At 43.4% G+C, this 57,027-nt stretch overlaps 2 protein-coding genes across 2 annotated transcripts; both read right to left on the reverse strand.

Moving 5' to 3' along the window:
• Nucleotides 1–26,064: 26,064 nt before the first annotated feature.
• On the reverse strand, nt 26,065–39,783 carry LOC121579468 (lys-63-specific deubiquitinase BRCC36). The gene is made up of 8 exons (XM_041894069.2): nt 39,546–39,783; nt 29,108–29,227; nt 28,828–28,915; nt 28,629–28,717; nt 28,482–28,537; nt 28,172–28,303; nt 26,529–26,572; nt 26,065–26,401 (listed from the first exon to the last, which is right to left on the reverse strand). Exons 1-8 carry the CDS (start codon nt 39,648–39,650, stop codon nt 26,253–26,255), a joined length of 783 nt encoding a protein of 260 aa, XP_041750003.1. The 5' UTR covers nt 39,651–39,783; the 3' UTR covers nt 26,065–26,252.
• Nucleotides 39,784–40,824: 1,041 nt separating this feature from the next.
• LOC121579469 (FUN14 domain-containing protein 1A) lies at nt 40,825–56,743 on the reverse strand. Its single transcript, XM_041894070.2, has 5 exons — nt 56,649–56,743; nt 50,123–50,273; nt 49,926–50,001; nt 42,827–42,955; nt 40,825–42,584 (listed from the first exon to the last, which is right to left on the reverse strand). Exons 1-5 carry the CDS (start codon nt 56,665–56,667, stop codon nt 42,507–42,509), a joined length of 453 nt encoding a protein of 150 aa, XP_041750004.1. The 5' UTR covers nt 56,668–56,743; the 3' UTR covers nt 40,825–42,506.
• Nucleotides 56,744–57,027: the final 284 nt, after the last annotated feature.

Here is a 57,027-nt window from a genome sequence, read left to right on the forward strand (position 1 = left end):
ATTGTCTGTGTACTTGGAGTCTGTCCAGTACCCCCTCCTTCCCACATCCTCCTCATCCCCCATCTCCCCCAAGACCCCCTACCCCCCTCGGGAGCTGCACGGATGATCGAGCTCATTCTCCTCGCTGGCTGTTCCGCATGCATGACTGATGTTCGGTTGGATATCCTTGACTGATTCCTCTTCTGCGGTGAGGAAGTGTGTCAGAGCACAACCATCCCCCCAGCACACCATAGATTTAAGCACCATCATAACCACCATAATCCCCAAGACTCTCAAAATACTGGGGGGGCTTGTCCACTTGGCTGCATCCCCTCCCTGGGGCCTAGCAGTAGACACCTGCCCTGCTAAAACTAAGGTGTCTCTGTCCTCCTCTGCCCTCTTCATAGGAAGTTCCAATGCCAAGGAGGAATGTGATGTACGTACCAGTATGTATATTTTGGCTTTAGTTTTGTATATAGCAGTATGTATGTACCGGTATGTATATGATGGATGTATCTGTTTACTGTATGGATACTATATACAGTGAATGTATCAGTGTTCATTTTGGCACTCTTTTTTCAGATTTTTTCTAGTCTTAGTCACATTTTTGTCATTTTAATAATGATTTAGTCTAGTTATTGTCAAGATGACGAAAACAGTGGTCCATTTAGTCAACTAAATGCCCTTTAATTTACAAACACAATACAAACAGTCTGACACACACAAACACAGAGCGAGAGCGAGAGAGAGAGAGAGAGAGAGAGAGAGAGAGAGAGAGAGAGAGAGAGAGAGAGAGAGAGAGAGAGAGAGAGAGAGAGAGAGAGAGAGAGAGAGAGAGAGAGAGAGAGAGAGAGAGAGAGACCATATGTTTGCACATACTATAGGCTACTGGTTCAGTTGCAAAACGTTCTCGAACATTGCAGACAGAAATTCCATGAATAGAGCAGACATTATTCCTTATTCAACATGTCAGAGAGGCATGTTTGTTCTACATAGCACATTTATATCTGAACGTTCCAAAACATTGCGCCCCAGGTTTTTAGCTATAGCTAGCTAATGAGGTAACATGACTGAACAAGGTGTAGCCTAAACAAATAGTTAATGGTCCGGTCCGCAAGTAGCCTAGTTTTAGAATGGCCCGTGACATGCTTTATGAATGTAAAAGATGGCCCACCAATGCAAGATAGAAAGAAAAAAAAAGCACTGGTATTATGGGTCATAGTATGAAAAATGTATGCACTCACTAACTGTAAGTCGCTCTGGATAAGAGCGTCTGCTAAATGACTTAAATGTAAATGTATATCTTTTTAACTCTAATGACTACAATCAAGACATTTTGTCTGAGGAAAAGAGAGAGACTTGGCTACAGAACCTGGCTATGAAATGCAGTGGGGGAAAAGGGAGGGTTGAGTGACACTACAAATTAAAAGACAACCTACTTTTCTGTACTCAAGGGAGAGAAAAACATAGCTAGACTGTTGTTTTACTATTAGCCTCTGCCGAGTCCCCAACAACCGGATGTTCCAGTTTTCAGAGGAAATGGAAAGAGAGACTGTGATGTGACTTCCACTTTTGGACATTAACAAAGCGACACTCCATCTTAACTCCTCCTCCACATTTACTGGATTGGTTGAACAGTACAGAAGATAACCTCCCCCGACAGTAGTTTTTCTTCTCATCAAGACCAGTACGTAGGGGATCTAGTTTCAGCCGTTTCTTTTACGCCTGCTACGTTAGGTTATTTTAATATTAAACTCAATGTTACTATTGTTTTTACTTGCGTAAAACAGCTTGTGTTTGATGAATATTTTAGTCACTAAATTAACACTGACAAAAAACAGACAGTTGACTGGTAACCCTGTGAGAATTACAACCCTTGTCACCTGAAATCACACAGGATCTGCTCATGCCATTTGATTTCTCTGAGCACTCCTCTGACACAGAGCATCAAAACACAGTCTCAGTGGCCAATGAACCACAGAAAACAAAAGATCAATGGATGGACCCGAAGAGGAAGAGGGGAATGTCTGGATGCTGAGGTGCTGCCAGATTTCCGTGTTCTTTATTTCTATTTACATGAAAAAGCAACACAAAGAAAAGAGGAGCAGGTTGGTTGTATGTTTGGACCGAGAGCAACAGCAGCATCTTCTGGTGAGATATGATAGTAGTGAGCACTGAACACAGACTACTGACGGATGATACCATTCTGATATGCACAGACCAAAAGAACTTGAGAGAAAAATTCCCACTTGAAAATATTGTCCATGTGTTTTACACCATTCAATACAAAAAAAACAAGCAAGTGTTGTTTCTTGAAAAGTAAGTGTTGTTTCTTTAAAATACCACCTGGAAATAATAACCATTGTATGAACTATTGCCAACAAAAAGAGCAAGAATTTTTCATCAAAACTGAAAATATGAGCTGTCGTCAGTTGGGTCACACAACTAGCTATAGCAAATGCCCACTCACCGTGCACTGGAACTTCTAATGTAATCAGAATGACAGGATGTGATCCACTGACCTTAAAGATATGTTGTTTATCAATCAATATGCAATTACTCTCACATCCTGACATTCTCAGTTTGCAACCTTAATCACCGCACCGTTTGTCAATAATATTATATGTATACCTGCTGTCATACATGCAGTACCATCAGCTACACACCACTGCATACCACAGATCATGCTTAAATAATGCATTAAAGGTGCTGTATGATGGGGTTTTAACTTAGTTCCCTACAATGGCTCCTTTCCTCCAAGGGAATCCTTGATCTACAAGCCTGTAACATCTGTAGCACCCCGGGGGTAGCAGATTCGTCATGGCATCAACAAGAGTCAAGGCCTTCTATCCTGCTGAACAAGCTGCAGCGCAAGCACATAGCTGAGAGGTCCCAACATCTTAGCGAGGTAGCGCCGGGGGTCACACTGCTAATGTGGCATCCCTCCTGGGGTCACTCTCACAAGGACTCCCAGTTCCACACTGCACAGCGCTAAAAGCTCCACATGCCTCTCTCAAATAACAAATCAAATCACACATCACCAATCACTCACACTCTCTAAACCAGGGATCATCAACTAGATTCAGCCGCTGGCAGATTTCTTCTTGAGCGGATGGTCGGGGGGCCGAAACATAATTACAAATAATTTGTAGACTGCAAATTGACTGCAAGAAGCCCAAACATATACACTGCTCAAAAAAATAAAGGGAACACTTAAACAACACAATGTAACTCCAAGTCAATCACACTTCTGTGAAATCAAACTGTCCACTTAGGAAGCAACACTGATTGACAATACATTTCACATGCTGTTGTGCAAATGGAATAGACAACAAGGTGGAAATTATAGGCAATTAGCAAGACACCCCCAATAAAGGACTGGTTTTGCAGGTGGTGACCACAGACCACTTCTCAGTTCCTATGCTTCCTGGCTGATGTTTTGGTCACTTTTGAATGCTGGCGGTGCTTTCACTCTAGTGGCACATCAATGCGAGCTGTGGCAAGAAGGTTTGCTGTGTCTGTCAGCGTAGTGTCCAGAGCATGGAGGCGCTACCAGGAGACAGGCCAGTACATCAGGAGACGTGGAGGAGGCCGTAGGAGGGCAACAACCCAGCAGCAGGACCGCTACCTCCGCCTTTGTGCAAGGAGGAGCAGGAGGAGCACTGCCAGAGCCCTGCAAAATGACCTCCAGCAGGCCACAAATGTGCATGTGTCTGCTCAAACGGTCAGAAACAGACTCCATGAGGGTGGTATGAGGTTCCGACGTCCACAGGTGGGGGTTGTGCTTACAGTCCAACACCGTGCAGGACGTTTGGCATTTGCCAGAGAACACCAAGATTGGCAAATTCGTCACTGGCGCACTGTGCTCTTCACAGATGAAAGCAGGTTCACACTGAGCACATGTGACAGACGTGACAGAGTCTGGAGACGCCGTGGAGAACGTTCTGCTGCCTGCAACATCCTCCAGCATGACCGGTTTGGCGGTGGGTCAGTCATGGTGTGGGGTGGCATTTCTTTGGGGGGCCGCACAATCCTCCATGTGCTCGCCAGAGGGAGCCTGACTGCCATTAGGTACCGAGATGAGATCCTCAGACCCCTTGTGAGACCATATGCTGGTGCGGTTGGCCCTGGGTTCCTCCTAATGCAAGACAATGCTAGACCTCATGTGGCTGGAGTGTGTCAGCAGTTCCTGCAAGAGGAAGGCATTGATGCTATGGACTGGCCTGCCCGTTCCCCAGACCTGAATCCAATTGAGCACATCTGGGACATCATGTCTCGCTCCATCCACCAACGCCACGTTGCACCACAGACTGTCCAGGAGTTGGTGGATGCTTTAGTCCAGGTCTGGGAGGAGATCCCTCAGGAGACCATCCGCCACCTCATCAGGAGCATGCCCAGGCATTGTAGGGAGGTCATACAGGCACGTGGAGGCCACACACACTACTGAGCCTCATTTTGACTTGTTTTAAGGACATTACATCAAAGTTGGATCAGCCTGTAGTGTGGTTTTCCACTTTAATTTTGAGGGTGACTCCAAATCCAGACCTCCATGGGTTGATACATTTGATTTCCATTGATAATTTTTGTGTGATTTTGTTGTCAGCACATTCAACTATGTAAAGAAAAAAGTATTTAATAAGATTATTTCATTCATTCAGATCTAGGATGTGTTATTTTAGTGTTCCCTTTATGTTTTTGAGCAGTGTATAATATTTGACTAAAACATAATAATTTCAAACCTTGCTTACATTTGTATATGATCACGTGTCTATTATGCATGGAAATAATTGGGAACATATTTGCCCAATTAAAATCCCTTGGAGTTGATTTCCTGCTGTAAAAAAAAATGTTTATGTCCAACAATGAACATTTTGCTCAGTAAACTTGGGGGGCCAAATAAAACCAAATTCGGCCCACAGGCTGCCAGTTGGGGAACCCTGCTCTAAACCATGAGCTCAGCAACTCGCAGCTACTGAACTTATTTTCTGTTTTGATTCATATAACTTCCTGAAATAAGCATAATGAATCTCGTTGTTGTCACAGCAATAAGCTCAGAATACCAGACACTGCCTGAGAATGTGACAACAGGAGGTGGGAGCTCCATGTGGAAAGCTGGTCTGTCCTCATTACCAGTTTAATACAGCAGAATGGAAAGCCATTCTCCCCTGGTCGCCAGTAGCTTCTGGGGATGGCAAGATCCACCTATCTGTAAAACTTATCTCCGCCACACTACAGGACACAGACAGAGCTGGGGGGCTGCTACATCAATTCTGTCCATGCTCAGCTGTGCGGCTGCAGGTTGCTGCTCCGCATCAGAACACCTGTCTGTGCTGATTGGGGTACACTGACACCAGGCCCTCCTCCAGGAAGTCCCACTGAGCCAGGGGGGCGAGGCGACCGTGGGTGAAATGACTGCAGATGCAGCCCCTTGGTTATTATTAAAGAGAGGACAGGAAGAGAAGGGGCAGAGAGTGAAGGCATGTGGGTATGTGGAAAACCATTCATGCACCTCTGCACAACAGAGCCACATTATTCCTCCTTACATCCTTTCAAGCCTCATTGACAAGAGACCATTTTAGGAAAAACTTTATAGTTACGGTATTATTGCAACTCCCTATATCTGAATGGTGACCAGATTGTTTACTGGACAGCCTGACTGTTGACATGAGAGAGTAGAGGATAGAAAGACATTTCACCCATTCTAACTCCTTTTTACCTCACTCCCCTTCCCACTCTGTCTTCCTCACTTGAGAGACCTTTAAATCAAGAAGATGAGGAGCTCAATGGAGTGTATCTGAGCCACTGTCCTGCACAGGGTACCTATGGAGGTGTGAGGGGGCTAGCCTTCACACAGGCCCTCCTCTTAGATTGATGGTTGCCGCTCCCACGATTTTAATCGCTACTACCGATTGGATGGTTTAATTTTAATCTCTACAATGGCCGTAGCTCTCGTCATGAGTAGACAAATAAAGACTATCTGTCAGTGTGTCCCAGTCTCCCACAAGATGACAGTCCCTCACAGATTACACCAATGGAACACAACAGAAGAGAATGCATTGAAATGGTTTAAAGGATATTCACTATTTCACTGTCAAAATGTGAATTAAATCCTTACTTGTTATGCAAAGGTGCTCTGTAATCCATATCTACAGTGAGATTTTTCCACATTAAATATTTGTACAATTATGTTATACGAAACTGCTGTCCATTAATGCTAACAAATATGTAACTCTGCTATCATTTCATGCATAATAGTGGGCTTATGGGGTGTTAACAGAACAACTCTTGGAATCAGAGAAAATGTGAATGTGTGCATGTTTTCATGTGAGAAATAACCTACTGCTTGCACGTGTGGGGGATGGAGTTGGATTGCACATAAACTGGGGAACTTAAATAACAGCTAGCAAAGCAAAGAGCAGGACTCAGGGCAGAGAGATGGGGGAAAGTGTGGAGAAACTACAGAAGTGGTTCCACAGACAGCAGAGGGACTCCAGGGAGCAGTGAGGGAAAAAAAAGGTACAATCTGATCTGGTTTCCCAGCGACTGCCTCTAACTTCTCCCTCTGATTGCAGAGTAGGTCCGGAACGGCCGTCAGAAGAGATATGAGAAACAAAGATGAACAGTTTGTACTTTAATGTGAATGCGGGCAAAAAGACAGTTTGAGGAGATGCGTAAGCATTGCAGGGGGAAAATCCAACCGTACTTGTTCTATTCCTGTTATCTTCCTCTCTTTTCTGGTAGAATTGTTGCAATTGGGAATTCCTGTTGGAAGCCTTGTAGAATATGTTACTTTTAGAGTATACCTTATTGCTCTGTAAAACACATTTCCTACTGGTATGGAGGTAAATGTTTAACTAGTAAAACCTCAACATCAAACATTTAAGAGTGGGTAGAGATACAGTATATCATTGAAAGAGTATATGGATTTTGACATGTTTAGGTCAGGGTGGTTCAGTGGTTTGTCTTATTGGACAGGTGTTATTAATAGTTCTAATGATACATGGCGGGTGACAGAGAGGGGAGAGGCTGGGAACGATGGAGTGGGAAGTGGAGCATCATGCAGCAGCAGCTCACAGAGCCCATGTCTCTCTCTGTCTCATCCCTGCTGCCTCCTGAGGGGCAGACGGAGGGAACCAGGAACAGGCCGTTCCGCTGTATTGACTTTAATTTGTTGAAAGTGCCTGATACAGCAAAACACATTTTATTTATTTGCTTGGTAAAGACCCCCATCAAATGAACCACTGATCCTGAGAATAGCCTGCCAGACGCTCCTCAAATCTCTCCTGTCCCATTTTTATTTCCATGAGTCGCCTTTTCTTATTTTTTGTCTTCAAGGAGAGGCTTTTGGGCAACAGGAAGTAGAGCTTGATAATAACCCCCCCCCCCAAAAAAAAAATATATATATTGTAAAGTGGTTATCCCACTGGCTATAAGGTGAATGCACCAATTTGTAAGTCGCTCTGGATAAGAGTGTCTGCTAAATGACGTAAATGTAAATGTAACTAGAGCATTGCATCCTAGACGATTACATCCAAGTTTGCATACCATGGCATGTACCATGACATTTTTGATCCACTCTCTTCCCTGGCCCAAACAGAAAAAAGGCATCCCCACAATGCTCTTCAGACCCTGGAACCTCCATTGATTGTGTTGGTATCGACCCAACAGAGGCAGACAAAGATCCTGCCGGAGTGGGGGGACTGTTTGTCCTGCATCTGTGGTATGATCTCTTTAGCTGCGGTTCAGTGACGCGACCGCCATATCGAACAAGGCCAAACACTACCTGGCTGTCAATACAAACACAGGGCTGACTGAGGCATGTAAGGGAGGTAGGGAGGGAGTGCCCTGTCAACTCATACTGATGGCACTGTAGCGCTGCACAGTTCATTCTGAAACTCATAAATCAGGGACTTGACCTCTCTGTAGAACAGTGATGTGGCTTAACTTGTCTGTTGCAAACAAACACATTGGTCATTCAAGGAACAATTAGGAACAACATATCCTAAGGAGCAGAGATTGGAATCTACAGTGATATGGGTCAGATGTCAAATATCTTATATCCTGTCTCTCCAGATGAAGAGGAGTCTGTGACGGCCTCTCATTTCCTGTTACAGCTCACATCACTCAATGGATTGACCATGCATGATGTGCTTCACTTGCTGTCTGTAGTAAACTAATAGAGGATTGATACCAAATATAGTTTTGCTGCTACGTGATGAGTATAGTGTCACAGGACAGAAATAAAATGAGTGATAATTGAAGGAATCAATATTGCACACTGCCATTATGTGGAGTGCATTTCACATTGTGTTGCTGATCAAATGACATATTCAATATTCACTTTAGATAACCATTACAACAATAAGCTTTGAATTGTTCTTCCCAGAGGAGAAATAGAGTCTGTGGCTACTGGCTGGTGATGTCATATGTCCTGTCCATCTTCAGGGTTAGAAATCTCTTTACATCATATCAGTTCAAGTCAAATAGCCTCTCTAATTCCAGGGCATCGAAGAGACCCATCCGTCCATGGGAAGGCACACATCCCATCCCTCTCACAGACGCAAATATAAATAAACTGTCTTATCACGCACACAGTCATACTGGTCTCACATCAAGCAATGCCATTGATTTAAACTAAAGACCTCTTGTTACAGTGGCCTATATGTTCTAACCCACTTCCGGGGTGTGGGGTGATGGGGGCCTAATTCAAAGTGACACCCCGTCTTCGTGACACAGGAAGTGCAGTTACGATGGCACGCTTGGGGCACAGTGGTTGCCTTGCAGATTTCACAAAAGGCTCCTCTACCTCTCTCTGTTATTCGGGACAAGTTGATCTGTGTAAGAGGGCTGAAAGGCCCTTCTGCTTCATTTGTTGACAAATGTTTGCATGGTGTTTTTTAGTCACAATCACAGTAATGGCCTCTGTAGTTATGAATGTAATTTCTCCCTCATCATGATGAAGTGGGTTGACTGGGCTGTGACACGGCATTTCTTAAACACACACAGGGGAGAGAGTTACTGAAGTTAGGATTTGCCCACTTTATGAATCAGCAAAAGTGTTTCCTAGAGTTCTTGTAGAGCTTACTGATGACATTGTCCTCACAGATTGCCAATTGTCATAGAGAGAGCAAAAGAGGTCAAAATGTAGATTGAGCTGCTATTAAAATGTTTACTGCCACCAGAGAAGAAATAGATCTCCCTTTCTATACTTGAGACATACACAAACACAAACACAAACACAAACACACACACACACACACACACACACACACACACACACACACACACACACGCACCCATTATTTTAGAGGAGGCATTAAGTACATAGGTTATCTAAGCATAACTCTTCACCTGTTCAATTGTAATTTTATTGAATGATATTGATTCTTTAATAACTTTTATGCCTTAGGAGTTTAGTACAACTGCCACACTGGTATATAGTATTCCATAAGCTAAGAATTAAAGGCCCACCTCAGAGGAAGTTGCCGCACCTTTTCGAGTAATTCCTGTCCTCACATGCAACTCGCAATAAGACTAAGCAATTAGCCTGTTAAATGAATTACCTGACTCCATAAAGATAAATTGCCATATGCAAGACTATAGTTGAGTTGCTGGACTTGGAAGGTCACGAAATGTCTGAGAATGAATTAAAATGAATTTAATGACTTTGTAAAATGAATGGATTCACATACAAGGCATAAAGCTTAAGTTACAAAGCATTACAAGGCATCATTCTAAGCATGATCAGAGAGGGAGAGAGAGAGAAAGAGTGTAGGAATCTCACCAGCGCAGGTCAGGAACAAATAAGAAAGAGACAATGAAGCTAAGACCCTTTATTACACCTGAGTTGTTTGGATTCAAAATCATTACTGTAAAGTTAACCTCCAATCAGATATCAGACCTGCAAACCTGTAAAGACAACAGAACCTCTGCTACCCAGAGGTGTGACAATGGGGGTTGGCACGATAATGAGGCATTCCTAAGACAACACAGAGAATGCTGAATTCCAAAGACAACACAAAGGAAATTATTGCATACAGTGTAAAGAGTCACTTCGGGGTCTGCCCTACAAAAAGTATTATTTCCGAAAAAGATTACCAGCCTACCTGTCAAGAGATGAGTTTTAGCTAAACCGTGCCTATACGAGCTGTTGACATGTTGAGGGTTGACGTTTGTCTGACTCTTGCCGTTAATTCCAGTGAAACTGTGTCGGATTCCAGACATCGTTAATATTTGGACATGCACACTGACATTATCAAATAGCTATATTCTTTGTTCTCTCTGTTATCATTTCAGCAAGCTAGCTAGCTAGCTATATATCAATGCATTATCTAAATTGTGCAATTATACACCTTCCTAATATTGAGTTGCACCTCCTTTTGCCCTCAGAACACCCTAAATGTACATTTACATTTACATTTACATCATTTAGCAGATGCTCTTATCCAGAGCGACTTACAAATTGGTGCATTCAACTTATGATAGCCAGTGGGACAACCACTTTTTTTAATCTTTTTTTTTATGGGGGTGGGGGAAGAAGGATTACTTTATACTATTCCAGGTATTCCTTAAAGAGGTAGGGTTTCAAGTGTCTCCGGAAGGTGGTCAGTGACTCCGCTGTCCTGGCGTCGTGGGGGAGCTTGTTCCACCATTGGGGTGCCAGAGCAGCGAATAGCTTTGACTGGGCTGAGCGGGAACTGTGCTTCCGTAGAGGTAGGGGAGCTAGCAGGCCAGAAGTGGATGAACGTAGTGCCCTCGTTTGGGAGGAAGAGCAGCTCCGTCTTGCCGAGGTTCAGCTTGAGGTGGTGATCCGACATCCACACTGATATGTCTGCCAGACATGCAGAGATGCGATTCGCCACCTGGTTATCAGAAGGGGGAAAGGAGAAAATTAATTGTGTGTCGTCTGCGTAGCAATGATAGGAGAGACCATGTGAGGATATGACAGAGCCAAGTGACTTGGTGTATAGAGAGAATAGGAGAGGGCCTAGAACTGAGCCCTGGGGGACACCAGTGGTGAGAGCACGTGGTGTGGAGACAGATTCTCGCCACGCCACCTGGTAGGAGCGACCTGTCAGGTAGGACGCAATCCAAGAGTGAGCAGCGCCGGAGATGCCCAACTCGGAGAGGGTGGAGAGGAGGATCTGATGGTTCACAGTATCAAAGGCAGCGGATAGGTCTAGAAGGATAAGAGCAGAGGAGAGAGAGTTAGCTTTAGCAGTGCGGAGAGCCTCCGTGACACAGAGAAGAGCAGTCTCAGTTGAATGACAAGTCTTGAAACCTGACTGGTTTGGATCATGAAGGTCATTCTGAGAGAGATAGCAGAAGAGTTGGCTAGAGACGGCACGCTCAAGAGTTTTGGAGAGAAAAGAAAGAAGGAATCTGGTCTGTAGTTGTTGACATCGGAGGGATCGAGTGTAGGTTTTTTGAGGAGGGGTGCAACTCTCGCTCTCTTGAAGGCGGAAGGGACATGGCAGCGGTCAAGGATGAGTTGATGAGTGAGGTGAGGTAAGGGAGAAGGTCTCCGGAAATGGTCTGGAGAAGAGAGGAGGGGACAGGGTCAAGTGGGCAGGTTGTTGGGCGGCCGGCCGTCACAAGTCGCAAGATTTCATCTGGAGAGAGAGGGGAGAAAGAAGTCAAAGCATAGGGTAGGGCAGTGTGAGCAGGACCAGCGGTGTCATTTGACTTAATAAATGAGGATGTTGTCAACCTTCTTTTCAAAATGGTTGACGAAGTCATCCACAGAGAGGGAGGAGGGAGGGGGAGGAGGACGAGGATTCAGCAGGGAGGAGAAGGTGGCAAAGAGCTTCCTAGGGTTAGAGGCAGAGGCTTGAAATTTAGAGTGGTAAAATGTGGCTTTAGCAGCGGAAACAGAGGAAGAGAATGTAGAGAGGAGGGAGTGAAAAGATGACAGGTCCGCAGGGAGTCTAGTTTTCCTCCATTTCCACTCGGGTGCCCAGAGCCCTCTTCTGTGAGCTCGCAATGAGTCGTTAAGCCACGGAGCAGGAGGAGAGGACGAGCCGGCCGGGAGTATAGGGGACATAGAGAGTCAAAAGATGCAGAAAGGGAGGAGAGGAGGGTTGATGAGGCAGAATCAGGAGATCGGAGGGAGAAGGATTTAGCAGAGGGAAGAGATGATAGGATGGAAGAGGAGAGTAGCGGGAGAGAGAGAGCGAAGGTTGCGACGACATATTACCATCTGAGTAGGGGCAGAGTGAGTAGTGTTGGAGGAGAGCGAGAGAGAAAAGGATACAAAGTAGTGGTCGGAGACTTGGAGGGGAGTTGCAGTGAGATTAGTAGAAGAACAGCATCTAGTAAAGATGAGGTCAAGCGTATTGCCTGCCTTGTGAGTAGGGGGGACGGTGAGAGGGTGAGGTCAAAAGAGGAAAAGAGTGGAAAGAAGGAGGCAGAGAGAAATTAGTCAAAGGCAGACGTAGGAAGGTTAAAGTCACCCAGAACTGTGAGGGGTGAGCCATCCTCAGGCTCATTGATGAACTCTCCAAGGGAACCTGGAGGGCAATAAATGACAAGGATGTTAAGCTTGAATGGGCTAGTGACTGTGACAGCATGGAATTCAAATGAGGAGATAGACAGATGGGTCAGGGGAAAAAGAGAGACTTGGGAGAGATGAGGATTCCTGTGCCACCGCCGCGCTGACCAGATGCTCTCGGGGTATGCGAGAACACATGGACAGACGAGGAAAGAGCAGTAGGAGTAGCAGTGTTTTCTGTGGTAATCCATGTTTCCGTCAGCGCCAAGAAGTCGAGGGACTGGAGGGTAGCATAGGCTGAGATGAACTCTGCCTTGTTGGCCGCAGAACGGCAGTTCCAGAAGCTGCCGGAGACCTGGAACTCCACGTGGGTCGTGCGCGCAGGGACCACCAGGTTAGAGTGGCAGCAGCCACGTGGTGTGAAGCGTTTGTATGGCCTGTGCTGAGAGGAGAGTACAGGGATAGACAGACACATACAGTGAGGGAAAAAAGTATTTGATATCCTGTGTTTTCTATAGACATGATCAGTCTATAAGTCTAATGGTAGGTTTATTTGAACAGCGAGAGACAGAATAACAACAAAATAATCCAGAAAAATGCATGTCAAAAATGTTATAAATTGATTTGTATTTTAATGAGGGAAATAAGTATTTGACCCCTATGCAAAACATGACTTAGTACTTGGTGGCAAAACCCTTGTTGGCAATCACAGAGGTCAGACGTTTCTTGTAGTTGGCCACCAGGTTTGCTCACATCTCAGGAGGGATTTTGTTCCACTCCTCTTTGCAGATCTTCTCCAAGTCATTAAGGTTTCGAGGCTGACGTTTGGCAACTCGAACCTTCAGCTCCCTCCACAGATTTTCTATGGGATTAAGGTCTGGAGACTGGCTAGCCCACTCCAGGACCTTAATGTGCTTCTTCTTGAGCCACTCCTTTGTTGCCTTGGCCGTGTGTTTTGGGTCATTGTCATGCTGGAATACCCATCCACGACCCATTTTCAATGTCCTGGCTGAGGGAAGGAGGTTCTCACCCAAGATTTGACAGTACATGGCCCCGTCCATCGTCCCTTTGATGCGGTGAAGTTGTCCTGTCCCCTTAGCAGAAAATCACCCCCAAAGCATAATGTTTCCACCTCCATGTTTGACGGTGGGGATGGTGTTCTTGGGGTCATAGGCAGCATTCCTCCTCCACCAAACACAGCGAGTTGAGTTGATGCCAAAGAGTTCGATTTTGGTCTCATCTGACCACAACACTTTCACCCAGTTCTCCTCTGAATCATTCAGATGTTCATTGGTAAACTTCAGACGGGCCTGTATATGTGCTTTCTTGATCAGGGGGACCTTGCGGGCGCTGCAGGATTTCAGTCCTTCACGGCGTAGTGTGTTACCAATTGTTTTCTTGGTGACTATGGTCCCAGCTGCCTTGAGATCATTGACAAGATCCTCCCGTGTAGTTCTGGGCTGATTCCTCACCGTTCTCATGATCATTGCAACTCCACGAGGTGAGATCTTGCATGGAGCCCCAGGCCGAGGGAGATTGACAGTTCTTTGTGTTTCTTCCATTTGCGAATAATCGCACCAACTGTTGTCACCTTCTCACCAAGCTGCTTGGCGATGGTCTTGTAGCCCATTCCAGCTTTGTGTAGGTCTACAATCTTGTCCCTGACATCCTTGGAGAGCTCTTTGGTCTTGGCCATGGTGGAGAGTTTGGAATCTGATTGATTGATTGCTTCTGTGGACAGGTGTCTTTTATACAGGTAACAAGCTGAGATTAGGAGCACTCCCTTTAAGAGTGTGCTCCTAATCTCAGCTCGTTACCTGTATAAAAGACACCTAGGAGCCAGAAATCTTTCTGATTGAGAGGGGGTCAAATACTTATTTCCCTCATTAAAATGCAAATCAATTTATAACATTTTTGACATGCGTTTTTCTGGATTTTTTTGTTGTTATTCTGTCTCTCACTGTTCAAATAAACCTACCATTAAAATTATAGACTGATAATTTATTTGTCAGTGGGCAAAACAAAATCAGCAGGGGATCAAATACCTTTTTCCCTCACTGTAGTTGACAGGCTACAGAAAAAGGCTACAATAATGCAAAGGAGATTGGAATGAACTAAACATATGGGAAAGCGAGAGAGCGGGGCCTCCCTCACTTACATTTCACTGAAACACTCAAATATAACTCTCCCAACTTCCACTTTAGAAATTATAATTGTTGTAAACTACAGCGGTTCAATGTTTTCTAGGAATAGACTCTAACTTAGTTTATTCAGCTAACTTGGTACACTATTCTTCCATGAAAACCGTCCAGGGCACCGAATTCTCTGACGCCATAGCCAACTAGCATGCCAGCCTCCAATAACACGGTTTAGCACCAATACTCGGTTACAACAAACCAGCAGTGTGTTAACACGCCAAACAGATCATTCGTGTCCGTGTCTAACGTTGTGTAAAGTTTTGGGTTAGTTTTGACAGTTTGAGTGAGTACGTCGTCAACTTATTCAGCCAGTTAGTTAGCTAGAATAGTTAGCATACTAGCTAGCCAATGCTCTCTGCCAACGAACCAACCCCTCCTCCCACGGCACGAACACACAGAGAGAGCCATTGGGGCATTGACTACAAGGTGTTGAAAGCGTTCCACAGGCATGCTGGCCCACATCCTTGCTGTCTCTGCCTGGCTGGCTCGCCTCTCTCCACTGCGATTCTCTGCCTCTGACCCTATTACGGGAGCTGAGTAACTGGCTTGCTTGTTCTCTGCCATCCTTCCTGTCCTCGGGCTCGTACTTTGGGGGAGATCTTTGGGGGCTATACTCGGCCTTGTCTCAGGGTAGTAAGTTAGAGGTCTGTTGATATCCCTTTGGTGGTGTGGGGGCTGTGCTTTGGCAAAGTATGTGGGGTTATATCCTGCCTGGTTAATTCTCCCATCTCTCTCTCTCTCTCTCTCTCTCTCTCTCTCTCTCTCTCTCTCTCTCTCTCTCTCTCTCTCTCTCTCTCTCCCCTCCTGGAGGACCTGAGCCCTAGGAACATGCCTCAGGACTACCTGGCCTGACGACTCCTGGCTGTCCCTGTCCTCAGTCCACCTGATCGTGCTGCTGATCCAGTTTCTGCTGTTATGCCTGCGGCTATGGAACACTGACCTGTTCACCAGACGTGTGACAACTGGCTAGTATTACAGAGAAACAACCAAAAAAAGTGTTTTCTTTATTCATCAAGAAGGAATCAATAGGCTACATAGCTTGATCAAATTAATTTACAAACATACCTCCTGCGAGATGAGTCCTGCCCATCACCTGCAGCTAAAATCAAATCAAACGATGTGTGTGGCACCTGACAGTCGACACTCTATCCTCCTCCACTGACTATACTGTCTGCATGCACTAGAGTATTTAGTGTCCTGCCTAGCATATAATTTCTCTGTGGTGCACCATGGAAGGAACCACTTACTAGGGAGAATAGGAGGGGGTAATCTTTGTCTGGTCCAGTCAGTGTGCCCCCTCCGCAAAATACAGCTAACAGATCTTATTATCAATAATTATGATCAAACGTGGGCTTAAAAATTAAGTTTAGTAATTAATTTAAAATCTGAAAACAAAATAAAAGTATATATATATTTTAAAAGAGGGGGCACGTGCCCTTGTGCCCCCTATGGGCATGACGCCTCTGCAGACACACACCCCAACCAACCAAGGTTTCAAATGTTGCACTTTAATGCGGTCCTTGATGCATCATGGTACCTGGGAGGCACATTTGGATCCTTTTCAGCAGGGTAAACCGACCGTGACTCCCTCTATGCTTGGTGCTCTCCAGTGACAGCGTGACAAAAAGGCCTTCCCTTCATACATGGAGCCACTTAAGTGAAATCGCTCCAAACTGTGGCACATTTGTTGCACTTGACTAATGTTTAACAGGACATGGAAAATGCACATATTTCAAAACGGAAACTCATGACACCACCCTCCAAGGGTAGGTGGACTGCATTCATTTCAGCTTAGCTCAACTTACTACAACAAAAGGCTACTTTCTGCAGCCCAACTGAAGGAACAAGAGCCTGTCTGGGCACCAGTGTTATCTTTCCTCCAGACGATGACAAGTGAACCAAGCAGCCACATCTCGACTCATCTGACTGAACCACATAGGCACGTTTCCTGCATTTTTTTTAATCCAAACACAACTCACTAAACTGGGGTGATGTTTGTCAAGCAGAGAGGGTTGCCTGGAGGAGTGTGGGCCAGAGTTTTTGGGCTGGGACTAGAGAGTCATGCTCCTGAACACAGACAAGGAGAAGTGTCACAGCTCACTCATCCTCTCACTGTCATGTCCCATCAGGGGAGCTGATGCTGGTGTATCTGAAGTGTGCACCTGTTCATCTACCCTCTCATATCTCATTTTATATACTTCTAGAAAATGGAAGTCATCAAATGGTTTACCGGCACTCTGCAGTCATGTGGTCAATGTACCTCTCCATCCCCAAGGCTATTAATGATGGCCAATAAAACTAGCATAGAGGAAAAGAGTAGATAGTCTCAGAACATGTCCATCCAAATAAAAAATTTTAAGGACTATTTGTAACACACAGCCAGGAAATGAAACATAGATAGTAAATGCAATAGGGTTAGATCTCTGGGAGTGGGTGCCATGTCGCCATGGTTCAGGCCTGGGAAATGCAATCACATTTTAGTATTCACTTCAACTCCTGCCTCACCTATACAACCACCACGGTTGGCTGTAACTGCCACATTCATCTTTATTTTGTTTATTTTTATGTGTGCTGTGATTTATGACATCATAGAGTGTTTATTAAATGGAAATAAGTAAATAAAAAAGGGGGAAGCCGACTGCCACTGATTGCCCACGGTAAGCAAAAAACTGCTTCAGGTCTTAACGCAGAGCAGAAAACCATTCTTGTAATGGATTAATAAATCTCAGACAAAATCAAAGACGTAAATACTCATAGAGCTTATAGGTTGGGAACCATAAGACAGCGAGGGCTTTGAAAGATGAAGGTCCTCTTGGTGGGAGAGGTGATGATTGAAATACTCTTCAGGCCATGAGGTGGAAATGGTAAATGAACACAGGCTCCAAAAATAGCAGGATCCAAAACGTATCCCAAAAATTGCAAAAATAACATGGGTTAACAGTAACATATTATCTATGTATGCAATATCTGGAATTAATCTGGGGGGGGGGGGTGGAATCATATTTTTTCTCTTGTTATATTCAGCCATTTTTAGTAAGTGTGTTTTAGTCTTTAGGTCAAGAACAGGGAGCACAGTGTGAAGCCTCTGGAGTGATGTTAGTGAGGGATGTCCTTCAACACAGCCTAGAGGGGACGATGACAACATAGACCCACATATCAGGTGATATCTCTGGGGACAGGGGCAATGGAAATGGCTGACTGACCTGTATAAATATGGGGAGGAGGGAGAGAGAGAGAGCGAGAGAGAGAACGAGAGAGAACAAGATAGAGAGAGAGCACGAGAGAGAGAGAGAGAGAGAGAGAGAGAGAGAGAGAGAGAGAGAGAGAGAGAGAGAGAGAGAGAGAGAGAGAGAGAGAGAGAGAGGATGAAATGAGAGAGGAGGGGCATTTAGTGACTGACTCCAAGCTTAAAATAGCATCATTGTCTAGACTCTCAACTCCCCACTGGGAATTAACAAAATACACTTTTGGGAATTAAGAAAAGCACATCCTGTAAAATTAACATTTACAGTTTTTCTCACAGGGGCCAAGTAAAATGGCATCTGGTTTTCACTGAGGCACTTTAGGAGCAGTGTGTGTGTTTGTGTGTGTGCAGAGGACAGTGTCCAATCGGCCCCTGTCTATTTCAGAGACAGTCATTAAGCACCGTCACTATCTGGGACGTGACTGTTCATCAAAACCTCACCCTGAAGCCAGAAATGCACCTGTGTGCTGTACTCTGTGCCAGCCTCCCCCAACTCCCTGTTGTGTCCCATCATGGGCTGGCCTACCACCTCTGCTCCCATTCCCCACCCTGACCTCCATACACTCTCTGATTATAGAGGCTTGCAGTTTTTCACTCCTCTCTTCACACTCAATAAAAGGTGCACTTCTTCCAGAACTAATAAACACAGAAATGATGGGAGGGGAACCTGCTGTGATGGCGGTGGAGCGTCACTTTCTCTACATCTCTGTGTATTTGCCTCACATCCTAAACAACCAGAGGGCCTTCACGGTAATAGGGCAAATAGTCCATAGGACTAACCAGATCCAGTCTGTGCTTTTGTGGCTTTTATCCTCGTGTGCAAAGCTAATGTTTGAGAGTACAACAATTTGGGACGTGTGACAGAATTTATCTTAAGTGCCAAATGCAACCTACAGTGGGGAGAACAAGTATTTGATACACTGCCGATTTTGCAGGTTTTCCTACTTACAAAGCATGTAGAGGTCTGTAATTTTTATCATAGGTACACTTCAAATGAGAGAGACGGAATGTAAAACAAAAATCCAGAAAATCACATTGTATGATTTTTAAGTAATTAATTTGCATTTTATTGCATGACATAAGTATTTGATCACCTACCAACCAGTAAGAATTCCGGCTCTCACAGACCTGTTAGTTTTTCTTTAAGAAGCCCTCCTGTTCTCCACTCATTACCTGTATTAACTGCACCTGTTTGAACTCGTTACCTGTATAAAAGACACCTGTCCACACACTCAATCAAACAGACTCCAACCTCTCCACAATGGCCAAGACCAGAGAGCTGTGTAAGGACATCAGGGATAAAATTGTAGACCTGCACAAGGCTGGGATGGGCTACAGGACAATAGGCAAGCAGCTTGGTGAGAAGGCAACAACTGTTGGCGCAATTATTAGAAAATGGAAGAAGTTCAAGATGACGGTCAATCACCCTCGGTCTGGGGCTCCATGCAAGATCTCACCTCGTGGGGCATCAATGATCATGAGGAAGGTGAGGGATCAGCCCAGAACTACATGGCAGGACCTGGTCAATGATCTGAAGAGAGCTGGGACCACAGTCTCAAAGAAAACCATTAGTAACACACTACGCCGTCATGGATTAAAATCCTGCAGCGCACGCAAGGTCCCCCTGCTCAAGCCAGCGCATGTCCAGGCCTGTCTGAAGTTTGCCAATGACCATCTGGATGATCCAGAGGAGGAATGGGAGAAGGTCATGTGGTCTGATGAGACAAAAATAGAGCTTTTGGTCTAAACTCCACTCGCCGTGTTTGGAGGAAGAAGAAGGATGAGTACAACCCCAAGAACACCATCCCAACCGTGAAGCATGGAGGTGGAAACATCATTCTTTGGGGATGCTTTTCTGCAAAGGGGACAGGACGACTGCACCGTATTGAGGGGAGGATGGATGGGGCCATGTATCGCGACATCTTGGCCAACAACCTCCTTCCCTCAGTAAGATCATTGAAGATGGGTCGTGGCTGGGTCTTCCAGCATGACAATGACCCGAAACACACAGCCAGGGCAACTAAGGAGTGGCTCCGTCAGAAGCATCTCAAGGTCCTGGAGTGGCCTAGCCAGTCTCCAGACTTGAACCCAATAGAAAATATTTGGAGGGAGCTGAAAGTCCGTATTGCCCAGCGAAGGCCCCGAAACCTGAAGGATCTGGAGAAGGTCTGTATGGAGGAGTGGGCCAAAATCCCTGCTGCAGTGTGTGCAAACCTGGTCAAGACCTATAGGAAACGTATGATCTCTGTAATTGCAAACAAAGGTTTCTGTACCAAATATTAAGTTCTGCTTTTCTGACATATCAAATACTTATGTCATGCAATAAAATGCAAATCAAATTAATTATTTAAAAATCATACAATGTGATTTTCTGGATTTTTGTTTTAGATTCCGTCTCTCACAGTTGAAGTGTACCTATGATAAAAATTACAGACCTCTACATGCTTTGTAAGTAGGAAAACCTGCAAAATCGGCAGTGTATCAAATACGTGAATATACAGTGAAGGAAAAAAGTATTTGATCCCCTGATGATTTTGTACGTTTGCCCACTGACAAAGAAATGATCAGTCTATAATTTTAATGGTAGGTTTTTTTTAACAGTGAGAGACAGAATAACAACAACAAAATCCAGAAAAACGCATGTCAAAAATGTTATAAATTGATTTGCATTTTAATGAGGGAAATAAGTATTTGACCCCCTCTCAATCAGAAAGATTTCTGGCTCCCAGGTGTCTTTTATACAGGTAACGAGCTGAGATTAGGAGCACACTCTTAAAGGGAGTGCTCCTAATCTCAGCTTGTTACCTGTATAAAAGACACCTGTCCACAGAAGCAATCAATCAATCAGATTCCAAACTCTACACCATGGCCAAGGCCAAAGAGCTCTCCAAGGATGTCAGGGACAAGCTTGTAGACCTACACAAGGCTGGAATGGGCTACAAGACCATCGCCAAGCAGCTTGGTGAGAAGGTGACGACAGTTGGTGCGATTATTCGCAAATGGAAGAAACACAAAATAACTGTCAATCTCAATCAATGATCATGAGAACGGTGAGGAACAGCCCAGAACTACACGGGAGGATCTTGTCAATGATCTCAAGGCAGCTGGGACCATAGTCACCAAGAAAACAATTGGTAACACACTACGCCGTGAAGGACTGAAATCCTGCAGCGCCCGCAAGGTCCCCCTGCTCAAGAAAGCACATATACATGCCCATCTGAAGTTTGCCAATAACATCTGAATGATTCAGAGGAGAACTGAGTGAAAGTGTTGTGGTCAGATGAGACCAAAATGGAGCTCTTTGGCATCAACTCAACTCGCTGTGTTTGGAGGAGGAGGAATGCTGCCTATGATCCCAAGAACACCATCCCCACCGTCAAACATGGAGGTGGAAACATTATGCTTTGTGGGTGTTTTTCTGCTAAGGGGACAGGACAACTTCACCGCATCAAAGGGACGATGGACGGGGCCATGTACCATCAAATCTTGGGTGAGAACCGCCTTCCCTCAGCCAGGGCATTGAAAATGGGTCGTGGATGGGTATTCCAGCATGACAATGACCCAAAACACACGGCCAAGGCAACAAAGGAGTGGCTCAAGAAGAAGCACATTAAGGTCCTGGAGTGGCCTAGCCAGTCTCCAGACCTTAATCCCATAGAAAATCTGTGGAGGGAGCTGAAGGTTCGAGTTGCCAAACGTCAGCCTCGAAACCTTAATGACTTGGAGAAGATCTGCAAAGAGGAGTGGGACAAAATCCCTCCTGAGATGTGTGCAAACCTGGTGACCAACTACAAGAAACGTCTGACTTCTGTGATTGCCAACAAGGGTTTTGCCACCAAGTACTAAGTCATATTTTGCAGAGGGGTCAAATACTTATTTCCCTCATTAAAATGCAAATCAATGTATAACATTTTTGACATGAGTTTTTCTGGATTTTTTTGTTGTTATTCTGTCTCTCACTGTTCAAATAAACCTACCATTAAAATTATAGACTGTTCATGTCTTTGTCAGTGGGCAAACGTACAAAATCAGCAGGGGATCAAATACTTTTTTCCCTCACTATAGGTAAATATATAGGTAAATATACAGGATCTGGTAAGATAAAGTAATCAACGTTTTTAAATGGTGTGCTGAAAATGTAGGGCTGTATCCAGTGGTGGAAAAGTACTAAACTGTCATACTTGAGTAAAAGTAAAGATACCTTAATAGAAAATGACCCAAGTAAAAAGTCACACAGTAAAATACTACTTGAGTAAAAGTCTAAAAGTATTTCGTTTTAAATATACTTAAGTATCAAAAGTAAATGGAATTGTTAAAATATACTTACGTATCAAAAGTAAAAGTAAAAGAATTTCAAATTCCTTATATTAAGCAAACCAGATGGCACAATTGTATTTATTTATTTTTTGACGGTTAGCCAGGGGCACACTCCAACACTCAAGACATAATTTACAAACAAAGCATTTATGTTTAGTGAATCCGCCAGATCAGAGGCAGTAGGGATGACCAGGGATGTTCTCTTGATAAGTGCGTGAATTGGACCATTTTCCTGTCAAAATGTAAGGAGTACTTTTTGGGTGTCAGGGAAAATGTATGGAGTAAAAAGTACATTATTTTTCTTTAGAAATGCAGTGAAGTAAAAGTTGGCAAAAACATAAATAGGTAAGTACAGATAACCCAAAAAACTACTTAAGTAGTACTTGAAAGTATCCCTACATGTCGTGCAAGCAGCAGAAGCAGCCCCTTGATGTGTAAAAGTAGGCTTGCACTGCCCCCTTGTGGAAATATATGTTTTTCATACCATACACCACTGTACTCTGATGATGATTGATAATTATGATGACGATGGTCAAATCCATCAACATCGATTCCATAGCAGGGACCATAATAGTTGTCTAAAAACAAGATACATTTATGCAAATTACTACGTTTGTGTACAGGGGCTCTTTTTTAAATTACGCGATAATGCGCTCCCCCACTTCTCCCTGCTGTCCAGTGTCACCTTCAAAACTGTCTAAGACTTGATGAGGAATCTACTTTACCAGCATGTGAGTGTTCCAACTCCAGTAATAGTGGTGTATGTTTCGTTTTGAATGCCTCTATTTCATATAGACATTTGTATTTGCTTGTATTGCAGCATATTTACAGATTTATAGTCTTAGTTTGTAGATTCATTCGTTTTTTTTTTTTTTTTGGAGTGCTTACGGAGAAAGGCCAGCAGAGGTTTTGACAATGTGGCTATTTCCATCCATAGAGTGAATTACAGCTGATGCGTGTCCATCAAACCACTGTCCCATGCTCGAGTCCTTGGTGGATGGAAAGAGCCTGTCTACTGTAAATGGGATGATGTCATGGCCACTGTCTCGCACAAGGATTCCATAGCAACAGCAGAGTGGGAGAGAAAAAAGGAACGCTAAACAAGACTTTTAAAACTGGAGAGTCATCAGTCAAAATATCCAATCTGAAAAGCATTCGGTCCTCACCGTGAGTCCTCTATTGCAGAATAGTGAAGGAAGATGGTGTAGAATTGCTTAAATATCTTATCTTGGGTCTATATAATTGTAATTATTGCTTGGAATAGGTCCACTGAAAAAAATGCTAATAGATTTTCCCCTCTGGCTTACATTGCAATGACAGTACTTGAATAAATCTACAACAAATTAGTCTGATGCATTTTTTGTTGTAAATGCTTCATTTGTGGCAATGGTAACGTATGACACCTGAAACATAATTCCCTTATAATGTGGCATGTTAAAAAGTTATCTGAAAGGTTTAAGAGAGGATGACTTTAGCCATTTATATATTCTGAAGCAATATATTACAGTTATAGAACATAGGTCGGGCTGAGGCAGAAGTCACCATGAATTACAGCAGGCAGCATTTGTGCAGACGCAGTTCCCGGTCAGCAGTTTATCGTAATCAACCTGTCACCTAACCTCCGTTTCCCGAGAATCATGGGTTCCCTTCCCTCCCTTCCTATACAAGAGAGTCTCGGATCCACAGTGAATGATGCAAGCAATGCCATCCCACATTAGCAATGCTATGCCGCGTAGACAAACACCATCCAAAGAGAATCACTGATGAGAGCATCTGTGTTGGGTTGTTGATGAAAACGTAATTATAGAAAACCAAGTAAGAATACAGCACATCATATTTACTTCGGTAATCTGGCCATTTCAGCATCTGTATCTTTTTTTATCATGCATCTGTTGTCTTTTATTTTTGAGATGCAAAAAGCCTTGTATCTCTGGAGAACAATGCCTCTACCTAGTGGAATACCAAATAATGTTTGAGGATGATTGAAGATGTAATGAGGGTAATTATTGTTGTGAAAGTGATTAGAATGGCAGCCAAAGCATTCAGATTGCCAGATTTCAAGTGAGCTCTAGAGACATGAAATCTAATTTTAACAAAATATTGTAAAGGCCTTAAGTGTCTACACCATCTGACATACACGTACTTGCCACTGATTTCTGGTTGGCATTACTGCTAACATGGCCTTTTATAGTTCCTCTCACATACCAACTTTCACGAAAGGCTATTTCAGCATTGTGAGGTATCACTCAATAAGACCATAATGAAGATCGCTCAGGAAATTGCTCGTTCCATCTCCCTGACATGAGTGCTGCGGCATGACTCAGCCAGAATACTGAACCACTCCAGCAGATGGGAAAAGCTGTTCCTATAGCAACTCTCAGACACACAGAGATGGTCAGAAGATCATCTTTTCAAAGCTTGTCTAATTATTTGTTTCCATAATTTCTATAGTACACACAAAACCAGGCCATCTGAAAATGTTGGATTATTTTAACCAATCAACATAAAAATGTGCTGTTGGTACATTGCTGACCTATCCCTATACTAAAAACAACATTTACTTAAGATTGTGTTTGGTGTAATGATAGATGAAGCCAGTCATTATTTAAACTGCTCACCCAATTTGAGCATAGCCTAGATTTGGAACTGGTATAGCTTCAGTCAACTGACACAAATATTTAAGATGGTGAGTCATCAAGAGAAAAATCTGTTTAATCCCTCAAACAACAGAACCCATACAAGCATGACAAGGCACATGATGACTAAGCAATGGCTGCTAAATAAGCTACGATGATTACACCATAAATTCACATGTAGACATCATTCAGCTAACAATGCTGTATTTTCCAAACGGATATAAAGCAATATCCCATCTCCCCCACCTCATATGACAGTTAATTACAAATCATCCCTCTGCCCTGCTATGAGAATGAGAAACAACATTTCCTGAGGTTTTCAGACCAAATGCCTCATACAGAACTCAAACTCTGCAGGAGTTTTAGTAAGTTTAATGGTTTGGAACATTTCCATGAACTACCTTATGAAAACATTCTTAAGTACAAGAAATCCAATAGGTGTCAAAGGAGATGGCTTTGATTAACTTGGAGAGCACATATAAAGCATGACATATTGCAACATAGAAATTGAAACAACTTTTTTTTTAAATACTTCATAATAAGCAAATACCTGGATATACTATGTTGTCACATTTTGAATTGGCAATTCACATGGGACATCCTTTCATGCTCACAGTACATTGTACCATCCATTCAAAATATAAATAAATCGACAAAATTGAAAAACGCATCCAATACTCGGTGCCAAGGAACTAAAATAAAGAAAAGACAAACATTTTAGTCTGGGAGTGACATGTTGTAGTAAATACAGTACAGTGTTAAGGAGTACACAGAGCATGACCTTACAGGAAAACACACCCTAAGGTGTGTGTGTGGTTGCATTCAGTTAGCCATGAGGAGATTCCTTTAGTCACTTGTCCTCGTGTGAAAAGGTCTAGGAACATGTCAATATAAAATTTAAAAAGTAATTTTTACCCCTTTTTCGTGATATCCAATTGGTAGTTACAGTCTTGTCCCATCGCTGCAACTCCCATACGGACACGGGAGAGGTGAAGGTCGAGCCATGCGTCCCCCGAAACACCACCCTGCCAAGCCGCACTGCTTCTTGACACACTGCTCACTTAACCACGGAAGCCAGCCGCACCAATGTGTTGGAGGAAACACTGTACAACTGGCGACCGAAGTCAGCGTGCATGCGCCCGGCCCGCCACAAGGAGTCACTAGAGCGCGATGGGACAAGGACATCCCAGCCGGCAAAACCCTCCCCTAACCCGGACGACGCTGGGCCAATTGTGCGCCGCCTCATGGGTCTCCCAGTCGCGGCCGGCTGCAACACAGACTGGGATCAAACCTGAGTCTCTAGTGACGCCTCAAGCACTGCGATGCAGTGCCTTAGACCACTGCGCCACTCAGGAGGCCCACATGTCTATTTCTTAACTCTCTCCCTCTCACATGGTTGCCAGCTCCTGAGTTAGTCTCTCTTTCTCCAGCTGCAGCTCAATGATGTTCTGTTTGTTCTGCTCCAGACGGTCCTCCAGCCACTGCAGCAGGGGACCACTCACAGCAGACATCTGGCTGCACAGGTTCTTAGTGAACACTGAAATGTGCACACACACGTCAAGTGGAGAAAGAAAGCACAGTCAAGACATAGATGCGCTGTCTATGATATTAATATGCATAGTGACACAATTAAATATCAGTTATCAACAACTACAAAGACCAACCTGAGCCATTGTGTATCTTCGTGATCAGATCCAGGTGAGTTAAGCTGCAAAGGAATGAAATCCTGAAATTATTTCATTTACAATGAGCAATACACAATGCGCTGCCCTGAATTCATAAACTCAGCAAAAAAAGAAACGTCCCTTTTTCAGGACCCTGTCTTTCAAAGATATAATTCGTAAAAATCCAAATAACTTCACAGATGCACAGGATCGGTACATCCGAACATCACACCTGCGGGACAGGTACAGGATGGCAACAACAACTGCCCGAGTTACACCAGGAACGCACAATCCCTCCATCAGTGCTCAGACTGTCCGCAATAGGCTGAGAGAGGCTGGACTGAGGGCTTGTAGGCCTGTTGTAAGGCAGGTCCTCACCAGACATCACCGGCAACAATGTCGCCTATGGGCACGAACTCACTGTTGCTGGACCAGACAGGACTGGCAAAAAGTGCTCTTCACTGACAAGTCGCGGTTTTGTCTCACCGGGGGTGATGGTCGGATTCGCGTTTATCGTCAAAGGAACGAGCGTTACACCGAGACCTGTACTCTGGAGCGGGATTGATTTGGAGGTGGAGGGTCCGTCATGGTCTGGGGCGGTGTGTCACAGCATCATCAGACTGAGCTTCTTGTCATTGCAGGCAATCTCAACGGAAGACATCCTCCTCCTTCATGTGGTACCCTTCCTGCAGGCTCATCCTGACATCACCCTCCAGCATGACAATGCCACCAGCCATACTGCTCGTTCTGTGCGTGATTTCCTGCAAGACAGGAATGTCAGTGTTCTGCCATGGCCAGCGTAGAGCCCGGATCTCAATACCATTGAGCACGTCTGGGACCTGTTGGATCGGAGGGTGAGGGCTAGGGTCATTCCCCCCAGAAATGTCCGGGAACTTGCAGGTGCCTTGGTGGAAGAGTGGGGTAACATCTCACAGCAAGAACTGGCAAATAAGGTCCATGAGGAGGAGCTGCACTGCAGTACTTAATGCAGCTGGTGGCCACACCAGATACTGAGTGTTACTTTTGATTTTGACCCCCCCCCCCCCAGAAGAGGCTTTTCCTTGTTTTGTCCGTCTCTTTTACTACCGTGTCGGACAAAGTTTTAGTAGCCTATGCGACAGTGTTGCATCTAATGCTAGCTAGCTTGTTGCTAGTCAGACAAATGTTCAGAAATACAACCTTTGTTCAGAGCTCCACCCTGCAAAATATTATACTGGTTTGATAAGTGGCAATGCATCACTAGTTTCCATCTAGACTCCACCTCTTTTTATCTTCTTCCTGAGGAAAACTTCCCCAGGCTTTCGAACAAAATGTCAGAACTCTGGGGTGCATTTAGTACGACAGAATGGTATTGAACATTTAATTAAATGGAAACAGTACTGTACTGAACGACCAGATGAAGAACGGTGTGATTATGGTGGCCCAGAGGGCGATTGTGTATGGTGTGCTGCACAAGTTTTGCGATTTCAAATGGTCACACCCATATTGATCAGGCCACACCCACCAAATGGGAACAAACATACTTCAAAGGCTGATGAAGAACAGTGCACAATGTTTTGGGGAAACATGTCGTTCAACAGTCACGCAACGTAGCAAACGTTGAACCAAACTGAATGCTCCCCTGGGCTTCTGAGGCGACCTACCTGTGAATCTTTCTGTAGGTGTCCTGCTCTTCCTGGCAGAGGATTTTGGGGAGCTCCACTGCTGATTCAAGGCACACTTTCCCAATGGCCTCGTGTGGAACCACATGAATTGGGATCTCGATTCTCTCGTACCTTTATCAACACAGATCAGGGATGCAATTCAGTATTTGTGTTGATATTGTCAAATGGCTTCTTTTTGAGACAACTGCTCTGTGAAAGACTGAATCAATTAAATATTTCTCTGAGTAATAGTTATGAGGGAGAAAAGATAACAAAATCATCTAATAACACCAAACAGGGGTACACTTACTCTGAGCCTTTCTGGGCTTGGACAGACTGGAAGCAGGTGTAGAGAACTCGACCGGTCTAAGAGAAAATAATAATAGAATTTGTTCGAAGCCCCTTTGTAAATCAAAATGACGTTATATATTTTAAATAGCTGTCATTTAACCCTTACTTTTGTGTTCTTATCCTCAATGAAGCAGGAGAATATCAGCCCAACAAAGCCCTGGTCCATCATTTGGTACATGGCCTGTGTCCTCACATCTGTTGTAGAAAATGAATGACTTTCAGACACACCGACTGAAACAGTTTGCCATGACAGTGAGAACTAACGTTGTGGCATTGATGTGGTAGAGGGGTGCTCTGGTTCTTACCCACATGTGATGGCCACACAGTGATGTGGGGGTGAGAGTGGTACCAACCAACTACACGCATCGGCCGTCCAGTCATTTCAGCCAACCTGTAGCTCTTACTAAGGAAATTGATTATCAAAATGAGACAATGGCAGTGTCCTCAGGAATTCTATGATACCGCTACCTGTCACACTGACATTTATGGTATCTATGTCACGGACTATGTCACACTGACCTCCTGCAAGGCACCACCAGAAGATTGAGATTAAAGTTATTGAATGAGACATTGCATAAAGGATATCTCAGCTTCGGTAGCCGCTGAAGATAGCTGCTCGGGCGAAATTTCCACGCGATCCTTCCTCTTGTCTGAGCGTCGGAGAATAATAACAGAATGAATGTGGACGATGCGGTTGGTGTCCACCTATGTAAACAAACCAGGTGACTTTAGAAAGCAGAATAATTAACAGGGTAGCTAGCTCGAATCAATATCAGGTGCCCCTAATACCAAGTTGGGGGTATATGCCAATTGAGAATATGAATGTAACAACAAAGGGTACACTAAAGGTAGATAATATGCATGCATGTAGATAGCAGAGGCGTGTTCAGGGGGTGGCCATGCCCCCCCCCTGAAATCTGAAATTATGAAACACGGATAGACACGAACGAGTAATTAAGTTTGTTTCTTTATTGTTAAAAAAAATGGGAAAGCCTGGCTTCCCTTGGCATCCATAAATACATGCCACTTTGTAGGCTTAACGTTATTACACTTACGGTGTATGTAACACAGTAAAATATATTATGCAAATGAGGCAGTACTGAATACATAATTTCAGTATTTATGACCAATAATTTAAGGTAGGGATAATATTATTAACACAACTTCATGCAAAACAGAGTTTGTAGTAAAAAAAATTAATGTATGAAATTAGAATACAACTTTCTATAAAATGTTATGCAAATTGATACTGAATATGCTAATTACTATGTACGGATTTTATTTTATACAGCATGTTCATTTAAGGTAAGGTGATCATATTGGCAATGTACACTCAGTGGCCAGTTTATTAGGTACACCCATCTAGTACGAGGTCCGACCCCCCTTTGCCTCCAGAACAGCCTGAATTCTTCGGGACATGGAAACGTTACTCACTTGGTATCAAGGGACCTAACGTGTGCCAGGAAAACATTCACCACCGCCACCAGCCTGTACCGTTGACACCAGGCAGGATGGGGCAATGGACTCATGCCAAATCCTGACTCTGCCATCAGCATGACGCAACAGGAACCGGGATTCGTCGGGACCAGTGTTGGTGATCACGTGCCCACTGGAGCCGCTTCTTCTTGTTTTTAGCTGATAAGAGTTGTGCTAGAATAGCCCATCCGTGACAAGGACCGAGAAGTTGTGCGTTCCGAGATGCCATTCTGCGCTATTATTTGCCTTTTTGTGGCCGCCTGTTAGCTTGCACGATACTTTTCTTTCTTTTTTAGGGGGTAGATCAGCTTTAATATTGCAGATAGATTGTAACTTCCATCATTTCCACGATTCTTGCCATTCTTCTTCGACTTCATATCAACTAACTGTTATTCACATTACTGCCTCTGCTGACTGGATGTTTTTGTTTGTCGCACCATTCTCAGTAAACCCTAGACAATGTCGTGCGTGAAAAGCCCAGGAGGTCGGCCGTTTCTGAGATACTGTAACCGGCGGGCCTGGCACCGATGACCATACCACGCTCAAAGTCGCTTAGGTCACTCGCTTTGCCTATTCTTAACATTCAATCGAACAGTAACTGAATGCCTCGGAATCTATGGGTATCTTAAGTATACCTTTAATGCATTGTCGAACCATCATAATTATATTGAAAAAAATCCACCTTGCATCAAAATGTTATGCCCCCCCTAAACTGGTTCTATGCCCCACCTTGGCCACCCCATTCAACATGTTCTGGACACGTGTTACACCCCTGAAAAAGGGGAGAAATAATCACGAACGTGACGCAGTTATGTTTCCTCACTGACAAATTTAGTGTAATGATTTTACAAAAATACCACATTTTACAGAACAACAGATCTACAGGAACCAGAGATTTGTAGGGTACAAAGCTTATTCAAGTCACAACAGCATAAACTGTAATTCACTAAAACATATACAAATGTTTCAATATAACTGTCAAACACAAAGTAGCTTTAGCTCAGTAACCCATAACTACATTTATCAACCATGTCAACAAAGTATTCGAAACACATTATACAAATAACCCCCAAATATTATATTAACAACGCACATATTCATTCACAATTAGCATAAAATGGCAGCTACTCTCAGTACGAAGCTATCGCTGCAACCAAGCAGATTACAGTCACACACGCACCTAATAACTCTCTTCAACTTAACTCTAACTTCCTCAAGATGTTACTAACACATACCTTAAACTCTCTTCACAGGTTAGCAAGTTATTACATTCAAATTAACTCGTTTCATATCAATAACGTACCTGAAAAAGGGGAGAAATAATCACGAACGTGACGCAGTTATGTTTCCTCACTGACAAATTTAGTGTAATGAGAAAAAGACCGCGATTTCCCCAGGAAGTTGGGTGGAGACCAGAGCAATCGATCTCAGGCTCATAGATTAAGAGCATTTAGTAGATCACAGATGAACACTTTTACCCTTAAATTAGGCACCACAAAATAAAGTAGTCAATATAACATTTACACATTCCTCTTACAATATTAACCCTTTGACTCTTGACGGATTTTAAACACATTTATGCATTTTATCAATCTCTATGAACTAGTACTGGATGCATTATCTTTTTAACCTTAGATATTTTAAGATCCTTACATACCATGAACTTACTAATACTTTTTTAGTGTATAACAGGCTATGAATATGTCCTTTAACCTGTCACACTCTCCCCGACAAAATAAATGTTGTCCCAACATTACCAACATTATCTTCTTAAACAGTCTATAAGCACTGGACGTAGAAAATCCTCTTCTGTAAGCTAGTCCTTGAGCAGAGGTCAAAGTTCACAGTTCAAATAGAACCAAGAAGTTATATTCACAGTCCATATCTGTTGACCAGCTGTATAAACAGTCCATAAGCAGTCTTTTCTCATACTATTGTCAACAGTCCATCAGTTTTAATGATCTATATGCATAGTCTGCTAATTGTCTCGTGAAAGTCTGTGAAATCAGTCAGTAGTCCATGGTCAAACATGTCAACTCTGTCTGTGGCCTCAAGTTTGCTGAAGTCCATACATGTAGGGTGGCTGAAGGTAATATCGCTGTAGTGATGGCAGCCATGGAACCAGTCCTGGTGCAGGGTAGACAGGGAACAACTGTGGCTGTGGCTGGATACTGTAGCAGGAAGGGATACCAAGCTGATCATAGGTGATACGTCTTGGAGGGTGTCTCTCTCTTTGTGGCAGCTGGTAAGCTGGTTCCTCAGGTTCAGCAGCAGCAGTTAATGAAGGAAAGGCACTTAGTGGACGATCATCCAGCACATTTTCAGCAGGCAAGTTCATCTCCTCAGCAGGCAGTTCTTTAACTGTTGTTTTCTCCTCCAGCTGATTTTCAACAAGAGGCTGTGCTGGTAGCGTATCAGGAACTGGCACCGCAACTGTTTGTTTCACTGGTGGGGGCCTGTTTTCCGACTCTCTCGCTGGTTCAGCATACCTCTCAGGTACTGTAGGAAATGTGGGGACCTGTAGCGGCTCATGATGAAGGTCATATTCATCCCCGCTGTCTTCATCAGAATCTAGAGGCTGTGATCCAGGCTGATGTCTCTTTTTCTTACTTTTGTCATCTTTAGTCATTTCTGGTTGTCTCTCAAAAGGTAAGTGGTCACAGGACATGAGCAGGTTTCTGTGCAGGACCCTGGGCGTCCCCTACCCTTTTCTGGTCTCAACTCATAAATCGGCAGGTCTGAACCCATTTGTCTCACTACTGTGTGAATTTGATCTTCCCAATAGTTACGGAGTTTGCCTGGTCCTCCTCTTGGTGTCAGGTTTTTAATCAGAACTTCGCTCGCCAGGCTGTAGCACTGAACTCCTAACTTTAGTGTCATAGTACTTCTTACTTCTTTCAGCAGCTTTCTGAGCATTTTCTTTTGCAATGGCGTATGCTTCTTCCATTCCTCGTTTCCAGTTCTCCACGTAGTCTCGCTGGTTACTGGAACCTGCCTCTGTGCACAATCCAAAGAACATATCAACTGGAAGCCTGGGTGATCTCCCAAACAGAAGATAAAATGGTGAATAGCCAGTCACTTCGCAACGGGTGCAGTTATAGGCATAAACCAGTTTGTTTAGAGACTCCTTCCAGTTTGACTTTTGTGTCTCAGTTAGTGTCTTTAGCATTTGCAACAATGTTCTGTTCATTCGTTCCACTTGACCGTTCCCCATCGGGTGGTAGGGTGTTGTTCTGGACCCGGCCATGCCACTGAGTTTCTTTAACTGATGGAACAACTGATTTTCGAATTCTCCCCCTTGGTCATGGTGGATGCGGGAGGGGAACCCAAACTTCAGGGCAAAGTCATTGAAGATGAGATTTGCAGCAGTTTTTCCTGACTTTGATGTGGTGGCGTAGGCTTGAGTGTAACGTGTAAAATGATCAACAATCACGAGGATGTACTCATATCCCCCTTTGCATCTGTCGAGATGGAGGAAATCTATACATACCAGTTCAAATGGCTGTGTTGTCACAATGTTTGTCAGAGGAGCTCTTGTTTCATGGCCTGGCTTTTTTCTGCTTGACACAGCTACAAGTTTTAGTCACATAGTGCTCAATGTCAGATTGCATATAAGGCCAGAAGAAGCGGTCACGTACTAGTGATACAGTGCGGTCAGTACCTTGGTGTCCCATGTTATTGTGCAACTCTTCCATCACTTTACCTTTGTACTGCTCTGGTAGAACTAACTGCTTGCGGGCTGTAGTGATTCTGTACAGAATACCATCACTGTCGATTGTCAATTTGTCCCATTCTCTGAATAGGCATTTTGTCTTTGGACTGAATTCCTTTTGCTCTTTAACTGGCGGTTTGGAACCAGACAGCTTGAAATCGAGCACAGGACGGATGACCGGATCAGACTCTTGTGCCTCTCTTATCCCCTCTTTTGGGATCGAGCTGATTGTTGCTGTAGTTGTCTCACCTTCAGCTGATACTGACATAGATGCAGCTGAAATTGACCAAGGCACAAAAGGCTCTTTCTGTACCTCTACTGCTTGTATAGTGGCGGCAATGGTGTCTGGTGGAAGCTCCTCAGAACATTCTCTCATCAGTGACTCTACATCCAGTGGCATCCTCGACAAAGCATCTGCATCACCGTTCTCTCTGCCTGGCCTGTACTTTATTGTAAAGTGGAAATCAGCCAATTCTGCAACCCACCTGGAAGTGGTTGCGTTCAGTTTTGCAGTAGACAGAATGTAGCTCAGCGGGTTGTTATCACTGTATACAGTGAAGGTCGGAGCATAGTACAAATAATCATGGAACTTATCAGTGATTGCCCATTTTAGAGCTAGAAATTCTAGCTTGCCAGAGTGGTAGTGATAGTTCTTCTCAGCTGCTGTTAAGGTTCGAGAGCCATAAGCAATGACCCTAAGCTTCCCATCTTGCTCTTGATAAAGAACTGCTCCCAAGCCTTGGTGTGACGCATCAGTGTGTACAACAAATGGCTGAGTGAAGTCAGGGAAACCTAAGACTGGTGGGTGAAGCAGACACTCAATCAGCTGTTCAAGTGCCTGTTGATGCTGGTCAGTCCACAGGATTGGCTTGTTTGAGGGCACCACATGACTTACTTTCTTTGTTTTTGCTTTCCGTGGGTGGTCAGGTAATTTCTCTGAATCTGCTTTCAGGAGGTCATACAGACAGCTGGCCCTCCTAGAAAAGTCTTTGATGTACTGTCTGTAGTAAGTGAGTAAACCAAGCATTTTTTCTGAGCTGGCCCACAGTCTGTGGTCTGATCTCTTTCAATGCTCTTACTGCTTCAAAATCGGCTGGGTCAACTTTGCTGCCGTCTGCAGACACTATTCTGCCCAAATAACGGACCTGGGGTTTAAAGAGATCACACTTACTTGGCTTGAGTTTGATGCCATACTCTCTGAGACGCTGCAAAACCTTTTGCACATCATTCACATGGCTGTCGAAAGTTTTACTGAAAACTAGCGTGTCGTCCAGATAAGGAATGCAGATGTTGTCCCGGAGCCCTTCCAAACATTCCTCCATACAACGCTGAAAAGCTGCAGGAGCGTTCATGAGGCCGAATGGCATACGTATCCACTCATAGAGTCCCCATGGGGTCACAAATGCTGTCAGTGATCTGCTTTCTTCAGAGATGAACCCTTGGTGATATGCTTTTCCCTGATCTAAAAGGGAGAACCAGGAATTACCACCTAAACTGTCCATGATGTCCTGGACCCGAGGGATGGGCTGGCGGTCGGGATGTGTCTTTCTGTTCAGGTCTCTGTAATCTATACACAACCGGAGGGTCCCGTCCCTTCTTCCTAACGCACCACGACAGGTGAAGAATATGAAGAGTTTGACTTCCTAACCCAACCCTGGGCTATGAGGTCATGAAGGTAACCCTTCATCTCCTGATACAGTGGCCTGGGCACTGACATGTATGTGCGCTTGACTGGTTCAGAGTCCTTTAGAGAAATAGTCATTTTCAATCGTTCAATGCAGCCAATGTCATTGTCTGATCTGGAGAAGGAGTGACACTCTTCTCTAAGCATTTTCCTAACAACCTCTCTCTGTTCTTCGGTTAGGTGACTTAAACCTACTGGTGGATCCCACTGTTCAGTAGCAGTACATGGAGTTTGAACACTAGTGTGATTCACTGTGGCTGGGGTGACAGCTTTTTCAAAGACTTGGGCAGGTAACACAGTCATAATGGTTTGTACTGTACCGATTATGGTGCGTCCTAGCAGGGCAATGTCGTGGTCAGTGGGGTTAGAGACATCAAGCATGACAACTGGAAAAACACCTTTCTTAACTCTGACTAGTGTGTCAAAGAACTCAAGTTCATCTGGCCACTGCGGGTTCAGGTCTGGCTGGAAAAGCATTGTCATGTCATCTTTGAAAGGCTGGGAAGCTACCCGGCACTCAATCTGAATGCTACTGTGTTTTGGTACAGCAACCTTCTCTTTCTTGGTCTTCACTGCGTATTCATCTGTCTGTTCTGCGCTAACAGCCTGTATAAAAGCCCTCACCTTATTTCTTTTGAGGCTTGGGAAAGCTTTTTTTTCACTGTACTGTACCGTTTAGTCTTTTCGGTCATTGTCAGGATGTGCTCAATAACATTGAAACCTATGATGGGATGAGATAGGTGACAGCCTTTCATTACCAGCACTGGGATGATCAGTTCCTTCGTTTGGTCAGTTTCAGAGGCTAGCGGAAAAGTTGTTTCAATCCATCCCAGGTACGGCATTTCAGTCCCATTTGCTGCCGTCAATCTTAGATCATCAGGTGAGTCCAGAATTTCTGAAACATCCCTCAGCCTTGCGTTTGGGAGAGATTCCGCTTTCCATCGTTCATCAATGACCGATACCTGAGAGCCTGTGTCCCATAGAGCTTGGAGGTGGTGGCGATTCAGGTGACACTCAACAAGGCACTGTCTACCGACTAGCGAGGTGACCTTATGGGGGTGGCAACCTTGAGCTAGGGATGGTAAAGAGTGGGCATTTTCTTCTGTACAGGAAAGCTTTTCACAGGTAGAGTCCATTTTCAGGTGAGTGCATTTTTCCTTATGTTTAGTCCAATGTTGGTTTTGACATCCTTTGGAACAGTACAGTGTCTCTTTACATGATGAACATTGTTTCAGGTTCTCAAATGAATCTTCTCTGGCACAATTTGCACATTTCTGGGACTTTTTGGTAGCTACGGTTAACACTTGTCCCTCAGCGGTAACCCTTCCCCGTTTAAAGGGGCCTCTTTGGATGGTCTGACTCCCCGGATTTTACATCCAGCTTGAAAATGTTCCCCACTCCCACATCGGAAGCAGTGTGTGCAGCGTGCATCTGTTCTGGCCTGCTGGCAGACAAAACACCTCCTTGGAGCTTGAGCAGAGCGGTTGGTATACAGGTTAGGTGCATATTGATACTGCGCAGGGTCAGGTGCTTGGGGCTGACTGTAGTTGCTGTAATACTGCTGCTGGGAAACAGGTGGCTGGGGGTCCCTATCTGGCCTCCTAACTGGAAGTGGGGCATGGGCATAAGGCGATGACTGAAACATAGGCTGCTGTAATGTCTCCTTAATCTGAGCAATCTCTGCACTGAGACCTTTTAGGGAAGCTACACCTGTCTTAAGTTCAGCTAACTCTGTTAACAGTTCTGCGGGTATCTTAGCTTTGGCTTCCTTCACAGGACACTTTGCAGATGGCGTATCTTCTAACTGAACTACACTTACAGTTGTAGCAGGCTGTGGGGCATTAAAACGCTTTTTGTTTCGTCTTTCTATCTCATTAGCACAAGCAATGTTAAGCTTCTCTAGCAAAACCTCATCTGATGTTTCGCTATCAAGCAGGAGAGGCTGCATGTCTATCCTGATACTGTCACTCTGGAGACCTGTAAGGACTGTGTGTAAACACATGCGCTGGACTAGGGCAGGGTCATACTTAAGCCCTGATTCTGACTCCTGGGACGCAAATAGTACTTTCTGCCTCAAATCTAAGACGCGCATCAGGAAGCTTTGAGGGGTCTCCTTGCTATGCTGTGCTTCTGAAGCTAGCTGTTTGTAAAGCTCTGTTGCACTCTTCTCTTGGAAGTGGGAACGCAGGATGCATCTAAGTGTGGGAAGAGTTAGCTGGGGTTTACCTTCCAAGTAGCTGCGTAGCTGTGAGCCTGGAGAAATAGCCCTGATTACTCGTCTACTATTTCTACCTCAGGATAGCCTCTGTTAAGTCCATTCTCAATCTGATGGGCAAGGCTGGAAAAAGTCAGTTTATCTTTCTGGCCCGGTTCACCTATCTGACCAGAAATTTTTAACTCTTTGCGCCAGTATGAGCCGGGCTGTGCACTGGGTGAGAGCTGCATGCTCCTCTGAAGATGGGCAGGGGGTTGGGGCTGGCGCAGAGAATCACTGGCTTGGTCTGCAGTACTCTGCTCAGTTCCCACCCCTTGTTGTGGGGTTACAGTTCTCAGTCCCTCTATTCTGTGATGTGTTCTGGCTGTTTCAATATCATGGTCAGTTTGCCCTGTCTTGCTATCTATGCCACTGATCATCTCTGTCATTTTGTCTTTAAGTAGCAATAATTCCGACATGCCGCCATCTTCTAACTCTGCAACTTCCTCTCTTTCAAGGAACATCATAATGTGAGTCATCAATGATATGCGGATTTGTCTTGAACAACTCTTCTCTGTTCGCCTGATATGTCAAGGAAATCACATACGTCTAGTAACTTGTCTTTAGTCAGGGTGTGCAATTCTCCTACTACCTCTTCCTGTAGTTCTTCCAAAGGCGGTTGTCATGTTGACAGGACAGGAGGAACCTTTACTGTGCAGGAGTTGACTCTGAATTAGATGGTCCTTACTGTCTCTGATGGTCTCTCAACGGCCTCAGTTGACACGTACTTAACCACCAACTTCCAGCTCCCCTCGAACAGCAACACTTCCCTCACTGCAGCCTGCCTGGGTTGTTATGTAGGGATTTAGCTGGCTCAGAATTCAGCGACCAGGATGTGGAAGCCGGACATCTGAGCAGCAATCTCAGCGGAGCCTCCAAAATGTTACACCCCTGAAAAAGGGGAGAAATAATCACGAACGTGACGCAGTTATGTTTCCTCACTGACAAATTTAGTGTAATGATTTTACAAAAATACCACATTTTACAGAACAACAGATCTACAGGAACCAGAGATTTGTAGGGTACAAAGCTTATTCAAGTCACAACAGCATAAACTGTAATTCACTAAAACATATACAAATGTTTCAATATAACTGTCAAACACAAAGTAGCTTTAGCTCAGTAACCCATAACTACATTTATCAACCATGTCAACAAAGTATTCGAAACACATTATACAAATAACCCCAAATATTATATTAACAACGCACATATTCATTCACAATTAGCATAAAATGGCAGCTACTCTCAGTACGAAGCTATCGCTGCAACCAAGCAGATTACAGTCACACACGCACCTAATAACTCTCTTCAACTTAACTCTAACTTCCTCAAGATGTTACTAACACATACCTTAAACTCTCTTCACAGGTTAGCAAGTTATTACATTCAAATTAACTCGTTTCATATCAATAACGTACCTGAAAAAGGGGAGAAATAATCACGAACGTGACGCAGTTATGTTTCCTCACTGACAAATTTAGTGTAATGAGAAAAAGACCGCGATTTCCCCAGGAAGTTGGGTGGAGACCAGAGCAATCGATCTCAGGCTCATAGATTAAGAGCATTTAGTAGATCACAGATGAACACTTTTACCCTTAAATTAGGCACCACAAAATAAAGTAGTCAATATAACATTTACACATTCCTCTTACAATATTAACCCTTTGACTCTTGACGGATTTTAAACACATTTATGCATTTTATCAATCTCTATGAACTAGTACTGGATGCATTATCTTTTTAACCTTAGATATTTTAAGATCCTTACATACCATGAACTTACTAATACTTTTTAGTGTATAACAGGCTATGAATATGTCCTTTAACCTGTCACACACGCAACTGGTAGCTAGCTAGTTATTGCTTTGTTATTTAGCTAGCTTGCAAACGTTACCTCCCCGATGCAGAGTCCCATTACTTCCTCCTTCTCGGTACTTAATGCATGATTCATGCAAACCAAAAAGGCATCTGATTCAAGGTGAACTGCGCTCACTGCCATGTTATAGTACTATAATTGTCTTGTTCTCTAAAAACAAATATGATCAATTACTACAAGCTATCTCTCAAACTTCACAAGCTAAAGCTAGCTTGTTAGCGACTTCTCTATCAAAACTTGTTACATCAATAATATTCCGTTGTTGCAAGGAGGCGGATAAGTCCATGTGGTCCTACCTATGTAAGTATGACGAACTATTTTACCACTTAGCGCTCAAAATCGTACACTTTTTTTATAGTCGTGCGTTGTCCACAAACAAAAAATACATTTATACACAAACAAAATAATGTAATGATTATTATCTGCAGTTTAATCAGCAAAGTACATGTGGTAACCAATCCAGTCGGACGACATTTGAGTAAGCACCCGGGATTCCGGGGACGTTTGCAGCAAATATTTTGTATATGTCTTGAAGAACAGGTATAGAATCATGAGTTTAATATCTATAATTGTAATATCTACTGGTGGTTAATAGTTCGTGATGTTTGTCCAAGTAATTAATAATGTCTATGCCCCTTTTCTCTATATTCGTAAAATGCCACAGAAAGATCCTTGTCAGAAGCAAGCAGGCGCAATTCAGAAGTTTTTGCAAAATGTTTTTTTACACAGCATTATCTACCTATTTATATGATTTCTAATGTGAATAAAAAAATTTATCTGATTGGGTTTCATGTATTACACTAACTTAGCCCACTGTGTTTTTCTTCCAGCAAACAAGTACATAGAGAACAGGTGCGAGGATGTGATAAGAGCTATGGGTACGTGCTGTGAGCACGCAGGTGAGAACTCAGTCTGCTGCTCAGGGTTTGCGAGGGAACAGAAGTCTACAGAGCCTAAATGCATAGCTGCATCCTGACATGATTGTGGACACTTAAACTGTAGTATATAATGACAATGCTTTGAATGCAGGGATGGGCAACGCCAGTCCTTGGGGGCCGGAGTGGTGTCACTTTTTACCCATCCCTAGCAAACACAGCTGATTAAACTAATTGCATTCTAAACTGAAGATGATTAGTTGATTATTGGCGTCAGTTGTGTTAGCTGGAGCAAAAGTGTGACACCAATCAGGCCCCTGAGGACTGGAGTTGCCCATCTGTGTTCTAATGTTATAGAGTTGTTTATATTGACAGTAAATTATCCTAGGAGGATGCAGTCAGTGAAACTCCCGCAAACAAAATCATTCTAAAATACAATTCACTTTATTACTTCTCCCAGAATGTTACATTTTGCTTGTAACAAAATATTGCATTTTAACAGTGAAAAAAATACAATTAAAGCTTTTGACAGCACATTTTACACTTTCCTAAAGCTAAGTACTTGGGTAATGGTTGCATTGAGGAGAATAACAAACATTGGAGAAATAATTAGAGCAAACTTTAATTTCTATCAGTGTATTTGTCATCCCATATGTTCCATACAAAGGGCTATTGATATCTTCCATGTATTACATTCCATAATTGTCCATAGTCATTTGTAAAACACAGGATTCTTGTATGCTGTTAGGCAGGGGTGTATTCGTTAGTCTGATTCAGTTGTAAAATGTTTAGTCTGTTGCAAAACATTTTACAACAAAAACTGTTTACACGAGGAAGCAAACAGAACCTAACTGAATGTGTCCAATGGAAACTCTTGTTTTCATTGCAAAACATTTTCTGTGGAGTAAACAGCTTCCATTGCACTGTTTTGCAACAGATTAAACGTTTACAACGGAATCCAAATAATGAATACACCCTAGCTTTTGATAGTGCACCTATAATGAACACAACCTGTACTTGCACACAAACAACAGACATCACTCTTAAGCAGGGAATTAGAAAGCCAAATCATAAGTCCAGTCTGGCCTTTAACTCCTTGGTCTCAAATAAATACTTCACACGCAACCTCCTGCACTGGTAAATAAGTCAATACTATTGGGGACGGTTAATATGCACACAACATGATTGTCTTTGACTTACACTTTGAAATGATTTTCAGGTAAGAATATAACTTCAAAATACCATTCAAACTTGCATTACTGTGGCCTCCTAGTCCTGTCATATAGTACTTACTCATACATGTAACAGTAATCCTTCTACACCCCCCCTCCCCAGTGGTGGTTGTCCCACTGGCTATCCTAAGTTGAATGCACCAATTTGTAAGTTGCTCTGGATAAGAGTGTCTGCTAAATGACTTAAATGTAAATGTACTTCTGCTTTTAACTCTGAAACCCTTTGGTTTTAAGTAACATTTAAACACATACAACAACCTTCTTGATCTTAACTTAGAAAATGAAGGATATTACAAAACAAATCCCACATTAGGGAAAACAAGTTCAAAAAGGTCTTTGCTCCAGTTCCAGGGTTCTCCCCAAAGAATGTAAGAGGCGCCGCGCCACTTTATTATATAAGGCAATTTTTGCTCTAGATTGCAGGAAGTGGCAGTTACAGGTGTTAAAAAAGCACAAATCTGAGTCCAAAAGGGGGGCACTACCCCACTCCAGGCCTCCCCCCGGCCGTACTCAGCAGCAGCACCTTGTTAAAAAAATCCTGGGGAGAACCCTGAGTTCCACAACTATTTAAGTGGATCTGAACAATCTCTCAAATAAGTACCATACCAAAACAACGCATAGGAAAGTTAAAGCCAATGCGCCTGCCATATGTGCACAGGCCATGCATAAACCTCAACCACAGACATAGTATTTAAATTGCTGTTTTCTCAAATTGACACATGCCCATAAGCCCAAAAACACATCAAGCCTATGAGTTAGTTTGACATATGATATCGATGTAGTCTACTTACATATCTAGATAGCTGCTTAGGTTAAGCTTTTTTCAGCCTTGTATTTGACACAAAAATATTAAAGACAGAAATGAGAGGCTCTTAAGAGGCCAAGCCCAGCAGAAATCCCCCAGCAAAACCTCCTGTGAGGATAATATTCTTCTTCACAAATGTCTGCACCTGGTAAGACAAAAAAAAAAAAAGCACCTTTAAATCAATGGTAAGGTTTTGCAGAGTATTGTTCTTTGACATTGTTCTCTTTTATACTCTGGAGTAAAAAGGTGTGGATGGCTTCAAAATCATTTCTTTAGTCCTGAGCATATTTGAAAATGATGAAATCACAACACCAAAAAGATCACAATAAGACATTAATCAGAGAAGAAAGATCCACTATTTTGTAGTAGACCATGATAACCCCTTACCTCATCCACTTTTGTCCTGACTTCCTTAGTGGGCTTATCTGCATTCAACTTCAGCTGCTTCTTGGCATTGTTTACATCCCGCTCCACTCTCTTCCAGTCCACTTTGATGTATCCTGTGTGATTGGCCATCTAGAAGGAAATGAATCACACCCACCAATAATGGCAATGTGACTTGGTCATCATAACCATAGAGATACAGTGCCTATAGAAAGTATACACCCCCTTGAACTTTTTTTTCCAATTTTGTTGCGCTACAAAGTGGGATTGAAAGATTTAATTGTAATTTTGTCATTGATCTACACAAAATAAGCAATAATGTCAAAGTGAAAAGAACATTCTACAAATGTTAACAAATTAATAAAACATTAAATAAGTCATTCCATAACTATTCACCCCCTTTGTTTAGGCAAGCGTAAATTAGTTCAGAAGTCAAATTTGGCTTAACTAATCACATAAGTTATATGGACTCTGTGTGAAATAATAGGGGATGACATGATGTTTGAATAACTACCCCTTCCTCTGTCCCCTATACACACACACACACACACACACATCTGTGAGGTCCCTCAGTCAAGTATTGAATTTCAAGCAGATTCAACTACAAAGACCAGGGAGCTTTTCAAAAGCCTCAGTGATTGGTATATGGGTAACAATATCAAATCAAACATTGACTATATCTTTAAGCATGGTCAAGTTAAGATTTAGGATGTGGATGATGTATTAAACCACCCAGACACAAAGATGCAGTCGTCCTCCTGAACTGAGCTGCAGGACAGTAAGGAAACTGCTTAGGGATTGTAATGGTTGTGATGGGAGAAAACTGAGGATGGATCAACAACATTGTAGTGACTCCACAATAATGACCTAAATGACAGTGAAAAGAATAAGACAAAATATACAGAATACAAATATTTCAAAACATGCATATGATACAAGGCACTAAATGCAATGCTGACTAGACCGGGCGCGTGCGCCATCACGCGCATGTTGATTTTGTCCATCCAGGTTGAAGTATCAAAACGAACTCTGAACTACCTATATTAATTTGGGGACAGGTCAAAACTAAATGAAACATTCATGGCCATTTAGCTAGCTAGCTTGCTGTTGCTAGCTAATTTGTCCTGGGATATAAACATTGGGCTGTTATTTCAACTGAAATGCACAAGGTCCTCTACTCCGGCAATTAAGCCACAGATTCTAGTAATCTCTCCTCTTTCAGTCTTCTTGTTTGTCTTCTTTGGACTTTATATGGCGGTTAAAATCCATCTTTAAAGGTGCATTACCACCACCAACTGGACTAGAGTGTGGACCTCAGTTCAGCTTTCAATCATCCACGTCGGTATATGCTCATAAAAACCAAAGAAGATATTGGAGAGGCGGGACTTAGCGCCTGGCTACGCAGACGCTCGTTGACGCGCGCAAGCAGTTTGGATGAAATTATTGAATAACGTATGTGTACATTTATTTTGCAATGCTCACGCACACAACGCGGGTGGTGTGGTCAGCATGTTATGTTTGGGGCAAATCCAACACATAACTGCCTTATTTTCAAGCATGGTGGTGGCTGCATTATGGTCAGGATGAAAAGAAACATGGAGCTAAGCACAGGGAAAATCCTAGAGGAAAACCTGCTTCCTGGAACCAATATACACAAGCAGTTAGGAAAGCAAAGGCTAGCTTTTTTAAACAGAAATTTGCATCCTGTAGCACTAACTCCAAAATGTTTTGGGACACTATAAAGTCCATGGAGAATAAGAGAACCTCCTCCCAGCTGCCCACTGCACTGAGGCTAGGAAACACTATCACCACCGATAAATCTACAATAATCGAGAATTTCAACAAGCATTTTGCTACGGCTGGCCATGCTTTCCACCTGGTTACCACTACCCCGGCCACCAGCTCTGCACCCTCCGCTGCAACTTGCCCATGCCCTACTCGCTTCTCCTTCACACAAATTCAGACAGCTGATGTTCTGAAAGAGCTGCAAAATCTGGACCCCTACAAATCATCTGGGCTAGACAATCTGGACACTTTCTTTCTAAAATTAGCCGCCGAAATTGTCGCAGCCCCTATTACTAGCCTGTTCAACTTCTCTTTCGTAACGTCTGAGATCCCCAGATTGGAAAGCTGCCGCGGTCATCCCCCTCTTCAAAGGGGGTGACACTCTAGATCCAAACTGTTACAGACCTACAGTGGGGAGAACAAGTATTTGATACACTGCCGATTTTGCAGGTTTTCCTACTTACAAAGCATGTAGAAGTCTGTAATTTATATCATAGGTACACTTCAACTGTGAGAGACATAATCTAAAACAAAACTCCAGAAAATCACATTGTATGATTTTTAAGTAATTCATTTGCATTTTATTGCATGACATAAGTATTTGATACTTCAGAAAAGCAGAATTTAATATTTGGTACAGAAACCTTTGTTTGCAATTACAGAGATCATACGTTTCCTGTAGGTCTTGACCAGGTTTGCACACACTGCAGCAGGGATTTTGGCCCACTCCTCCATACAGACCTTCTCCAGATCCTTCAGGTTTCGGGGCTGTCGCTGGGCAATACGGACTTTCAGCTCCCTCCAAAGATTTTCTATTGGGTTCAGGTCTGGAGACTGGCTAGGCCACTCCAGGACCTTGAGATGCTTCTTACGGAGCCACTCCTTAGTTGCCCTGGCTGTGTGTTTCGGGTCGTTGTCATGCTGGAAGACCCAGCCACGACCCATCTTCAATGCTCTTACTGAGGGAAGGAGGTTGTTGGCCAAGATCTCGCGATACATGGCCCCATCCATCCTCCCCTCAATACGGTGCAGTCGTCCTGTCCCCTTTGCAGAAAAGCATCCCCAAAGAATGATGTTTCCACCTCCATGCTTCACGGTTGGGATGGTGTTCTTGGGGTTGTACTCATCCTTCTTCTTCCTCCAAACACGGTGAGTGGAGTTTAGACCAAAAAGCTCTATTTTTGTCTCAACAGACCACATGACCTTCTCCCATTCCTCCTCTGGATCATCCAGATGGTCATTGGCAAACTTCAGACGGGCCTGGACATGTGCTGGCTTGAGCAGGGGGACCTTGCGTGCGCTGCAGGATTTTAATCCATGATGGCGTAGTGTGTTACTAATGGTTTTCTTTGAGACTGTGGTCCCAGCCCTCTTCAGGTCATTGACCAGGTCCTGCCGTGTAGTTCTGGGCTGATCCCTCACCTTCCTCATGATCATTGATGCCCCACGAGGTGAGATCTTGCATGGAGCCCCAGACCGAGGGTGATTGACCGTCATCTTGAACTTCTTCCATTTTCTAATAATTGCGCCAACAGTTGTTGCCTTCTCACCAAGCTGCTCTCTGGTCTTGGCTATTGTGGAGAGGTTGGAGTCTGTTTGATTGAGTGTGTGGACAGGTGTCTTTTATACAGGTAACGAGTTCAAACAGGTGCAGTTAATACAGGTAATGAGTGGAGAACAGGAGGGCTTCTTAAAGAAAAACTAACAGGTCTGTGAGAGCCGGAATTCTTACTGGTTGGTAGGTGATCAAATACTTATGTCATGCAATAAAATGCAAATTAATTACTTAAAAATCATACAATGTGATTTTCTGGATTTTTGTTTTACATTCCGTCTCTCACAGTTGAAGTGTACCTATGATAAAAATTACAGACCTCTACATGCTTTGTAAGTAGGAAAACCTGCAAAATCGGCAGTGTATCAAATACTTGTTCTCCCCACTGTATATCCATCCTGCCTTTCGAAAGCCAAGTTAACAAACAGATCACCGACCATTTCGAATCCCACCGTACCTTCTCCGCTATGCAATCCGGTTTCCGAGCTGGTCATGGGTGCACCTCAGCCACGCTCAAGGTCCTAAACGATATTATAACCGTGATCGATAGACTGTACTGTGCAGCAATCTTCATCGACCTGGCCAAGGCTTTCGACTCTGTCAACCACCGCATTCTTATTGGCAGACTAAATAGCCTTGGTTTCTCAAATGACTGCCTCAACTGGTTCACCAACTACTTCTCAGATAGAGTTCAATGTGTCAAATCGGAGGGCCTGTTGTCTGGACCTATGGCAGTCTCTATGGGGGTGCCACAGGGCTCAATTCTCGGGCCGACTCTTTTCTCTGTGTATATCAATGATGTCGCTCTTGCTGCTGGTGACTCTCAGATCCACCTCTACGCAGACAACACCATTTTGTATACATCTGGCCCTTCATTGGACACTGTGTTAACAAACCTCCAAACGAGTTTCAATGCCATACAACACTCCTTCCGTAGCCTCCAACTGCTCTTAAACACTAGTAAAACTAAATGCATGCTCTTCAATCGAACGCGCTGCTGGCACCCGCCCACCCGACTAGAATCACTACTCTCGGCGGGTCTGACCTAGAGTATGTGGACAACTACAAATACCTAGGTGTCTGGTTAGACTGTAAACTCTCCTTCCAGACTCACATTAAGCATCTCCAATCCAAAGTTAAATCTAGAATCGGCCTCCTATTTCGCAACAAAGCCTCCTTCACTCATGCTGCCAAACATGCCCTCGTAAAACTGACTATCCTACTGATCCTTGACTTCGGCAATGTCATTTACAAAATAGCCTCCAACACTCTACTCAGCAAATTGGATGTAGTCTATCACAGTGCCATCTGTTTTGTCACCAAAGCCCCATATACTACCCACCACTGTGACCTGTAAGCTCTTGTTGGCTGGTCCTCACTACATATTCGTCGCCAAACCCACTGGCTCCAGGTCATCTATAAATCACTGCTAGGCAAATCCCTGCCTTATCTTAGCTCATTGGTCACCATAGCAACACCCACCCGTAGTATGCGCTCCAGCAGGTATATCTCACTGGTCATCCCCAAAGCCAACACCTCCATTGGCCGCCATTCCTTCCAGTTCTCTGCTGCCAATGACTGGAACGAACTCCACCCAACTACCTCATCCCCATATTGTTATTTATTTTGCTCATTTGCACCCCAGTATCTCTATTTGCACATCATCTCTTGCACATCTATCATTCCAGGGTTAATAAAACATTGTAATTATTTTTGCACTATGGCCTATTTATTGCCTTACCTCCATTTGCACACACTGTATATATATTTTCTGTTGTATTTTATGACCTTATGTTTTTTTTACCCCATATGTAACTCTGTGTTGTTGTTTTTATCGCACTGCTTTGCTTTATCTTGGCCAGGTCGCAGTTGTAAATGAGAACTTGTTCTCAACTGGCTTAACTGGTTAAATAAAGGTGAGAAAAAAAAGACTGGGAGAGGAATTCCCCTTTCAGCAGGACAATAACCTACAACACAAAGCAAAATCTACACTGGAGTTGCTTACCAAGAAGACAGTGAATATTCCTGAGTGGTCAAGTTACAATTTTAACTTAAATCTGCTTGAAAATCTATGGCATGACTTGAAAATTGCAGTCTAGCCATGATCCCCAACACCTTGACAGAGCTTGAAGAATTTTGAAAATAATAAATGGGCAAATATTGCACAATACAGGTGTGCAAAACTCATGAGACCTACCCAAGAAGACTCACAACTGTAATCGCTGCCAAAGGTGTTTCTAACATGTATTGATTGACTCGGGGTGAATACTTATCTAATCAAGGTATATTAATGTTTCAATATTTTAAAACACTAATATTACTTTGACAGAGTATTTTGTGTAGCTCGTTGACAAAAAAAAAGACAATTAAACCCATTTTAATCCCACTTTGTAACACAAAATGTGAAGAAATCCAAGGGGGGTGTAGATATAGATCGAGGTGCCCAAAAGCCTGTTGAGGACTTTCACCATTTTTTAAGTAGTCAACCTTGTGACTTCCTATGGGTTAAGGAAGGATCATAATAATTCCATTCCGGGTCATCAGGGATCAGCCAATTATTTATGCTTGTGAGCAAAACATTCCATAACTGCAGATTTACATTTTAATCATTTAGCAGACGCTCTTATCCAGAGCAACTTACAGGTAGTGAGTGCATACATTATTATTTTGTAATTTTTTCATACTGGCCCCCCGTGGGCCTCCATGGCAAACGCCATGCTCTACCAACTGAGCTACATGCCGGCCATTCCCTCCCATACCCTGCCGGCTACGACAGAGCCTGGATTCGAACCAGGATCTCTAGTGGCACAGCTAGCACTGCGATGCAGTGCCTTAGACCACTGTGCCACTCGGCAGATGGCAGTAAATCGCCAACCTAGGCTTTATACCTGTTAAAAAAAAAAAAACACACTCCAGGTGGCAGTATGCACCCTTTCAGTTTGTTTACCAACTCATAGAAATAGTAGAAGAAAATGCACTACTTCAAAATGAAGATGCCTCGATGGCACGGGCCATACGCTTACAGACGCCATAATGGGATAGATACGCAAAAAAGTCCTCTATCATTGGCTGTGTCGTAATTCCCACACTTTCAAAATAGTAAGCATTTTGGGTATGTGAAAAAATTTAGTCTAATAGTACGTGAAATTTCTAAAATGTTGGATGCTTTAAATGCCAGGATGTCATACTCATTTCGGATTTTCATCTAGTAGAATTCGCTGTACACCTTTTTGTACATTTACCCCTTTTTCTCCCCAATTTCGTGATATCCAAATTGGTAGTTACAGTCTTGTCCCATCGCTGCAACTCCCCTTACGGACTCAGGAGAGGCGAAGGTCAAGAGCCAAGCGTCCTCCGAAACACGAACCTGCCAAGCCGCACTGCTTCTTGACACACTGCTCGCTTAACCCGGAAACCAGCCACACCAATGTGTCGGAGGAAACACTGTCCAGCTGGCGACTGAAGTCAGCTTGCAGGTGCACGGCCCGCCACAAGGTGTGCTGATATTTGCTGCTTACTGCTTTCATTTTTACTAAATAGTATGTAGTACACAGTATGCAGTTTAAGTAAGTAGTAGGCAAGCAAGATTTCGGACACGGCCATACTCTATGGTCATAACACATCTCCATGTGTTCTAATGAAACATGAGTGTCAAAATCTGTGTTAAATGTGGGTAAATAAATTAGTCAGGTGTTATTTAGAACTATGGATTTTCAAACACAAAACAACGAAATAAATTGATATAAAGAAGTCGAGCCCTACCTGAAGCAAAAAGAAGCCTCCGCCCACTGCCGAAGCCGCCAGCTTCCCAACTTTCTGGAACAAATACCCTGCACACCTAAGAGGAAAAACAGCAGTCAAACAGAGAACTGCCAAGTAATGTAACTGGTTAAATTGTACCACCAGATTCACATGCTTTATTTCTGTTTAATATTAACACACAAGACTGATCGACTCACCAGCCAGACACTCCACCAATGGCAAGCTGGGTGGCAACATCATACTTCTCTGCTACGGGCCCAGAGTTCTTGCCAAATATTTTGTTCCACCATCTCTGTTTCTTGGCATACTCTACCATGTCCATGACTTCAAAGGTCTCCTCACTCTTATCTAGAAGACCAAGTCATAATAAAAAATTTGCTTAATCGTCCTTGGCCCACATAACCTTGCAAGACACTGAAATGCATGTTCGATGGCCTCAACAGTAGAAATACTGTGTGCATCTTACACCACGTCGGATGCCAGACAGTGAAGTTTTTTTTTAAAGGGCTAGATCTGCATCATTTCCAATCCCCCCCATATACTTCCAGCTTATACATTTTACGGACACAGTATATTTTACATTAGTTATCTTTTGTTATTTTTAGTCCCACCCTTCAGCTCCCCTCAACCACTCCCATTTATCTCTGAAAATCATCCAGTTTTTCCATATATTATTCAACTGTGCTGTTTCACAAAAGTTCTGAACCTTTCTATTGTCATAGTTTCTACAGATAGCAAAACATGTGATCTTTAATTTGCAAAGAGTATTATATTATTGATCGATTGACTGACTTTTCAAATCACCCAGCAGTGCTATTTGCAAATGTTGCAATTCTTCAAAAACAAGCTACATATGAGCAGTACCAAAACAAGATCTAATGATTCTGTCTAGTTGCAGCAAAATCTGCAGAGCTGGGATGGTTGTATCCCCCATACAGTGGGGAAAAAAAGTATTTAGTCAGCCACCAATTGTGCAAGTTCTCCCACTTAAAAAGATGAGAGAGGCCTGTAATTTTCATCATAGGTACACGTCAACTCTGACAGACAAATTGAAAAAAAAAATCCAGAAAATCACATTGTAGGATTTTTAATGAATTTATTTGCAAATTATGGTGGAAAATAAGTATTTGGTCACCTACAAACAAGCAAGATTTCTGGCTCTCACAGACCTGTAACTTCTTCTTTAAGAGGCTCCTCTGTCCTCCACTCGTTACCTGTATTAATGGCACCTGTTTGAACTTGTTATCAGTATAAAAGACACCTGTCCACAACCTCAAACAGTCACACTACAAACTCCACTATGGCCAAGACCAAAGAGCTGTCAAAGGACACCTGAAACAAAATTGTAGACCTGCACCAGGCTGGGAAGACTGAATCTGCAATAGGTAAGCAGCTTGGTTTGAAGAAATCAACTGTGGGAGCAATTATTAGGAAATGGAAGACATACAAGACCACTGATAATCTCCCTCGATCTGGGGCTCCACGCAAGATCTCACCCCGTGGGGTCAAAATGATTACAAGAACGGTGAGCAAAAATCCCAGAACCACACGGGGGGACCTAGTGAATGACCTGCAGAGAGCTGGGACCAAAGTAACAAAGCCTACCATCAGTAACACACTACGCCGCCAGGGACTCAAATCCTGCAGTGCAAGACGTGTCCCCTTGCTTAAGCCAGTACATGTCCAGGCCCGTCTGAAGTTTGCTAGAGTGCATTTGGCTGATCCAGAAGAGGATTGGGAGAATGTCATATGGTCAGATGAAAGCAAAATATAACTTTTTGGTAAAAACTCAACTCGTCGTGTTTGGAGGACAAAGAATGCTGAGTTGCATCCAAAGAACACCATACCTACTGTGAAGCATGGGGGTGGAAACATCATGCTTTGGGGCTGTTTTTCTGCAAAGGGACCAGGACGACTGATCCGTGTAAAGGAAAGAATGAATGGGGCCATGTATCGTGAGATTTTGAGTGAAAACCTCCTTCCATCAGCAAGGGCATTGAAGATGAAACGTGGCTGGGTCTTTCAGCATGACAATGATCCCAAACACACCGCCCGGGCAACGAAGGAGTGGCTTCGTAAGAAGCATTTCAAGGTCCTGGAGTGGCCTAGCCAGTCTCCAGATCTCAACCCCATAGAAAATCTTTGGAGGGAGTTGAAAGTCTGTGTTGCCCAGCGACAGCCCCAAAACATCACTGCTCTAGAGGAGATCTGCATGGAGGAATGGGCCAAAATACCAGCAACAGTGTGTGAAAACCTTGTGAAGACTTACAGAAAACGTTTGACCTGTGTCATTGCCAACAAAGGGTATATAACAAAGTATTGAGAAACGTTTGTTATTGACCAAATACTTATTTTCCACCATAATTTGCAAATAAATTCATAAAAAATCCTACAATGTGATTTTCTGGATTTTTTTTCCTCATTTTGTCTGTCATAGTTGACGTGTACCTATGATGAAAATTACAGGCCTCTCTCATCTTTTAAGTGGGAGAACTTGCACAATTGGTGGCTGACTAAATACTTTTTTTCCCCACTGTATATATAAAACATTCTATTGGTTGCAAGAATTTGGTAAAATAATTTTAAATGAAAAACTACGTTTAGAATCCGGCGTCGTTTTGTGTATCAGTTCATAAACCATGTGCCATGGAATCGGGGTTTACCAAACTCGGTCCTCGGGACCCCAAGGGGTACACATTTTGGTTTTTGCCCTAGCACTACACAGCTGATTCAAATAATCAACTAATCAAGCTTTGATAATTTCAAGCCGCAATGTTGTGTTAAAAAAATGCACCTCTTGGGGTCTAGAGGACCACGTTTTGGGAAAGCTGCATTAAGTACAGCGCCTTGCAAAATAATTCATCCCTTTGGCGTTTTTTCATATTTTGTTGCATTACAACCTGTATTTAAAAATGATTTTTATTTGGATTTCATGTAATGGACATACACAAAATAGTCCAAATTGGTGAAGTGAAATGAAAAAAATAACTTGTTTCAAAAGATTCTAAAAAAATTAATAACGGAAAAGTGGTGCGTGCATATGTATTCACCCCCTTTGCTATGAAGCCCCTAAATAAGATCTGGTGCAACCAATTACCTTCAGAAGTCACATAATTAGTTAAATAAAGTCCACCTGTGTGCAATCTAAGTGTCACATGATCTCAGTATATATACACACACACCTGTTCTGAAAGGCCCCAGAGTCTGCAACACCACTAAGCAAGTGGCACCACCAAGCAAGTGGCACCATGAAGACCAAGGAGCTCTCCAAACAGGTCAGGGACAAAGTTGTGGAGAAGTACAGATCAGGGTTGGGTTATAAAAAAATATCTGGAACTTTGAACATCCCACGGAGCGCCATTAAATCAATTTTTAAAAAATTGAAAGAATATGGCACCACAACAAACCTGCCAAGAGAGGGCCACCCACCAATACTCACGGACCAGGCAAGGAGGGCATTAATCAGAGAGGCAACAAAGAGACCAAAGATGACCCTGAAGGAGCAGCAAAGTTCCACAGCGGAGATTGGAGTATCTGTCCATAGGACCACTTTAAGCCGTACACTCCACAGAGCTGGGCTTTACAGAAGAGTGGACAGAAAAAAGCAATTGCTTAAAGAAAAAAATAAGCAAACACATTTGGTGTTAGCCAAAGGCCATGTGGGAGACTCCCCAAACATACGGAAGGTACTCTGGTCAGATGAGACTAAAATTTAGCTTTTTGGCCATCAAGGAAAACGCTGTGTCTGGCGCAAACCCAACACCTCTCATCACCCCGAGAACACCATCCCCACAGTGAAGCATGGTGATGGCAGCATCATGCTGTGGGGATGGTTTTTCCATCGGCAGGGACTGGGAAACTGGTCAGAATTGAAGGAATGATGGATGGTGCTAAATACAGGGAAATTCTTGAGTGAAACCTGTTTCAGTCTTCCAGAGATTTGAGACTGGGACGGAGGTTCACCTTCCAGCAGGACAATGACCCTAAGCATACTGCTAAAGCAACACGAGTGGTTTAAGGGGAAACATTTAAATGTCTTGGAATGGCCTAGTCAAAGCCCAGACCTCAATCCAATTGGGAATCTGTGGTATGACTTAAAGATTGCTGTACACCAGCGGAACCCATCCAACATGAAGGAGCTGGAGCAGTTTTGCCTTGAAGAATGGGCAAAATTCCCAGTGGCTAGATGTGCCAAGCTTATAGAGACATACCCAAAGAGACTTGCATCTGTAATTGCTGCAAAATGTGGCTCTACAAAGTATTGACTTTGGGGGGGTGAATAGTAATGCACGCGCAAGTTCAGTTTTTTTGTCTTATTTCTTATGTATTCACTAAGTCAATATTTTGCATCTTTAAGGTGGTAGGCATGTTGTGTAAATCAAATGATACAAACCCCTCCAAAATCCATTTTAATTCCAGGTTGTAAGGCAACAAAATAGGAACAATGCCAAGGGGGGTGAATACTTTTGCAAGCCACTGTACAAGCCTAAAATAGACCAGCCCAAAGAGATCTAATGGGCATCGGTTTCTCATTCAGTCAGACAGACTTGTGATTAGCTCAGTAGTCAAGAGCTTTGGTCTGGGTCAAGAACAAACACTGGCCTGGTAGACACCAAATCCTTTTTGACATATGCTGCTTAACCTAGTGAAACCCTTCCGTTCCGTTTTATGGAATTGGCCCTGTTAATACTTTCGTTATCAGTGATACTACAAGATTCTACAAATACACTGAACAAAACATATAAAACGCAACATGTAAAGTGTTGGTCCCATGTTTCATGAGCTGAAATAAAAGATCCCCAAACATTTCCATACGCACAAAAAGCGTATTTTTCTCAACTGTTGTGTACAAATTTGTTTACATCCCCGTTAGTGTACATTTCTCCTTTGCCCAGATAATCCATCCACCTGACAGGTGTGGCATATCAAGAAGCTGATTAAACATGATTACCTTGTGCCGGGGACAATAAAAGGCCACTAAAATGTGCAGTTTTGTCACAACGCCACAGATGTCTCAATTTGATGGTGCGTGCAATTGGCATGGTGTCTGCAGGAATGTCCACCAGAGCTGTTGCCAGAGAATTGAACGTTAATTTCTATACCATAAGTAACCTCCAACGTCATTTTAGAGAATTTCGCAGTACGTCCAACCAGCCTCACAACCATGCCAGCCCAGGACCTCCACATCAGGCTTCTTCATCTGCGGGATGGTCTGAGACCAGCCACCCAGACAGCTGATGAAACTGTGGGTTTGCACAACCGAAGAATTTCTGCACAAACTGTCAGAAACCTTCTCAGGGAAGCGCACCTGCATGCTCGTCATCCTCACCAGGGTCTTGACCTGACTGCAGTTCAGCGCCGTAACTGACTTCAGTAGGAAAATGCTCACCTTCGATGGCCACTGGTACGCTGGAGAAGTGTGCTCTTGACAGATGAAACACAGTTTCAACTGTACCGGGCAGATGGCAGACAGCGTGTATGGCGTCATGTGGGAGAGCGGTTTGCTGATGTCAACGTTGTGAACAGAGTGGCCCGTGATGGTGGGGTTATGGTATGGGCAGGCATAAGTTATGGACAACAAACACAAATTGCATTTTATCAATGGCAATTTGAATGCACAGAGATACCGTGACGAAATCCTGAGGCCCATTGTCGTGTCATTCATCCACCGCCATTACCACATGTTTTCGCATGATAATGCACAACCCCATGTTGCAAGGATCTGTACACAATTCCTAAAAGCTGAAAATGTTCCAGTTCTTCCACGGCCTGCATACTCACCAGACATGTCACTAATTGAGCATGTTTGCGATGCTGTGGAATTGACCCGTACAACAGCCTGTTCTAGTTCCTGCCAATATCCAGCCATTGAAGAGGAGTGGGACAACATTCCACAATCAACAGCCTGATCAACTCTAAGCAAAGGAGATGTGTCAAGCTGCATGAGGAAAATGGTGGTCACACCAGATACTGACAGATTTTCTGATCCATGCCCCTACTTTTTTTTTGTTAAGGTATCTGTGACCAACAAATACATATCTGTATTCCCAGTCATGTGAAATCCATAGATTAGGGCCTAATTAATTTATTTCAATTGACTGATTTCCTTATATGAACTGTAACTCAGTAAAATCTTTTAAATTGTTTTATGTAGCGTTTATATTTTGGTTCAGTGTAAAACAAGTAGGCGGGGTCCCATAACATGGCCTTCCTTCACACTAGCCCCCCCCCATATGAGATCTCAGCAGTTGTCAGTAAACAGTCAAACATAGCGTAATGTCATAACAGCTAAGGAATTAGTAATATGTGTGTCGTAGTAGTAAATGTTGTAGCTAGCTAGTTCAGTAGTTAGCCTACCTAAACTAGCTACCAACCAACACACCCAGTGCACTGGAAGCTAGCTAGCAACATGGAGTAAGTAAGCATTTCATTTGACAAAATAGGTAGCATTCCCCCCTGAATCGCAGGCGTGGTGACTAGCAAACAAGGCACGCTGGTCCGCATTTCACGACTGAGCGCTACCGTAGCTAGCTAGCTAACTGCGATTGTTAGCATACAACTTTGCACATGCTAGCTAACTTTCTGAAGGACAAGTGTTCATGTGCATTAACGTAACTACGTTTATTTGATCTCTTTACTCAGATTAAAGACTCATTTTTGTGATATAGGTAGTTAGCGAGGGCAATATATTTAAAATATTGATGTTGCTAGCTTGTTTCTCACCTTTCTTCTTCTCGGCCATTTTCCTCAATTCATTCAGTTTTAATACAGCCCACCGAAATGTCACGTGATATATTGGCCCAGTACCATTTTGATATCTAGGGCCTTTACGCACATCCTACCTTTCTGGTGTTCATTAATTGAAAGGACTAGACCATAGCTCAGTGCTTGGTTTCCCAAACTCGGTCGTGATTTTGAGAAATGTATTGTTAGAACATTTTCAAACACCCAGCACTTGGGAAACATAGATCAGGGGTGCCCAACCCTCCTAGCAGGATTTTCTTCCATACCTATTTTAAAGAGATAGTTCACCAAAATTACAAAATACAAAATGTTTGTGTCCTTACCTTGAAAGCAGTCTATGGACAAGGAGACTGCAATC

The sequence above is a fragment of the Coregonus clupeaformis genome, chromosome 13 (genome assembly GCF_020615455.1).
Source record: "Coregonus clupeaformis isolate EN_2021a chromosome 13, ASM2061545v1, whole genome shotgun sequence".
Classification (NCBI taxonomy): domain Eukaryota; kingdom Metazoa; phylum Chordata; class Actinopteri; order Salmoniformes; family Salmonidae; genus Coregonus; species Coregonus clupeaformis.

What these genes read in the sequence shown, in the direction of transcription:
- LOC121579468 (XM_041894069.2), bottom strand. Translation starts at nt 39,650, where the DNA reads ATGGCAGTGAGCGCAGTTCACCTTGAATCAGATGCCTTTTTGGTTTGC. An exon ending in CAAGCCCAGAAAGGCTCAGA is followed by an intron (nt 28,304 to 28,481) that starts GTAAGTGTACCC and finishes GTGTTGATAAAG; the next exon opens with GTACGAGAGAATCGAGATCC. An exon ending in ACCTACAGAAAGATTCACAG is followed by an intron (nt 26,573 to 28,171) that starts GTAGGTCGCCTC and finishes ATTCCTTTGCAG; the next exon opens with CTTAACTCACCTGGATCTGA.
- LOC121579469 (XM_041894070.2), bottom strand. An exon ending in GAGGCTTCTTTTTGCTTCAG is followed by an intron (nt 42,956 to 49,925) that starts GTAGGGCTCGAC and finishes ATTTCCTTCTAG; the next exon opens with ATGGCCAATCACACAGGATA. An exon ending in TCAGGACAAAAGTGGATGAG is followed by an intron (nt 42,585 to 42,826) that starts GTAAGGGGTTAT and finishes TTGTCTTACCAG; the next exon opens with GTGCAGACATTTGTGAAGAA.